The 72,089-nt window shown below is 42.4% G+C and overlaps 2 protein-coding genes and 1 long non-coding RNA gene across 6 annotated transcripts in view; 1 reads left to right on the forward strand and 2 right to left on the reverse strand.

Moving 5' to 3' along the window:
• Window positions 1-370: 370 nt before the first annotated feature.
• CLINT1 (clathrin interactor 1) lies at window positions 371-25,821 on the reverse strand. The gene is made up of 12 exons (XM_053465650.1): window positions 25,658-25,821; window positions 11,593-11,697; window positions 9,365-9,461; window positions 7,584-7,692; window positions 6,280-6,444; window positions 4,964-5,141; window positions 4,396-4,624; window positions 4,119-4,194; window positions 3,006-3,074; window positions 2,347-2,621; window positions 1,914-2,112; window positions 371-1,754 (listed from the first exon to the last, which is right to left on the reverse strand). Exons 1-12 carry the CDS (start codon window positions 25,696-25,698, stop codon window positions 1,441-1,443), a joined length of 1,857 nt encoding a protein of 618 aa, XP_053321625.1. The 5' UTR covers window positions 25,699-25,821; the 3' UTR covers window positions 371-1,440.
• A 2-nt stretch (window positions 25,822-25,823) lies between these two features.
• On the forward strand, window positions 25,824-27,729 carry LOC128492926 (uncharacterized). Its single transcript, XR_008354146.1, has 2 exons — window positions 25,824-26,023; window positions 27,397-27,729. It is a non-coding gene; the product is annotated as an uncharacterized LOC128492926 (long non-coding RNA).
• A 35,679-nt stretch (window positions 27,730-63,408) lies between these two features.
• EBF1 (EBF transcription factor 1) overlaps window positions 63,409-72,089 on the reverse strand; it is a 166,225-nt gene continuing 157,544 nt past the window's right edge. For 2 of the 4 annotated variants that reach the window (XM_053465653.1, XM_053465652.1), the window contains exons 12-17: window positions 70,024-70,089; window positions 69,324-69,501; window positions 68,912-69,091; window positions 68,497-68,691; window positions 67,599-67,667; window positions 63,409-65,072 (exon numbers count right to left, since the gene is read on the reverse strand). In XM_053465653.1, coding sequence (XP_053321628.1) covers window positions 67,600-67,667; window positions 68,497-68,691; window positions 68,912-69,091; window positions 69,324-69,501; window positions 70,024-70,089 — 687 coding nt within the window. In that variant the 3' untranslated portion in view covers window positions 63,409-65,072; window position 67,599. The remainder of the gene's footprint in view (window positions 65,073-67,598; window positions 67,668-68,496; window positions 68,692-68,911; window positions 69,092-69,323; window positions 69,502-70,023; window positions 70,090-72,089) is intronic. The other 2 variants (XM_053465655.1, XM_053465654.1) reach the window with 1 other exon arrangement.

The following is a 72,089-nucleotide window of genomic DNA, read 5'->3' on the forward strand; positions in this document are numbered from 1 at the left end:
TGTCATTAAACAATCCTAAATTATTTATGGAAATTACTTTGCCCAAATTGTAATTATTTCCTCTCTCTGTGTGTGAATGCTGGAGTCTAAACGGCGGAAAGGAATGAGAGAGGCAGGAGCCAGGCTGGGTCAGAAGGTTTAATGGCGGAGAACATCTGGACTGCAATGGAGACAGGTAAGTGATCAACGAAAATATATATATATACACACACAAGGGCAAAGAAATAAAACAAAAAAAAATTATAAAATGAGTGTTAATTCGACCCTCTACCGTGCCTTTGGAAAGCACTTGCGTGGCCCGTTAAATAAAAGACCTTGGTTTGTGTCGTCGTCCTCAAAGATGGAAGAAAAGATTAGAGGAAAGTTGTCATTAGTTGCCAAAAAAAAAAATCTTTATTCTTTTACATTTTATTTTTGTAAAGCCAAGAATTTGACGGACACCTAATGCTCATCTCCAATAATAATAATGATAATCTGTATTTATAATGATTTCTCACGCCGGACGCTGCCTTACATACATGGGGAAAGTAAGAATGGGAGTGGGAGGGAAAAAAAAAACGAATAGGAAATTTGTATAAAATCTAAAATCAGTCGTTCTTTGCAGACAGGGGTAAACGCTGCAGGGGGAGCCTAGAGGATAATGTGACACAGACCTCTCTGCCAGCAGGGAAGGCAGCCATTTTTTTTGGTAACTGGTACGGCCAGCAGTTGATTGGACTGGCAGCCCTGTTGATACGAGCAACTTGGCCCACCCATTGACATCCTGTAAGCCCACCAGCTGTAGTCACACGATGCCAGTAGGAGACATCAATGACAAGTGAAGGTACAGGATGGCCAACTGGGGTCGCTGATGACCTCACCAGAATTCACCAACGATGCACAAGGAACCTGCCATGACAGTATGTGAGGTAATAAAACTACAGGGCGCACTAGAAGCAGCAGAAACAGGAACGCTTAAGCCACTTTGGGGAATTATGTAAATATATGTTACCAAAACTGGAAGCTCCCCAGTAGGGAGGTGCGCATGGACACCAAGAAGGTGGGAATGCTTCAAAGTTGAATGTTTTGCAGGGAATTTCTGTCTTCGCTCTTTAATCACAAGCAGTAATCCCAGAAAGCGGGCGTAAAAAAGCCCCGTCACATACCCTGATGGCAGACGGAGGATGTCTGCTTTAAACCTGCTGGATACGGAAAGGCAATGGTGCTCAGGGGCCGAGCAGGCTAGATGTGTACCTGAGCCCAGACTCCCCCTCCCCCAATTCTACAAACTGCTCGTCTGGAAGTCCGTGTCATTAGTTTATAAAAGACTGTCGTTTTAAATGGAGGATCAGAGACGCTGCTTTCCAGGCTTCCAATCAATCCTCTCGTCTGTGTGCCACTAAAAATCCTTCGGTTACCTCCGGCTAAGCGGGGTGGGGTGGATAAAGCTTTTTTTTTTTTTTATTTGCTGAAGTTTGCAAAGTTTGCAAAGGCATCTTGTTGTTTGGGTTGCATGGATCCTGGTGCTAAACCCATGGGCATTCCCATGGTGGCCGGCATACCCATTCCCATCATGCCTTGGTTCATCATTGGAGGAACGCCTACGGGGGACATGCCCAAGGTGCCAGTCATCATGTTGGGAATCCCCATGCCTCCGGGCACGGAACTAGGGATCATCGGGCTTGTTTGAGGTCGGACAGGCATCATTCCAGGGGTGGCGCTGATGTTCAGACTGGCAAAGCTCTGTGACACCATGCCAATAGGCTGCTGCACGTCTGTAGGGTAAGATCAAAAGGCATTCTATTAGGATCACAGTTGCCTATACTTAGTTTTACATTTTTGTATCTACATGTTTCTTTAGAGGTTCACATACAACCCGGTACCAATGATACCCATGCACATACGTCGACACACAAAGGGAAGGCGGCACTCACTCTGCTGCTGAATCATGGCGTTGAGCGAAGGCTGGATGGGTTTGCAGGGCTGCATGCCGGGAATCAGACTGTCCAACGAGATGTTGACGCTGGGGTCAGACCAGGTGGAGGGAAGGGTTTTGCCCGTTACTTTGAGGTCTGCTCCTTGCGAGGCGAGGGTGTTCGGCTTCTGAAGACCCATGTTCATCGTCTGTAGAGGCTATTCAGACAAGTATATAAATTTATAAAATGTAAAAAACAAACAAGAGATCTTAATTTATAACAGAGGGGGCTCGACAATCTATTGTACGATGACTTTAAATTCCCACCATCTGAGAGCTGATGAAGTCCATTCCTCCATAGACCATCATTAGTGAGTGTCTGGAGTCCGGCTGCTTATAAGTCCGGCTGCTTAATATTTAAAATCCCCCCCCAGATGGCAGACGTCACCTACCTGAGATCGTGACATGGGCAGGGTCACGCCCACGTTGCTGGAGCTCATCATGGATAGGTTCATGCTTTGGGAGGTGCTCATGGTTGCGTGGGAGGAGCCCATGAGGTCAAACAGGTCCGTGGCGGGGGCAGCGGAAGGGGCTGGCGGCTGAGAAGCAGCAAACAGGTCTGTGCTGGGCTGGGAGGGGACGCCAAACAGATCTGCTGACGGAGCGGCGTCGATCGATTGTGGCTTACTGAACGCCCCCCAGTCGCCAAACTCTCCATTACTGCTTGCTGCAAAAACAAAGACAAACAGTGACCAAAAAGACATTAAATGAGCCAAAGGCTCTGTAACCATAGCAACACAGAATCTGATGACAGAACCGTTTGGCCCGTCTAGTCTGCCCGTTATTCTTGCTGTAAAGACTCAAACCTTAATCAGTCGTTGGCTTCGTCTTAGATTCAGGAGCCGTATGCCTATCCCATGTATGTTTAAACCCCCTCGCTGTATTACCCTCTTACCAATCCCGCTGGAAGGCTGTTCCACTTATCTACTAGTCTTTTAGAGTGATGCAATTAAATTAATCACTTAATGTAGAAGAATCTATGGGTTTTCTGGGCCGTAATACAAAACCCCTATGGAGCCAAGGATCGTGTTGTCAATCCCAGAGTTTATACCTTGTGTGGACGATACAGCAGCAGGGGAGCTAAAGTCTGCAAACTCCCCAAACGGATCAGATGTGGAACCTATAGACAAAAAAATAAAGAAATATTATAGCAAAACGATCGAAGGCTACATCGAGACAAATACCCTAGTTATCAACCCCACAAGAATAATAAACCTAAAAATATATATATATATATATATATATATATATTACTATACTGTTTTTTTGAAGTTGACTTTGAAGGTAAAAGAAAAAGACTAATAAAAAAACCACGAAACAGGCCACGGATATACACGGCAGGCGCCAAAACATATCAACATGACGTGTAACGCACACAGGTTTGTTAATAAGCTTTATTATCCCCTTTAAGGCAAGATACTAAAAGAAAAATGGAAAAAAACATAATTCCCCACCCCTGATGAAGCCGGAGAAGATAATGCAGAAGGAGGAAGAAGGGGAGGGTGATTTGGGGTCTCCGTCTGGCGGTGATGTCTGCCCTGCGACTGTCCTCTTATTGCATCTGGCAGGACAGGTGGCATCGTAACATCTGCCTGGCACTCAGACATCCCCAAAAGAGCCCTTCCGTCACCTGGCACAATGCCCAGGCTGCAGCCACTCAACGAGAAGCACAGGTCATCTGCTCCCGCCAACCGGACGCGGCAGAGCGGTCCCTGCTTCGGCGGGGATGCGGAGGCAGCTACTATCAGCCTCTGATATAAAATACTCATACGGTACGGCGAACGTATCGAGAGGATCAGTAAAGCCTCAGACACCTCGTTACCAGACAGGCTCAAAATTAAACTACGTATCCAATTTGGTTGATGAGATGCCACAAACGTACACCAGGGCAACATTCTTTAAACAATAAACCCAGGCTTTTGGGCCACATCGTTACACAGGGTAATACTTTTTAACGGCAAATCTCAAAACCTGTTTGGTCTACAGTTTAAGTTCTACAACTCAAACTTGGATTAGCCAACAAGATGTGCTTTTCTTTCAAAAACAAGGACATTTCTAAGTGACCCCATACTTTTGAACAGTAGTGTAAATAAGCGCCAGCCAACTAGCCTCAAATACTTTTTAAAGATCTCAAATATTACATTTCCCAGTCTTTCAGTGATACCTGTTTTCTGTTCAGAGCCGAATAACAGGTCCACCAGGTCATTAGAAGATCTCTTACTGGGTTCACCCGTGGGCGCCTAGAAGGGACAGAAAAGGAAAGGCAAATGACCAACGTTAGCTAACATTGGCAGACCGTTATTAGTGGAACGTTGCTGCTCGGGATTCGTTGTTTCTCAACATTTTCCCCCAAACCAAGCAGCACTTCGATTCTTAGATGGAGTAGGCTAATAAAGGGCCCTGCCGGTGTCTGCACATCATGGAGTAGACAGAATTCCCACCTTGGATGTCTGACTGGAAGCGGTGAGCTGAGGACTGGCCTGGTCTCCGGTGTAGTGGGCCGCTGCTCCCAGATCGATGGTTTTGGGCTGGTTTCCCGTTCGCTTGAGGCGCGTGGTCGTGGTCTCTGTGGCCTGAGTGATGTGGATGTGTTTGGTGGTCACCATCTCCTCGTCTTTGAACTCCCCCGATTGTTTTGCTCGGTTTGCCTTCTTGTCTTCTTCGCTGTCACTACGGGGAAAGGGAGTTAGGAGGTCGACCAACAAGACGATGGAGGTGGAGAAGGTGGACATCTCTACCAAGTTCTCGGTGCAATAGATTCTAATTCCGCAAGAATTATGCTTTCTAGATCTTGTTTTAAGGAATAAACCCTAATCTGCACGTGTATCCACAGATGTAACCATAGTAAATTTGTAATAATGCTGGTTCTGCCACAGACTGCCACCGATCACAACTTCCACAAACTAAATATCTGTCAATCGCACAGATCGAAAAACAAAAAAGCACAAACAATTAAGTGATGCTAAAAGCTATTCCCGTTTAAGGATCCCCGGTTCGCCGGTCACTCACCTGCCTCTCTCAGGAGAGTCCTCTCTGTCTTTCCTCCTGAACTTGTTGATCGTATCATCTATGGTGCTCCCAATTTTGTCGCTCAGCTCCCCTAATTTGTCGCTGAATGGAAATCCCTGCTTATTTTTGTCCCACTCGTCATCCCATTTCGATCGGGGCTCCGTGTCGTACCGTTCACCTGCAGCGTGTTGACAGCCGAGAGGTTAGAGCCCCAGCATCCCCTCCCGCAAGTTTACATTAAAGTCTAGCTCTTCGGTGCTGGCGGAGCAGACAATATATACGGCAGAAGATACAAACACAATGCGGACAACGGCATTCGGTACCCACCTCACAGCGTAGAGGTAAAAGCACAAGGAAGGAATACAAAGGAGAACAGAAGAACGTGAATTTCTTGAATGAACCAATTAGTGTGGCAAGGAACTCTGACATCTACAAGGTACTAGCAGATCTCCAGCTGCCGATGAACTAAAACCACCATCATGCTCTCCAAGCCAAAGATCATGGGGGTTGTAGTTCAACAGCTGGGGAGCTGTGAGAGAAGAGAGAGAAGTAGGAAGCAGCACGATGAAGTACAGATGCAATGACCTGTGTCCATGCTGCACATGCAGCGAGGACTGGTCAGAAGCAGCAGGGCGAGGATAGCAGAAGCTATGGGTCATACTGCAAGGAGACACCTGCGATCAGGAATGGTCAAAAGAGCTTCTGAGACTCAAAGGGACAGCCTGCGGTCCATGCCAGTTGGCCTCCATGGGCCTGTGACAGACACTGAAGGTAGAGAACCCTTCAGCTCCTCGGGTCACCCAATTTTTCCACCTGCCGTAGAAGACGTTATTGGGTCTCTAACTTTGTCTTACTGTCAGACTAGCCCTGCGCATATCAAGTCCCAAAATCCAGCAACTCTCTAGGGTTCAGCCACTTATGGTCCAGTGTCGAGCTTATGCCTTCATGGAAATATAGCGCATTGCAGACTCACTAATCTCAACAAACAACGCAATCAGGCTGCAAGATAAATTAAGCCTCAACATTGCAAGAAAAAGCCCACCAACTCATCTGTTCGCAAGCGCTTCACAAGTGGAACAAGGTCTTCAAAACCCAACTAAACTCCTAAAGAGACAAACTGTGACAGCTTTAGCACGACAGAAGAGCCAACTTTAAACTGGACTCAAGTTACACGAGGTTGTGTTTGCGCTAAAACTCAGCTGAACTCAGACTTTAGCGTATAGCGCGTTTCGTTGCAGTATGTCCACAAGGCTAGGCTATAACCACAGCGAGTCCTGATGCCCCCCTGCCATGTGCAGCACAAACACAGAACTCACTGTATCTGAACCCCCCAGCGCTGTCCGATGAAACCCCAACGTATTTGTCTTTGTTCTTCTTCGCTTTTTTTCTTTCCTCCCGCAAACGGTCATCATCTTGGATGAACTCCACCATCTCTTTCACCTTCTGCCGAATGTTGATCCCCTGGTCTTTTCCGTTCTCATCTGTAGAGAAGAAGAAATTTTATTTGCTCCTCAGGGGCGGTATTAACAAGCTCGAGGAACACGCCCCTTTTCTGAATTATTTATATTAACTTTTCAGTTGCCTAGCAACAACTTTTCATCTCCTCAAACATATATTTGTAGCTTAGAGAGTCTTTTAGCTTAGTTCTTTAGCTATAGCTCAGCCTTGACAGATGCCACAGAGAATCCTGAATGCAATCTGGAGTATACGACATCCTACACTAAATCTTTATGTCACTGCTTTCGTTCTCGCAGCCTTTGCAACGATGGGGATCGGGAAAAGAAGGACAATAAGAAAGCAAACATCCAATGATCGATTACACTGAATCCCCAGAGAAATAAAATTTATAGGCAGAAAAGAAAAATAACACAATTATTGCCCAAACTCCTGGCACTCATCGCATTAAATGTTCTGCATGGGGGGGGGGGGAACGTTACCAACTCCTAAATACAATTATTTTTCTGTCCCTATTAGAGGATGCGGTAAACTGCCCTGAAAGAGGCGATTTCAAGCAAATTAACACATTTTACTAGGCAGACAACACAAGCGCGGCTTTGGCATCCGCTAATTGCCGATAACCTGCTACTTTTTATAAAGAGCGAGATAATACGAGAGGCGGCTGCGGACTCCCTATTTTTTTTTTCTAGTCTTAATGCATTCACAACACGCCCCGGCTTTCCTTTGCACCGTAAATATCACTTGGCGCATGCTAGAGGGAGAGCGAGGCAGAATAAACCCGGCTTCAAACGGCAGCGCGCGCATGGTGGAGGGCCGACCTTTTTTTTTTTTTTTCTGGCGTATAATTAAGGCGCTCCCTTTCCTTTCTGCCGCCACAGGGGAGCAGCCTCCGGCGCATATTTTAATATAAAACCCCGAGCCGCTCGTGTTGTTCTGCTTGTGTTGTTATAAAGGTATCTCCTCTCGGCAAAAAAAAGATCTGCTGCTCGCTAATTAATACTCTAGGGCCCCGTGTCTTGGAATCCGTTCTGCACACAGCCTGCAGCGGCGAGGGCCCAATTAGGCCTCTGCAGCCTGTGAAGACGTTCGGGTGAGTGACAAGTCCGTCAACGGCTTTAATTTGCCCCCCCCCCTTTTAATTCTCTCTCTCTCTAACACTCACCTACAAAGTGGTAATTTTCCAGGGATCGTAAGTCGTAAATGTGCTCCCTGGCGCTGGTGACGATTCGTTCCGATCCATTCCGTATGAGATACGCCAGCAGCAGCAGAGACTGTCGGAACGGAAAGAAAGACGGGTTTAGAAAGGAGCAAAACCGGCACGACGACTCTTACGCTGCCGGTGGCGGGGTACAAGACGAACCGGCCACGCAGGACACCAGCCTGGGTTCATCCAGACGCACACCAGGACTTCCACGTGGAAGGGGAAGAAGTAAGGTGTTTGTACCCAGTGACCGCTCACCAGTCGGGGCTTTGGGGCTGTGCCAACAAGCTGTCGGCAGGACAGGACCGCTTGCCTCGGCAGCAGAGCCTTTTGACTCTGACAATCAGCCGAACTGCGACACCGAACCATAATACAAACTGCGGAGCGACCAGCGTGACAGGCGGCGTCACATAAGATCGTTACACTTACCTTTTAAATAACGTCCACATAGACCATAAACAAAGTCCTGTCTAGAGAATCAAACCCAGGCATTCTATTGCTATCCCGGAGCGATAGGATGTTTAGTTTGTTTTATCTAGCAGGCAATTCATAACTTCATGAAGAAAGTGAAACATCTCCTGATGGCGATGAGTCCACTTTTTCAAACTTGTATCCATTACTCGGGGGGGGGGCAGATACACGCAACATATCGCGCAGCGTAACTAAAAGGCGTGAGTATGAGCTCATGAGTTGATGGAAAGTAATGAAAACACTTCCACTATTCAAAATCAGTTACTGTCAGCGTTCCTCGGCCAGATTAAGTTTACTGAAAGTGAGAATTACTTACAGGAAAGGGGAGAGAGGAAAAAAAAAAGGAGATTTTAGTAATAAAAGCCGTCTGCCGGGAAGAGCCCGGCAGCTACTTCTCAGAAGAGAGGCTGGATGCATAAGTAGCGCATGTAAAAGCATTAAATATTTAGGGGCCCAGAGTCTCCGGGGACAGAAAAGAGAGAACTCTGATCACCCTGCAGGTCCCGGAGCGGCAGCTCACCCTCCGGGGCGCACCATCCGCTGCATGAAAACACCCCGAACCCAGGCAAATGAGTGCGCGGTACAGAGCCCCCCCCCGTGTTTATTCTATACACAGACACACGTGTGTACGTGGGGGAGAAAATGTATGGTAATCGAGAAGCCGGAAGGCAAATACAAGCTGGTAATAAGGAATATATGCAGCAAATATTTACACACAAGGTGACACTCGATCCTATGCCTTAACATGATATTTTCCCGAAACTAATTATTCTAATTCTTTGCTCTCTCCAAACAATCTGCCAAACATTGTTTAGTTTTTAGGAAAATCCCCAAAAGTTTTAACCACGAGCCAGGATGCTGATGATATACCCCGGCGCAGAGGGTTTTAACATGGGATTGCTTTGGAACTTTGGACTTTGTAATGAAAAGGCTTTCACGGGCATTGCCGGTGCCGTATCGGCTGATGTACATTCAATGAAATAGATAGAGATGCCCCATAACCCACTCACCATTGGTGCAGGAGGAGATGTAAAATGACATCATCGGAACGTTCCCATTTTACACGCCACACAATGCGGTACTCAGCGTTGGGCAGGCATGAACATGGCGAGGGGGGTTATTCACTTTGTAGGAGTTTAACCTCGACAGCCTTGCTTTTATTCATGAAGAGCCAACCCAGGGAAGCCTCTTCTCCAATAGATTTGGAGACGCACACTGCCCGCTGGTCACATGGTCGCGCACCGATACTTTATACACTTCTTCATTCTTACCTTGTAAACCCGGCGCCAGTTCTTTTTGTTGTCTTTCAGCATCCTCTGCCACAGCATGTTCATGAGCTCCGGGAACTGCTCGTACATGAATGTCGCCCTGGAAGACACAGTGGTTACTCTGACAAGCTTCCGACGTTCACAATTCAACCACTAGATGGCAGAAGAGGGCTGCGTTCGGAGCGTTGGGAATGAACCAATGAAATTTGAGATTGGCTCCGACCCAGTATGTTCGATACCAGATCACCCAACTTTACCAGGACCGGGACTATGTCATAAAGCAACGGTCCTGTAGCGTAAGAAGCTCACAGTGTCGCCCCCCAAATCAGAGTGAATTGCCACAAAAATAAAATATTGCCATTATGCCATTATAAAGAAATAAGAAATAAAAAGTAAAATTTGGATGCTAAAATATTCAGTTCAAGGTAACGGGGAAGTTGTAAAGCAGATTATAATTTCATTTTATTGTTTCCATTCGAGATTGAATACGACAAAAACCAACACAACCATCAAAAAGTTATTTTTTAGCTTGCAGGGCAACAACCAATCAGGGCTTGCTTTTGTGTCATATGACAATTCAATGTTCCCGTTAAAAAAAACCCCAAAAAACGCAAGTGTCAAATTTTACTAGATTAGGGTTTGGACATTCAAAAGTACTAATAATGATGCTTCACGTGCGGCATTGAATTATAAAAGGAGTTGAGATCAGCAGAAGTGGAACGGCAGCTTTAATGGTCATCTGAGCGCCTGCTGAAGGGTCCGCATTAACAGAACGAAGCAAATATTACAAAATTAATCAATTACTATGAAAGCGCTACTTCTCGGAGAGGAGGGTCAGGTAAAGTGTTTGTCTTTCAGCAACATAAAAATGAAGACGCTATAACACTTTGCTCCGGTGTCAGGCTTTCGACTGTCATTAGACAGAACAACCGTGAACCGCCGCTTCTTTCATGTTTAATTCATTCAATTAGTTCCTTCCCTGCCGCGGTGCGTTCTGCGCTGAACGTTATACATACACCGGCAATTCCGTGCCTGGAGGAGTCTATTAACCGTTAGCGCTCATTAACGGGGAGACGGTGACGCGACGATGAAATATCAGATAGGTACCAGCGTGTAAACCCGGCTCCCCTCGTCTACACGGACCCCGCGAGAAACATGAGCCTCCTTAAAGGAACATCCATATATACTGTAGTAAGTTTGGGGGGAGGGGGGTTGTCTTATAAGCAAGCTAATCCGATTGAGCAGGGCCACACCGAGAAGACCACCCAATGGAGACAATGCCAGAATTCCAAGAAGTCAACGCAGGAATAGTGTCTGCTACATAAACGAGACCCAAAGTCACGCAACCCATTAGAAGGCATCAAGGTGTAAACCCTTTCCATGGAGAACAGCGACATTAGTAAAAGAACGACAATCGGGTCTGGACCTTAAAGTCAGAAGACTTCTCCAAGTCATCACCGAATCACATTGTGTGTGAGGCATTCAGATAAAGCCGTATCGCAAGGACCCCATTAGGGACCATCATTTGGGAAATGATAGTTCAGCTTTGCTTGGTCACTTATTCTTGGTCAAGATGTTTCTTTTAAATGCCAAAAGTATGTGAAAAATGCAGAATAAAATTCAAATATGGAAATTGAGAGTCACCGATTTGCTGATATACAGGAAGAGGAGGAGCAAGCAAGAGTTACCACTTAACATGGCAAGAGGACAACTCCAGTCCTTGAATCCAGTCTTGGGCACAGTCCTCTTAATTACAAACACTAATTAAATTGATTTAATTGGACATGGATATATGGAATTCCTGGCCTGTTTGTAGCCCTCGAGGGTGAGTGTGAGTGTGTGCATGCGTTTATAAATCCTCCCCCATTTGGAACTGCTGAGCTCCAGGCCAAAATCATCCCGAGATACTTTTACTCCTAAAACTAGAAGTAGAGAAGGTTTACTGATGAAACCTCAAACCTCTAGGAATGTTTCCTAAAAGCGCCACGGGGAAAAAAAATCAAATAAAGCGTATAAATTTAATCAAACAGAAATAGAGGAGCCTATAAGGATGTTCTTACATAGAGTTATTAAAAGAAACCCACTTTAATCAAATCAAAATCCTGGATACGCTCCGCTGCGTGATGGAAGGGGAGGAAGAACAGAACTTTCTCCGGCTAGCCTCTCAGCACAGAAAGTTCCAGCTGGAAAAGCATCGTCTCCCTCCTCCCGGGAAATCAGCGATTACTTACTTGGCTATCTCTCCCATGAGCTGCCCGGAAGGTCCCCAGGGGTCATCGTTGGTCGCCTCCCGAACCTTAGACTCTATCTCTGAATAATTCATCACCACGTTGGTGCTGCAAAAGAGAGGGAAGAAAACACAGGTGATTAGCATTGGCCCCCGAGACGCACGTAGGGACTTCGTAATGACACCACCGGGCTCCTTAATGAGGTGTCTTCTACAGAGTGGGGACGGGCCATGCTTACTACACGGCGATACCCTAAGGACACCTTACAATGCATTAAAGTTATCTCGGAGGAGGTATCTCTACTGCCTTAGGATCCGGAATACAAATGAGGTCAGGAGGAACATCACCCTTGGAATAAAACCAGCAACGTGGTCCAAATGAAGCGACGGCGGTCACCCGACGGACTTAACGCGCTTGCTGCATGAAACGCTGGCACAAAGTGGACGAGATCCCAGCAGGTACCGGCGTTACTCTCCTACGACACACTCCGGGGATAGAAGTTTAAAGGGGAACTGCGCTCTTCACAACTTTTAGCATAACTCAGTTTTAGAATCCACCTATAAGCTTGCATTTTCTGAACAAGAGCAGCCAATGAATGACAAGAATCGTCGGACCACAGAGGAAGAGGGCAGCTGCAGTTTATTGGGCAAGTTTTTTTTCCTTTTCCTTTCTGAAGAACTGAATTGTTCTTCTTTAGTACGGCTGTCGGAGACACTGAACTCTCCTTTTAGTGCATAGGTTAGATAGTTTCCTCCTCCTTTTGTCTGCCCACACACATTAAACTGCCCGCCAGTACTGGTACCAGGGGGCCTACTGTGAACCCCATACGCAATGGAAGCGCATTCGCAGCACTGATTGGCTGCTTCAGTGTAAAAACTAGATCATAGAGGGAGGTGGTGAGCTGCAGCTCTGCAGTTGCTCCTAGAGGTACTTTTTTCTTTATTTATTATTATTATTATGGTGGTGATACATGGGTGAATATATAGTCCCTTTAACAATAATCACGCAGATCCTCTGAAAAGGGAGTTAACATGGCGTTTCCCGTGGTATATATTTTTTAGGGATGCACCAATGTATCGGTGGCCGAAATACATCGACCGAAAAAGGGCATCATCGCCAAAATGCCGATCACAGCAATCACACTCCTATCATGCCCAGGCAACCAGTACATGATAGATTCTGGGCATGATAGGAGTGTGATTGCTGTTAAACAATCACACACACACACACATATATAATATTAATGTTATTGAATTTCTTTGTCCAATTTTGATGTGTTACTTTTTTAATAAAAGTCTGTGTTTTGGGGTTTATTTATTTATTCTTTTAAAGGTGTGTGTGGGGGGGTTATTTTCAGTTTCGGCTAAGTGAATCTTAAATTTTTCAGTTTCGGCCCAGAATTTTCATTTCGGTGCATCCCTATTTTTAGTATATGTATGAAGCCAATTATAAACTGTAAACATTATTACACCGTTATAGTTATGCAGTATACACATAAATAGTGTTTCTAACACACAGCTTATCTTATGTAGAAACCATTACATGTGTAAATATACTTTTACATGTCTATCGCCTTGAAGCCAAGCAATAAATAAAGAAGATACACACAGGTCCTGTGTCTTCCTTTCCCATGTTGGGTTTAGGGCCCTTTCTGTGCCATACACAGGGCTCCTATGACCTCAACTCACGGAAGGAATTTCTGTCCAGATGTGTGGAGCTAGCAGAGGAGGCAGCTGAAGCCGGTTAGCATAAAAACCTCCTGTGATCGATATGGACTCCATATTGGAGGATACAGTTGTAAGCTTTGGGGGTAGATGGGGTTAGTTGGGTCGCCCTGCAGGGAAGCTACATTAGGCTTTTGGTGGTGGTGGTGGTGGTGGGGGGGGTTGTGATGACAGATCTCTGGCAGGTCTTCAATTCTTATGGAATTCAGTCTGTAGGACAGGAAATAAATCATAGTGCTTTAGCAGAACGCTGGGACCCCGAACATATGGATTCTGACCCCATTTTAGGAGCACGTTCTACCCCCTCGCTGCTAGACTCGTATAACAGCAGAGGGTCTGCAGTGTCTACGCACTGATCCGGGGCAGAGAGATGCCTTGTGGGAATCCTCCGACTGTTAAGATGATAAATTATTTCCAGTACAATGGGCGTCATTACAACGGTCCTCATCCGTACAGCGCATTAAGTCTCCTACTAATCAGGACATAAACCACCGGCATCATCCCCAGCTTCCTGCCCTGCAATCTAAAACGATGCCTAATAAGAAACAAGTGTAAAGGAGTTACACGACGGCCATAAAATATACATTATATCCACGTACATAATACTGAAATAGCCCAACAAAGGGAATAACCGTTTCTGTATCCAACGCATGCCTTCCATAGGCAGGTTAACGCAACACTAGATTAAAAAGCGATGGACTGGGGATGTCAGGGCGGCCCTGGCACCATGAAAGAAGTTCCCTGTCCCAAAGAGCTTACAGTCTGTGTGTATATGTGATTTTGTAAGTACCCTATAAGCCATATCTAGCGCTTATATGCTCAGTAATTACTTATATTTATATTTTATATATTATAATTTTCTAGATTAAGTGACAACATGTCAATTTTTTAAAGCACAAGCGTTTTTTTGCGGAGCTAGCACCTTTCACGAAGGAAAGCATTTGATATCCATGTCATGGGGCAGATAACCGGCATACTGGTTTATCTATGAAAGCATTACAGAGAAAAAAAAAGGGGGGGTTTTAACTAGAAGGGTCAGACGTTGAATCGAGTCCATTGCCTTTTAAAATGCATCGCTGACTTATTTTGATGAGGTGCCGTACAGCTGAATGACACTAGGGGGCTCTACTGAGCTTAACATGTCTGCACAATGTAATGATATAGTTTATATAGCGCCATCAGATTCCACAGCGCTGTACAAAGGGTAGACAGGACATAATTAGTATATCATAAAAAGACACCATCTCTACTCAAGGAGTTTACAATATAGAACGTTTATAAAGTATATAACAAGCGCAAATGTCGCAAAACCTGCCGTCAACTTACTAAAATACCAACAACTCCTAACGCGGTGCGGTAATTCTTCAAATAATAAATGTATTATTATCCGCAGGCTGTTTGTATATTGCTGGGTGCCAAACAATCACAAAAGCACAATTCAGACCCATTGTATCCTTAACTCCTCCTGATTTAAGGCCTGCAAGTGCCGGGGTGAGGGTGGGGGTGTAGAAAAGGGTTAATTATGTCAGAATGTTTGAATGTACGGACTGTACGAAGTGCTGCATAAATTGCTGCGCTATATAAATAAAATTATATATATATAACCCTTTCTGTGCCTTTGGGGTGAGCAATACACTGCACAACATAGGAAGGGTTAATGCACAAATTACTATTGGCAGTATTTTCCCAGATCTCTTTGTCTCCCCCTGCTGGTAGAATAGAATATAGCGTATTCTTCGTGGCACCATATTATTACTTATTTTATATAGCGCCATCACATTCTATAGCGCTGTACAATGGGAGTGGGAGGGGCAAATGCAACAGTGGGAGGTGCATAAACACAAATGGGTGGGGTTTCAACAACCCCCTCCCCAGTGAACATTTAAAGTCTGCCTTATGAAGCTGGCCCTGTATGCACCCCAAGTTTCTATGACGTATCCCCCTCCTAAACCATTAAAGCAATCGCTTACTTTCCTTACTAAAAAATAATGCATATTAAAGAACTCATTAAGCCGATTAGACCCCCACCCACAGTGCTGGAGCCCCCTGCGCGGAAAAGAGCTAGGGCATGGGGGGGAGGGGCAAATGCATATTTGCATGGGATGCCATGAGAAATGTAACCCCTTAAGGACAATGGGCGGTCCCTAAACCCATTGAAAACAATGCATTTTGAGTCCGTGCACGTATGGGCTTTGTCATTAAGGGGTTAAAGGCACCAGGTAGCTATTGTATACATTTAAGTGCATACGACACCTGGAGCGGCCCTTTAATTTAGGTCTGCGGAGCTTACACACCGAACGGGACATTTGACGCCATTTATAACAGCGGCAAACGGTTTTACGAAGAGCGTCCGAATTCCAGCACATTCCCAAAAATCAGATTAAACGTTTTATTGCTTTAAACGGAACAGTAAAAGGCGGCAGCCGCGTTTACATTCGCCGCACATAAAAACGGCGCTCTGGCCTGCCAAATGTGCCAGTGAAATAATAATTGGGCATCGTTACTGTACACCCCGCCGTGTCGAGCGCCGGCCCATTATAAGCAACGCTAAGCACCGATAACGCCGGTAATACACAAATCCTTCCTGTGAACCAAAACCCAAGCGCTTGGCTTTATTAAAAAAACAAATAAGCGCTCCATTAGCGAGCGACCTGCTATAATAAGCAGAGCAAACATCGGCCTCGAATGCCAGATCTGCTTTGAATGGCAATTCGACATAAAGAAAAATAATAATAGAAGAAAGAGAAAAAGAGCGGCCCGGCTTTCTTCCTTTTACGCGGTGACCTGCATTGTTCTCAGATTAAACAGGACCGCAATTATATATTATTATATAGAGCCCCAATCTACTAGACAAGCACCCCGACTCCTTATCATGTTGCCTGTGGGGGGAAATAGAATACCTCAGTCTTAATCACTCCAGCTAATGAAAGTCTATGGAGGAACGGACTTCATTAGGCATTGCCATAAAGCATCAGCTCAGTGTGGTGTCTGAATCGGTTAATTTATTGATCTGTGGTATGATGTGATGTCACCGGAGGTTTGCCAGGGCTCACGTGAAGGCTGGCCGTGCATCATGGGAGTTGTAGTTGGACAGCTTGGTAGCCTGCAGGCTGTGATTTGTTTTTAGGTCAGATCTGGGGGGTTAGAGGAAGACTAACAGGAGAAACCAGCACGATCGAGAAGCGTTTTTTCTATACGTCGGCAGGCGTGACGTGGAAAACCGGTTTGTCGGCTGCGCCGTGACCCATATCAAGTTTCGGATGTTCCTGCCCGCTTTTCTTTTCAGCAACTTTCACGTGAGTCGGCAAAAAAATGGCAGATCATTATCAACTAAACCGGATAAGAAAAATATACTGAGCAAGAAAAAAAAACACGCCTTTTAAGCATTTTTTGTGTGTTTATTGTATCTAAGTGGGATATTATTATTATTATTATTATTATTATTTTTCTATAAGCAGTACACATTGAAGTTAATGCTGCACAGAAAAAACACATTTCTAGCTTGGCTCAGAACAGGTTAATATCGCGATACCGATTCTTCTAAGGTCCTAGTGATGCATCATATCGCCCCAAATAGAATTGGCCCGTTATTTTCTCTTAACCCCTTCATGTACAAAGATGTACGGGCTCACAACGCGTTGTTTTTAATGGGTTTAAGGACAACCCATTGTCCTTAAGGGGTTAAATCTGGATACACTTGGAAATAAAAATGTGGCTGACGGAAAACTTGGATCTGATTGGCTGCTGAAGAGCTTTAAGATGAATTAACATTCTCAGAAAGGAAGAGTCACTGATCTTCCATTACAGAAAATAACCAGTTCATGTAACACAAACACAGACTCTGTCGGCAGATCAGACCCGTTCGGCCCGTCGAGTCGCCCGTTCTTCCTTATTGTAAAGACTCGGACCTTATGCCATATGCCGATCCCTTCCTGAATTAGCCTCTACCACTTCTGCTGGAAGTACCAGCCAAAAGCCTGAGGGTTTGTTGGTCACACTCAACAATCCTCTGTCGGTTCTAATAATATTCTGCACGCTTGCAGACGTCCTCGATACTTCTCCGGCTAGATTCTTCATCGTCAAGGCTGGACAAACCCTTAGGGGCCGGGACGTTGTGTTTTGTATCATTTTCTTGGATATCTAAAGCTGGACTGTCAGCTTTTTGGCCCTTGCGAGACCTGTTGATCGAAGACACAAACTGTGGCTCTGGGACAAGATCCGTCAACATCAGGTCATGGCGACCCAACCATCTGATGTGCTTTCTGCTGGCTCCTGCAACCTACGATGACGCGTTCCTCGACACAATGCCCCCCCCAGGAATTCTTCACATATTGTAAACCTGTCGGTCCTTAAAAACGTTTGCCACAATTTAGCGTCACTTAGAAAGACTAATAACCCCCTAACAATAAACTACGGGTGCTTTTGTGGCCGATCCCCTTTGGGGTAAATAAAATTGCGTTCATCGCGCTTGATGATGACAGTTCATGGTAATATCACTCATTCGCCGTTACATAAATCAGTACGGCCCTTCATCCGTGGCATTTATGGCTCGCGCTCGTCGTGGTATCGGGAGATCTGGCTAAACATTCACACGGAGGAGAACCTGGCCGTGAACTCGTTTAACTCCGACGACTCCGATAAGAAGAAACGCACGTGACGTGGGAGCCCACAGAGGGTGCGCCCGACCTGCGGAGGATAAAGTTCACGCCAACGAGGATAACGCAAGACGCTTACAGGAAATCTGAAGCTGTTTCATCACTGATCTGGTTTCTGCCTCAGACAATGGAGGAGAAAACAAAGAGAGAAAATGTTTTTTTGAATGACGCCCGCATTAAAGGCGTCGCTTACACTATGGCATGGATAACCAACATGTAGCTCAGAGGTGGTTACTACAACTCTCATGATCCTGGATAGGAATGCAGTCCCACAATCCATTCACTAAGTGGAGAGTTGTCAGGAGAGCTTGCAAGAAAGCTGGCCCCGTATAATGCATAATCCAATAGGCTCTGGAGAAGGCTCACAGATTTAACTATACAGCTTACAGGGCCAGCCAAGCTCTTCCTGCCGCAGGAGCTCACTTGGGTTGGACCTTCAGAACGCAAAGTGAAGCGAGAGAGTTGGAACCACAACTCTCCTGCAAGCTCTCCCTTTAACGAATAGACCCATTTGCCCTTCAAAGGGCAGTTTGTGACCGTCACGGGGGAAGAACGTTAATTTTATTATTAAACAAAATTAATCGTAAATTAAAACATACCCCGTGTACCGTTACCTTGTTATGTACTCTGCCTAAACTTTTTTACTAAAAAAAATAAATAAAAAATATTTAATAGGTTAAAATAAGATCAAGAAAACGGATGAACCATGCAAATCACCATAAATGATGGTAAAAGATACCACTTCATCTTTGCTCGTTCCTCTAGAAGGGACGGAGGGCGTGAAAACCTTTCCTGTTAAAAGTATTAACCTCCGTGAGACAGCTCGAGAAAGCAAAGAAGGCACTCGGAACAGACCGCGCTCTTTATAGATTTGGGGTAAGATTTCGGTATACACCCCAGACCCCTTTGTTCTATTCACTACCCATTCTCTTCTGGGGAAGAAAGCCTATTCTAACAGAATGGGCCGGAAGCCCAAATATAAGCCGAATGGAGACTAATGAGCCCCGTCCAATGCTTACTTCCCACCCCACCAAACAGGAACGCACAAAAGACCCAGTCACGGCGGATACATAGATTTCATGTTCTGAATACCAGTTTGGGTAAAAAGCTTGTATTTGGTCAACGTGGATTCACACGTCGGTACTGAAAAGTATACAGAACAGGCGATTCCGTGTTTACTTCATTCTCCGCGTACCGGGGGACGTCGTCTCTTTTACGAATGTAGCAGTAAGCACCGGAATATCCAGCGGAGGGGGGCGGCATCTCGGACTAAGCGTAAAACGTTGACACACTTCTTTGTACGCTCTTACACAAGCACTCGTTATGTGGCCTCTGCCAACACCAAGGAGTAACGGTGCTGGATGATGTCTATGGTCAGGCTGCATTTAAAGGGAATCTGTCCCGTACCTTCATTCTCCAAGGTATTCAGATTTCTATTCTCCATCTCTGACATCGCGTCTGACCCCAACATAGACAGAGTGAGGCAGACTCTCTGGACTTACCCTGCATTGCTTAAAGGGTCACTCCAGCCATCAATGAACTTTAATAAATGTTTTTCTGAATCCATAAATCCAGCATAGATGTGAAGAACAAAAAAAAAGGGAACAAGGTGCCCTCCGAGTGGTTTAGGGCCACAGGGAAATCAGGTCACCAATCTTCTTCCTTGACCAAAGTCAAAGGATCACAGGATCTTCTAGGGTCTCATCTAAAGAGGAGAACCACTGAAGCCTTGAAGGTGGGATGGTGGCCAAAAGACGTAACCCCAGTGAACCAAAAGCCGAGTCCTCAGGGAACCAACTTTGCTTAACTTTAATGCATATGATAGCTGAGAGGTCCCTTATGGGGCTGGGGGGGGGGGCAGAGACTCCGCAGAACCACCAACGGCATTCGTCCCTTTTGCCCGACTTCGTATTACTTAAAAGGGCCACTTCTGCTCTACGATGTACTTTAATGCATGTAATGACCTCAGGATCACCTCCTTATGCATTTGCTCTCTTCCCCTGCCCCCCGCACCTTGGCTCGATGGAGCGTTTGGGTTCCCCTTTGAAAGCTCTTCCTAAGTACATAACATCTTGTCGAGATATTTTTGTAAGGCACACATTTATTGACACTTCCTCTGCAGTCATTTGAGATAAACGCCAGCGCTTTGGCCGTTAATCTGCTTTGACTCTGAAAGCCTGGATGTCTGGAAGCCGTTGCCTCTCACCAATAGACCTTCGCCTGATTTTCCTACTGCTACGAGGCATTGTATATCACCTTGTGAACAATAGGCATGAATACATTGGGAAAGAAGAGCCCCTTGTCCCATGGAGCTTACAATCTAAGTAGTAGCAGAGAACCGGCAGACATACAGATACAGGGTAGAAGATTCAACTGCTTTCTAATTCGCATCTAGAAGAAAATGAATGACGTATCAATCGTTTTTGTGGAAGTCCTTCCCTTATTTGTGAATCCAGCTTCTTCAGGTGAAACTGATCCTTCTGTGGCTAGTGGGCTCACATTCCGGGCTATTGTGGACTTGGCAGCCAATAGGAACTCTTGCTTTTGGAAAACGGGGAAGAATAATTATGCAGAGCCTAAGATGATGACTGCCCACGTTGTATACACGTAAGGTGGGCTTAATGCCAATCCATAGATGCAGTGAGACGTTCCCTACGGCCGTTAATTGCAGAGGTAAGATCGTCACCGTTCTGTTGACGAACTCTTAAGAAAACGACCCTATTAACATTCTTGCACCCGCAGCATAAAGCCGATTACAGAAAACTTTTCCTAATTCTCTTATTATCCCCGAACCCAACAAAGTTAATGCTCCGCTGTGTTTATTGCAAACCTTACATGCATTTGGCAACCCGAAATCCTCGGCAAATATCACGCCTGCCGGTACATTCTATCACAATGGCTTTTAATTCAGTTTCGTAGCCTGTATACTATTTGTTTTGCTGTTGCTCGGCAACCAGTCGCTCTTGCAGCGTATGAATGTAAAAACTTTTTTAAAAAAAAAAAAAGCTTAAAGTTTGGCTCGCTCGTTACCTTTAACCTTTACACCTCCGTCATGTGAATTAAAGATTAAGGAATAGGCAACTACTTCCAAGAACAAAAAAAAAGCGAACACCTGACCTCTTCTTCCCGATTGGCTACATGTTAGAATCCCATCTTATAAAATTGATTAGTTCTGGGCACAGATGACAGTTCCTTGAAGGAAAACAGTCTCTTGCAAATTTTGTCCATTAAGAAAACGTGAAATGGATCAGAAATCCAGCGCAGACGGGGTTAATGTTGTAAATGACTATTGTAGCTGGAAACGCCTGATTTTTTATGGGATCTCTTCATAGGCGTACAGAGGCCCTTTATCACTCTTGAGCGTGAGAAGGATGGTGTTATAAGACAGCAGGAAGTGAAGAGAGCAACAGACAAATATTTCCCCCTATCCTGCTGGAAAACAGAGGTGTACATTTTAAGTTCCTCCCCATCTTTTTGCAAGAAGACAATAGAGACATTCTGAGCTCCTACAAAAGAGCGACCTCAGGGGAGGAAAGAGGGACAGAGGGGGCTTCTTCCTGAACAGGGCCAGTTGCCAAAAGAACAATTCTTCATTTGACATCAGATGATAACAGCGAAACAGCCCATGGTGTAAAGATCTCACCCATCAGCGAAATATTCCAAACGCTGATATAATAAAGGGACTAAGTGCTGACAGAACGGACCACGTGGATACAACAGAAAGCGAATTCTACAAAATAAAACCGATTAAAGTGCTCTTGGCCGAGGGCAAATAAGCCCTTCCAGTAATTCCAGCCAGGTTTTATTGGGGAAGGCGCATTAGCCGTTATCATGCCGGCACGTCAGATGTCTCCGCGTGGTTGGCTCGTAAACAAGGAGGGAATTAGATAAAGTAAAATATGTGTCCACGTATGTTGAACATGAACATTTTCCCGAGGTGGGAACATTCATTCTAATCTCTGCATGTAAACAAAGCCATGGACTCCCTGTCCTGTAAAGTAAATCTGATGCAACGGCGTATAAAACAACGTATAGAAACCTCAAGATAGATATGTATCGTTTCATTGCTGCATCGTGAACTTAATCCTATGGAATATTCCACCTGTCAATGGAACCGAGAACGGTGGCTTTAAGGTTAGAAAACATAGGTTTGATCTGAACGTTAGACTTATTCTGTCTCGGTAATCCCATCCCACGCAGCGCGACTTAACGCCACCCAACAGCAAAAGCCTCTGTGGATCCTCCAAATCCTCTTGTAAGGTTAACCTCAAGTCAATGTTGCCATGCGGCCAAGATACCATATGGACTTTAATGCATACGGTAGCCCGATAAGTTGTAAGCTCACAAAAGCCTTCCGTGTCTGTATGTTTTAACACGTGTAAACATTGTGTCGCCTTCAAATTTACTCACTCCAACTACTTGGCATGGAGGAGGTCCATTCAACCCAACACATCTCCTGCTTGCCTGTGTGCCCATGCTCTTTACTTGTCTCCAGCCGTGGCTCGCACAAGAGTTCCGGTGGTCTGAGACCCCCGCACACGTGAGCAAGAGGGGATCCCGTTGGTTTCAACTAGAGCTGAAACAACGAATCGATAAAATCGATAATAATCGATAACGGAAATCATCGATAACGATTTCCGTTATCGATTAATCGAGTGATCAATTCGTTGTTGGAGCACTCGGCTCCTTTTACTTACCTCCGCGAGCGTTCCCCGCTTCTGCTACACGCTCTGCAGTCTCCGCCTTCTTTTAGCTACGTGACGGATGTGACGCGTTCCGGAGGTAAGTATTCTTCATGTCTATGTGCACGGATCGCACAGAGCCACTCGCACAGAGCGAATCGCTCTGTGCGAATGGAGCCACTCGCACAGAGCGGTTCGCTCTGTGCGAGTGGCTCCATTCGCACAGAGCGGTTCGCTCTGTGCGAGTGGCTCCATTCGCACAGAGCGGTTCGCTCTGTGCGAGTGGCTCCATTCGCACAGAGCGGTTCGCTCTGTGCGAGTGGCTCCATTCGCACAGAGCGGTTCGTGAGTGTGGGTGCAGGGCAGAGTGGGGGTGGGGGTGCAGGGCAGAGTGGGGGTGGGGGTGCAGGGCAGAGTGGGGGTGGGGGGTGCAGGGCAGGAGACTGGGTGCAGGGCAGAGTGGGGGTGGGGATGCAGGGTGTGAGTGTGGGTGCAGAGCAGAGTGGGAGACTGGGTGCAGGGCAGAGTGGGGGTGGGGATGCAGGGCAGGGTGTGAGTGTGGGTGCAGGGCAGAGTGGGTGCAGGGCAGAGTGTGAGTGTGGGGGCAGGGCAGAATGTGGGGGCAGGGCTGGGTGCAGGGCAGAGTTAGAGACTGGGTGCAGGGGCACAGTGCAAAGTGCTGGGTGCAAAGTGCCAGTGCTGGGTGCAAAGTGCCAGGGCTGGGTGCAAAGTGCTGGGTGCAAAGTGCCAGGGCTGGGTGCAAAGTGCAAAGTGCTGGTGCAAAGTGCTGAATGCTGGGTGCAAAGTGCTGGATGCAAAGTGCCAGGGCTGGGGCAAAGTGCTGGGTGCAAAGTGCTGGGTGCAAAGTGCCAGGGCTGGGTGCAAAGTGCTGGGTGCAAAGTGCTGGGTGCAAAGTGCTGGGTGCAAAGTGCTGGGTGCAAAGTGCTGGGTGCAAAGTGCAAAGTGCTGGGGCAAAGTTTCTTGAACAGTAATAGTCCACCTCTTTTCAGAATGTTTGGGGTTATTTTGTTTCATAAATATTGTGTTTGGGTTCTTGTACTTTGAAAATATTGTTTTTTATTACATCATAACAAAATAAGAATGTTAATGTAAATTTTAAGTTGTTTTTTAACATCCAGTTCATTAAATTCTTTTAAATAAACGAAAAATTTGCATATTGTTTTTTTTTATCCGATTAATCGATTAATCGAAAAAATAATCGGCCGATTAATCGATTATTAAAATAATCGTTAGTTGCAGCCCTAGTTTCAACGGACGAGCAAAAAAACACACAGCACATGGTGTGCCTACAAAGTACTTTAGTATACATTCTTTGGTGGTGGGGCTGCATAGGGTCACTGGAGGCCCTCATCAACTCAACCTGAAGAAGGGACACCAACGTCACCAAGTGAGCTCTAAATACCATCCTCTCACCCATTACATGTATTATGTTTCACTTCGCTTTCAAGCAGTCCTGTTGCCTTTATATCCTCCTTAGACAGTAAGCTTTGAGACATAATACCCGGGATTTTAGGAAAATTACAGTGAATCAGAATATTTTCAGGCCAAAGGCAATTCACACACCTGAGAAAGCCGTACGAGAATACAACACATAAAAGCAAGGATTACGCCAAGCAACCCTACCCAGTAAACACACAGTATTTTACAGCAAGGTATTCAATAAAACCATAAAAGCGCCAATATACAACTAAAAAAATAAAATAAAAGCGTAACCCAACAATTAAGACACAAAAGCAACAGACGCACATTCTGAAGAAAAAAATAAACATACATATTTACAGTAATAAAGAAGAGTTTTTCAGTCTAGATGCCTTACAACAATAGTCTGTTTACACGCGTAAACAGACACGGATTATTCTAAGCGCCGAGTAAATTGTTAACACTATATAAAAGATAATAATATTGATTATTAATAATCAATATTATTAATAATAACAATAAATAATTTGGCACCTAGATTGCTTGGAAGGCGAGAGCTAAAAAGTTCCTTTGGCCAACAACTAAAAGTCAGAAGACAGCGCTGTAAACAAACGCAACGTTAACTTTTTGTCAGGCTTGACACCTTTTCAGCTGAGAATACTTCATTTCTACACATCAGTTACAAATATGGTTTTTTTCCCCATATTTTCGTAAGCAGTTCATAACACGAGGAAGCCGGCAATCACCGGCCCGTCAATGCAAGCAGATTCTGCTGCCTTTATATAGTTTACGCAAGCAACTCAAATATTACATTAAAATGGAAAAAAAAATAAAAAGTACATTTTTACTTTAAGGTTCACAAGCAGAGGAAAGAGAAGGCAAATCTATTTTGTTACGAAACATGGGATTTAAAAATTAAAGAACCTGTCACGTTGCTATTTTATTTATCATATATATATATATATATATATATATATATACACACATTTTTTTTTTTTTTTTACACAATATCGAGAAATTACACAAATAAAAGAATTACAACTTAATTTAGCACGGAAAGTCTGGATTTAAATAGGCACTAATACATTTTATAATTTAATGTTTTTTTTTTAATTATTTATAATTTCAGGGCCTAATGGGTTAAAGTAACCAGATATAGTGAGCTGGGCACATGGCAGGTAATGTATACTAAATGGTTTAACCCATTAATGGAAGCACCCATCAGCTTGGTTGGAAGTTAATGCCATGTTTATTGTGGCCTCGCAACAAGACAAAGGACCCAAAAAAACGACAAAATAGAAAGGAATGGGAGCTTTAAATAAATAATAATAAAACCGCTGGGAGTTGAAGGCAAGTAACACACCAAGCTGAGGATGATGGGAGTTGTGTTCAAAGAGTTGGTTGGTCACAGTAACCCTGCCATGAAGCAGGAAGTAAATCACTGTTGGTCCTGAGGTGTAAGGTAGGTCTCTTAGCTAAGAGTGTCACCTGACAGGCCCAGCTGAGTGCCGGCACCCGTCATCACGGGCCCCTCGGAGCCCCTTCCCCCCCCCTCCATTAGACTCACGCTTTATCCACCAGCTCCCGGACTTTCCACATGTTGAGCATTTTCGCTCCCGATCCGTCACTGCAGCCCCGGGGACTCGCACACTCTCTCTTCTCTCTCACCGGAGACCTGCCGATGTCACACTGCGCAACCTCTGTACCCCGATCCAACGTCACTGCCGACTATGTCATTCCTACGCATGCGCTGTGCGCCGCATCCTCCCGCTGAGCAGCCGCACTGCGCGTGCGCCGACTGAATGCCAACCAAGCGACGCATGCGCCACCACACAGACCACGGCTTCCAGCCACTTGGCGCATGCATTGAGAGCTGCGATCGACACTCCACGCAGGCACTAGCGCTCCGCCTTTTGAATGACGTAACACGCAGGTAACTAGAGAGTCGCGTCATGGTAACTGGGTGCGTCACTGATTATAGTCCCACTCCCACTTCCGGTATTAGCACATAGGTGCTGAGGAATGTTCCTCCTGTCTATTTTTGCCCTTGACTGGAGGGTAATTAACTGCTTTACAGACACGGAAGCAAATAAATATATAAGTAATGTAATGCTACACCTTAAGATTTGTATGAACATTTTTTGTTTAATGCTTAATGTTGTCACGTGGTTTGGGATTAGTATGTTAAACCCATGATAAATGCCATTAAATGGACCCAGGGAGGCCACAAGGAGCAGCGTTGCAATCTTCTAATGATTCTTCCTATAAAATAACAATAAAAGTAATTATCAGGAAAACATATAAGGGACAATAATATTATTGATTTATATAGCACCATCATATTCCGCAGCGATGTACAGCGGGCAAGCAGCATGTAACAATTTGGATTTACAGAAACAAAAGGTGACGATGGAAAAGAATTACTCAATAAACTATGGCCGTCATTTTATAAAGAAAAACAGGAAAATAACACCAGAACAATTGTGATTGTAGCAGAAAAATAGCAAAAATATACATCTGAAAAATTTACCCCCCCCATCCAAGCATTCTTGCCACTGATTGGCTGCTTGAAGTAGCTTAGTGGCAGGAAAGCGCTTCCATTGAAATCAATAGAAGCACTTTCCATGCATGTACATAGGGGGCTGAGCCGGTGCTGGAGGTGAGTATGTCACGTGTATGGAGATATGTTCGGCCCCGAAAGCATCTCGTGCATGAAAGATAACTGGGGTAGGGACCTCTTGGCTGTTACATGCATTAAAGTACATGTGATGGCCGGAGTGACCCTTTCAAAAAAGCTCAGATTGTATTATCTGCACATCAGACGTGATCGTAGCGAACCATGGCATACGTTTATGCATATTAGGGCACAAGCAAGTGCTCTTATTACCCAATCACATGCTTGCGGCATCTTTATAAACTGCCTAATCCAGCCCTTTTATATTCAAAAGATGCTCCATATGCAAATTCAGTAATCACCAGTTTTTCTTCCCCGACAGGTAATTTGCAAACATTGGTGAATTACCACACTTCCAAAAACGAATACGCAATGTAGACAACATCTTCCATTTTAATTCAGTTTTAACCCCGATACCAGATTAACATAAATGGCGGATCACAGCCAGTCAAGAACAATGGCCCATTAATTGGGAGCCGGTCTCTACCCAAGGAAACATGAAACCTATATACTGTCCCTCGCCAGGGTGCCGGGTGGAGTACAGCGGTAAGGAAAATGTACAATGTGCGTCAGAAACGTGTTATTATTATGTTGAAAACACACTCTGCTCTTCACTTTGTCTTCATCCAGAGGGAACGTCATAACAGGACACCTTTAAGGAGCAGGAGGGGCTTCAGAGGCACGGTGGGTCCAAAACCATCCATCTACCTTCCCTGTGCAGCCATCTCGTGATGTATTAAAGCAGAATGTTAACATATGATGTCATATCACAGAGCTCTGCTTCCAGGAGGTCATGCCGGAGCTGCGATTGGGTTTTCAGGCAGTAAATATTTTATGGAGACATTTCCGCGCTCATCAATCTGTACAGAAAACATTGTGGTTTTGCCACTCCTGTTTTCTCACCTTCTACTTATTAGAATGTAAATTGAATAACATTAAAACTTTCTTTTTTTCGTATCGTACAAGTGCCGCCTCGTTTATTTCGTAACCTTTCTAGTGAGGTTATTATCTGCCTCTCTTAATATTCCATTGTTCAAACATTTGTTCTGGGTATGATGGAATATATAGGATCAGCACGAGGTGGTTGTGTATTGCCACATGCAAAATTAAAGGGGCACTTAACCCTTGTGACATTTAAAGGACTCACAGGGCACCCGTTTCCATGGGAGACGAAAGAGGACAAAGAATTTCTACAGAGTCATCCATCATCGGAGAGAGAGCCCCCCAAACGCTGCAGCCAAAGGGTCATTAATCTTCACAAGTTAAGAGATCACCATAGAAAAAAATCCTTTAAAACCTAATTTTACCAGTTTCCACATTAACTTACTACATTAAGAAGTTACCGGCCCCCTCTTACAGCTGCTTCCTTGACTTGGAAGAGGACAAAATAAATGATTGCCCACCGATATCCATATTGTTAAAGGCATTCTTTGATTGCTGATTATGCTTTTCTCTCATTTAACTCCTCCCCAGCTGCCTCTGCTGAAAGCAGGGAGCATACCTCAGTATGCTTCTGGCACATGCTCAGTAGAACGCACATTCTAGCCAATTAAAATCAACGTGAGAAGCATCATTGAATCAAAACTGATGTTTTGTTGACATGGACGTGATTGGCTGCTGCTTCAATGACTTAAATAGGATTACCTCTGATCATACGCAAGATGCATACGTACTAATGTTGTTTCAGTCGACGCAGCCAGGGGAGGACAAAAGTCTCAAAGACTCCAACAACTAAACAGCATGTTCCAATTTGTATATCGCAAAAATAACTTTTTTGGAGACTAGACTTTTTCTTTACAGTTGTCATTTAACTATTTAACTATATATATATACATAAAATCTATTTTATATCATCCAATCTGGGATCATCATGGGTTGCTGTGCACTATGCGCCATCTACTGGTAGAATGATGAAAGCGCATTCAAGTCTAAGCATTAGAAACATACAGGAGCAATTACATCCACCCAAAGTCATCTCATTTACACAAATCATGTAAGACACATCATATAATTAAAGTGAATTTATAGGGGTTAATTATCATGTGCAAAATTTCTTTTGAAGTCTGTAGTAAATGTGTATTCCTTGCTGTGATCACTTGCATTGTTGTATCATTAGATATCATTACTAGGCATAGTAAGATGGGTTTTTGCCCTGTGCCGACCCATAGATAGTGCCGAATCATCAGAAGGTGGTAGGTTTCGTGAATGATACATATATATCCAGATATACATGATACAATTATACATACACATTGCCTACAATAAACACATGAACACCAATGTGGAGGGTTAGCAAGTGCAACGGTACCCTGCTTCACCCTGATTTTAACCATTTGGCCCCTTGGGAGGTTTTTTTTTCTCATTTCTTTTTTTTTCATGCCACACTAGAGTATGCATCAATATTTAACTAGCATTCCCACTATGACTGGATCCTTTCTGTGCTTCCGTGGAAGCGTAAACTGAGCCTGCTGGGGTTATCTGTGTGGTTCTTGCATTTAGTATTTTTTCACATTGGGGGGTTGTTTGCCTTACCCTGCCCCCCCCCAGCTGAAAGCTGCATGCTGGAGCTTGCCAAAGTGGTGGCAAAGATGGCGGAGCTGGCTATATATATAATTGTGTAATAAATTGGGATTTTTTTATTTTTTTAAAATACCCAACTAGCCTCGGTGTTTCCAGAATTCAGACCCGAAAACTATGGAAACGCCTAGAAAGTTAAACGGCAAGTAGGTCAGAGTCCCTATTTTCTCTTCCATTCCTTTTCTCGGGGTCAGCCGCTGAAGCAGGGGAACGTGACCCAGATTTTGACAATGCTTCCCACACCCGGTACTTATAATGGGAGTCAGAACACCTGAATTCATCTGACAGCAGGAGATCCACTCTTGTCTAAAAGCTTCTATATTGTGGGTTTGTCATGTAAAGGAAGGTATTGTCATAGACCTCTTCCGATCAGATGGGCCGGGGAAAATCTAATAGACGGCTTTTTCATCTAAACATGTCTAGTGCTGACACGAGGCTACCCTTAGCGAGGACGACGATCAGACAGCAGAGTTGAAAGAACGGCACATTTCTGATCAAATTCATTGTGACAAGGCGCAGCACTTAAGTTGTCAAATATGCTTCCTACTCCCTTGGGACAAAAAGGTCAATTTAAAGGACAGCAAGGGGTACCAAGGTGCTGAGCTGGATGCATGCGATAAAAGCCATCTCCCAGAATCCTTCGGTTTTCAGTTTCTTACAGACATGATTACAGAGGAACGCATTTGTCAGAGCGGGAAAAGTTATCCGTCAAAGCCAAAGTTGGATGTGAAGATGTTCCTCCTAGTCCTACTTAACTTTTGGGACATAATGGAGAGGATTTCATATAAGCAGCTGAAGTAACTGGAAAAAAAAAGTACAATTAAGTAATTTTATAGGGAGAAGGCTAACCTGAAGCCAAGACAATGCCAAGAACCAAGTTAGGGGTTGAGGTTTTTACAGCAGGTAGAAGAAGATGTAGAAGAAGAATTAAATGGGTCATGCGCCATCACCATACCTGGTGGAGAACCTGGGGAAGAGTTGAGCTGGGTATGGTAATGGTGGATGGGTTAAAAAGGGTGGATGGAGAGTAGACGGGTAGTGGCCGTAATCTGCCCAGGAGTGGGCATGACCAAATGCCGGCCCCCTGTCTAAACATTGAAGACCCCATCATGCCGGTCCAGGGTGCTTCTGGAGATTCAAGGTCAAACCTGGAAGCTTCCCAGTTGGGTTTCATACACAATCCCTAAACTTAATGCTACCCCTTTCCTGCGATGTGCTCTGTACCCTCAATGCCCCCATACATAGCCTTGGATGTCTTCTTCCTTAATCTGAGCCTTCCGAGGCCTCCTCCCTCCTACTGAGGTTCATGGTGCTTCGTTTCTATCTCAAAGGGCTTCCTGTGACGCTTCCCACCTTCACAATAATAAAATATATCATTTAAAGGCTGAGTTGCATTAATCCTTCCTGTGATTTGAGGTTCATGTGATGCAATATTCATATTTATGACTTCATTCATATGCAAATTACATAATATGTTGGTAACTTTGTCCTACAGATTCTAGCCAAATCTGTTAATGTTCTTTAAAAAAAAATACCATATTTCTGACATATCTGCATTTTCATTTTTGTTTTTGCATCAGTTATGTTTCATCATTTTAATATTATCTGTTTTATATGCCTGTATGTTATATATATGTTATATATTATAACATACAGGCATAGATATTAATCTTGCCGTTGTTGGTCCATCATTTTCATACTAGGCACATATTATTAAAAATATAATTATGTTTGGATTAAATTTGAGTATTATATTTGTATAATATATAACACAAAATATAGATTTATAATTATAGTTACAGATGGTTTTGATTGGCAGGTTGTAAAAAGCCAATGGCAGTGGAATGTTGGCTATGCTCGTCTACCATTGGTTACACAAAGTTCTCATTTAGAAAGGTGACGCGCTGATGTAGACTCCGCTGTGGATCATAGGATCAGAATTGTAACTTCTTTCATTATTATTTTCATGCCGTTCTGTGCTGGAGACGAACAAGGAGTGGAAGAATTTCCAGAAACGCAAGCCATCGAGACATATGAATATAATTTGGATTTTAGTGCCACGGGCAGGTCCTGTGACCTAATCGTAAGCGGTCGTTAAAAAATGAGGAACAGAACGAGGGAGAAGGAGAGGGAATATGAAACGAGATACGGCTACTTATATTACCACATTTCTGAATGTTAAAATAATAATATCCAGATGTTAAAAGCGGTCACTGTATGTCTTGGGTTGTTTCCTGAGATCATCAGACTTTGTTGGATTTCTTGGGACAAATTTTATTATGAAGAGTATATGAGCCATCAAACTTTATCTTTGTAAATTGTTAGTATTTTTTGTATATCATTTTTTTGTTACAATTTCTACACAATTACCAAAGGACTGTCGGGAAAGTGTCCCCTGGCCACCATCTTTAGACCTACTGACCTGAAGAGGACTACTTTCCTAGGTCTTCACCTAGAGTCCAGTATATGACACCATAGCCTGACGCCCTACATTACGTCCCATAGAAGCAAAACCGCGGGGGTCTGCACTGACCACCATGATAAAACAGGGCCGGTCTTAATGGAGATCTTTGATCTTCACAACTGGTCCATTGAGCCCTGTGGCACACTAGTGAGGACAATCCTCCAACAGGGCTATCTGCCTCTACTGAAGGGACCCAAGGGCTTCTGTCTCTCTGCCTAGTCAGCCCAGGTCAGAATACGCTACTGATTAGAAGACCCAGTTCGGTAGGCCCAATACCATATGTTTTCAGGACCCGCTCGCAAACTTCCAGTACAATTTATGTAATATTGATACTGAGCAGAACATGAGGATTAAAGAGACAATCATGGTCACTCTCCCTTAAAATTTTCATAGCGAGGAACAAACAATACGATATTTTGTATATATATTTTTTATACATTTTTTATACATGCCAATATCTCATTGGCCTTCGCAGCCGCTGACTGGCATTGGGCACTGTTGCTAAGTCTGTTGTCACTTTGCCTAAATCCGCCTGCAGAAGAACATCAAGGAACATCAAGGTTAAACTGTATTACCCTAGCTAATTTTGTGTCATCACCAAACGCTCAACGCAACGTGGGAGATCATTATTAAACAAATTAGAATTGTACAATAACACATTTACAGTCGCTCGGGTTATCCTGAGCAGTTTTATAGTTACCGGAGATCGTGCTTACATTCCTTCACAGACAGGGGTCGCTATAATACATTGTATAGAGTCTGGCCTATTCCTCCTGCAAAGGTCCTTCACACAGATCCTTCTGCCTGATATGGGACCATTGCACTACATTTTAATGAATATCTTCAATATTTTTTCTTTTTTTTTTTTTAGAAGAAATTTTTATATTGCATAGTTTACCCCTCCAGCACCCAAAGCGTTGAGGAACCAACATTTTGGAGAACATAAACTATAGCAGGATAGGATGTATATGTTTACAGGGCGGTGTATATGTTTACAGGGGCGATCATTAAAACTGTCTGGGGTCCCTACCACTGCTGCTGGAATAATCACCCTAAACATGCCACGGAGGAGCTATCTCAGGTGGTCTCAAACAAAACGTCCGCTTGTGTCTTCTTGGTCACCAGTGACCTAGAGCCTTAGTCAAAGAATAAGCTGAAGAAGAATGAGTGGGGTGTAACCATCAGATGAGTTTGTTAACCCACCCATAGGGACCCTCTAGCTGGCCAGAGCGTTACCGGCTATGTTTAGATCAGGGTACATGGTGGCCGTCAAGATTGATGGTCAACCTACAAGGTCATCCTTATGGAACCAACCACCAAAAATACGGCTGGAAGACATGCGGCGGTTAACATGAGCGTGGTTAATATGTTACTTGTATGTTGCATGTTCCCAAGCCATGATAACTTGAACAGGACGTATCATGTATATATCATATAACCTAAGGCCAGCTCAACGGTTCTAATGAGATTGGGCCAAAGGTACTGTGACCTCTCATTTGCTCGGTGGCCAGCGTTGAGTCCGCGCACATAGCTGGATCAATGTTGTGTCAGAGAATATCGTATCGCTGACACACGTGTATTAACGAGGCAGTTAAGCAAAAGGCCGCACCTCCGTTCTGATGACAGATTTTCCTCTCTGGGAAATAAGGACCTTGAACACATTCTTCATCGAGAGCCAAGAAAAACATCTTTAAAAAAAGAATCCCCCCCCCCCAGCTTTGGGATCACCCCCCACCAAACAGAACAGGAGGAGGGCTATGAAAACAATTTAAAGCTGAATGAGTGGCTGTTTTGCAAAAATCCGCAGCAACATTCTATTATATTAACCATTCGCGCACTCAAATAAATCGTAGGTCTCTCCGTTGAACCTTGAATCCCCCCCCTTGTTCCGCAGCGCTGACAGCAGTCACTTGTATAGTACGAGTTAAGAGTTATAAAACAGAACAGAAATAACTACTTGGCTAATGGCAATGTAATGAGAAACAAATGTTGGAGGAAAAGAAATGAAAAAAAAAGAAAGAACAAAACTGTGACAGAAAGCAGAGAGTACGAGGAGGGAGAATGAGAGAGTGTGCAGAGGGTGCGTGAGAGAATGAACTGAGATACAGCACAGCCTGATCTGGAGTTTGGAGACCGCAAAGGTCTCCCTGACCCCATACAAATTTTTAAAAGCCCAAAACATATTTCAGGGAATCGCTGGCAACTTCAATCTTCTTTTTTTTGGGGGGGGGGGGGTAGAGGGGTAGGTAAGATGCCCTTTCAAAGTGACTCATAATCTCCTGCCCCAGGAACACATTTGGTTCACTGAAATCCCAGGGAGCGTGGATCAGGCTGACCCAGGGTTGTGCCCCATCTGCCCCCTTGGCGACCGCCATCATCACTACAGGGTGCTGGAATATGACATCATACACAGCGCTCTGTATCTTAAAGGTGCAGTCTATGGCGCCGGCACATTGATCTGTGATCTTCCATAAATAATAATACCTTACTAAATGTATTAACTTGTCTTTTTTTAATCCCTCTTATTGCCTAAATATTTGCATCAATTCCCCCCACCCCCGTTTCCTCATTCTCCCTCAACCCCCCCCGATAGATTGTAAGCTCTCAAGAACAGGGTCCTCTTTTCGCATGTCTTAGCGTGTCTGACTTATTGTCAGTTGCATATATTGTCATTTTTTTATGTTATTGTTCATTCTCACTCTCCCGTATTGTAATAGCGCTACTTAATCTGCTGGCGCGTTATAAATAAAATGTAATGAAATCAGCTGTTTTTGTTAAATGGAATCTTGTGTTATTTTCCCCGCATCTTTTTATATGCTCATCAACCTGTAATATTTTTTGTAAAATGATAAAAGAAGATGCCGTAAACCCGGGGAAATGTTTATAGATTGTAAGTTAACAAGTTTAAAACTATCAATAATATTGTTTAAGTTGGATATTCTCCCAGAGTGAACAGATTTTGCTACCCTTGAACCACGCAGGAAAAAGAAGGTCCAGTGAAACCAACTAATTAAAAGGGACACTATCATAAAAAAAGGATGTTTGGACCTGTCAGATAGTCTGGTGGTTAAGATACCTGCTCTGATGTGTGGAGACACTGAATTAACGGCTTTTGAGGACCTAGGTGGGGACCTCTTGTCTAGCCAGGTTAGTCCCGACAACCAACTTTGTTGGCATGTGCGGTGCCTGATCGGGCCACTGGGTATGGGAAAGGGGGCAGAAACCGGGCCTACCAATTACAGGAGCCTGATGGTTCCCAGGTATGGTGACTTTGTTTACTACCATACCTGGGAACCTTCAGGCTCCTGTAATTGGCAGGCCCGGTTTGACTCAGAGTCTCCGGGTGAAGCCCTTCTTCCCCGGGTCAGTTTCTTCTGTCTCCGGGAAGGGGGATTTTTTTTTGCTCATGCCCACTTTCTACTTACCGACCACCCATTAGCCTCCCACTCCCCCTACTAAAGGCTGGAGCTAGCCCTGTCTCTATGTGCCACTAGTCAGACCGCTTCATGGAGCCGCTTCACCAGTTGAAAAGATCTGGGTAGTCGACCCCTGGCAAGGTCCCGTGTATGCAGAGCACAATGCTCTAAAGCAAGGTCAAACTGGGGATGACAAGATGGTCCTGGCACTTTAAGGCCAACGGCTGCCTAATGACGATGGCTGGACTTGATGGTCTTATGGTCACATAGTGTGTGGCCATGCGCACTGGAGTGGCAGATCGGATGTGTATGGAGCAATGCCAGGCAGCAGCCCACCAGCCAGTGCCAGGTAGCCAGTCTGACCTGCTTTAAAGGTCCCATCACCATGGTGGGTCTGGGGGAGCATCAGCGCATGAGGTCGCTTTGATTCAGCAGATGCAAAAAGAGCAAATAAACCACAAAAGTAGCATCTAAAGGACACTTTAGAATGTAGAAAATTAAGTGTTTGACGTAATATTAAAAAAAATATATTGATTTGCAATTATTCTGAAAAATATGGATAGTAATCTTACAAAAATCCCACATATAATAAATCACGTGTATTGGCAACAGTAGTAGAGCTAAGTGCAAACACATTAACATCAATCATAAAAAAACACTAACAACGGTATGACAATAAAAGCGGATGAGTATATAAAAAAGCCGATTTCGCAGAAAAGTAATAAAAGTGATATGCTCGATGCAGCCCATTGTGTTTTAATTGGAGAGCTATTCAGTTTATCATTCATTGAAGGTATAATAACCGTTCAATATATCTGGTGGGTGTTCTAGAATGGAGACATCACTTGATATACGCAACGGAGATCTAACGTGGACGGCGGAGTCCAATCGTCGAGCTAAGTGCACGAGCTTTTGATGTAAGAAATTGAAACTTAGGAGCAATTTGACTTACATTCCAGGGTAATTGTTACTTTTCAGAATGGCGTGGAGACCCTGGTGGGGTCTGCTAATAGAAACGTCCTTCAAATTTACCGGAGAACCTCAAATTTTAGACAATTCCTGGTGAAGCGCAGGGCTTCTACTCATTTCCGTGGGTATACAACTAATTTAGGGGTCTGTCCACCAAAGGAAACGGTGGCTTCGATTCTTTGACTCCGTTATTCAGTATGAAGGGCCAACACTGGCAGGTTCCTCAAGCTAGAAGGCCTGAGCTAGCCCTCTATAATTCATAATTTAATGGATGAGGCGACTTTGGAGAAATCTCACTGATTTGCCTATACATTATACAGGGCCTAAGAAACGTACTGGGGTTGGACCTTCATGATGTATCGTGAAGTTCTCCTGTCAACGCTCCCTTTAGTGAATAGACCCCCTAAACCGGTAATACATTTATTTGATGGTGGTTTCCGTTAGCAGAACTCCACTGGGGTCTCCACACAATTCTGCAAAATAACAATTACCCTGGACTGTAAATCAAGTATAAATTACCTGGATTAAAATGACTAAAATAGTGAATGGACCCCTCTGTCTCCCGATTCCGCGTTTCGACCTCCTGCCGGAAACCAGTGAGACTTTCCACACGAACGTCGGAAAGACAGCAGAAGCCAAACATCAAAATTAGCAAAATAATAACGATTTTAACGAAACGCTTTCCTGAATCACCGCCGCGTTTTCTGCACAGCTTGACCTTTCTCTCTCTCTCTCTCTCTCTTGTTTTATTTTCCTGTCCCAATTAGAGCATTTTTGAGGTTTTTCTGTGTACTTGGCAGGCAGATCCTTCTCATGAGCCACAAATTAATTTCTGGTACTGTAAGAAAATCTCTCAAAGACCCCCCCACCACTAAAAAAAAAACAAAAAACCCCAACATGACTCACAAAAAATTCTTCCTTCTCTTATTGAGCGCTGGAACCCACTGTGGGAAAGCGACGTTACAGAAAAATGCATTTTTTTTTGAAGGACATTTTCCAAAATACTTTTGTATCTTCCAGTGACAAAACTTGGAACTTTTTTAGGTTTTTCTTTTTTTTTTTTCTTCCGTATGGTATGGAAAAGTGTAATGATCCAGATGTTCCACATTTACCACGATGACCACATCCAGTGTTACTCAATGGTATTAATGAATGGTTATACTGGGACCAGCCCAGTGGCTTTGCAAATGAATAAAATCCCATTAAATATTTAATGGAATTTTTTTAAAAAAAAATACGAGCCGGCATTACAAATATTTTATTTTTAATGATTTAGTATTATCGAATACAGTGTGATATTTAGTCCTAAAAATAAGGAAAAAATATATATATTTTATATGTATTTATTTTGGTTAAACCAGTCGCCCCAGTTATCCCAGTAAACACAACCTTTCAACAAAAAAAAAAGTTATATTTTTTTCTGTGTTAGGCGAATAGAAGGCATCGGCTTCAACTAAAGACTCCATAGACTGTGGTGAGACTATGAGGTTATGTCACCCAGCGCCCCACCGGGCATTTGCGGTGGGGTGGTGGCCAGTAGGGCTGATTACAAGCCAACACTGGGTCGTGCCTGAATACATACGGCCATACTCTAGAAAAACATAGCACGTATCCAGCCGACGACCCAAAAATATACGTTTTATGACCAAGGAATTGGGTCTTCGGAACCTCCAGGATCTTTACACATCACCGGTTGTCTGCCCTTCACCTGTATCTATAATAACCTCTCGCGGTGCATCTGAGCCATGTGGCTTCATCCGAGTCCTGCTACTAAATGGCCTCATGGGCCCGACGCGTTTTTTTTCCCTAAACCGGAGAAAATTGGCATTTTCCCAGCGGTATCGGACTTTTTTTTTGTGATCCCTGCAGGCATCTGGCAGGCATTTCAGATCTCCATTGCTTGTTTTTTTGCATCAATCCCTCCTAGTCCTCCCCATGTATATATAGCAGTAAGGAAGGGAAGCGTGCGGGACGTGTTCTCATGAATTAATCAGGCCCCGCTCGGGGGATGCATTATTGAAGATATCTGGTTAGTTCTTCATGGAGTGATATGAGGAATATAGGGCACGATGCTTTATTTATCAGGCAGAATAATGATTTCTGTTTGTTGTTTCAATTCTTGCCCCGCGCCAGGAGGAGAAGAAGAAGACGGGGAAGGGGGTTGTTTGGAGAATGAAATCAGTGCAGAGGGATGTAGGTACAATACAGATCTCCTGCTTTTTACACGTTCTTATCAGAGTTACGGGAAGCTGGTCTCGTTTTTAACCTTTTCATGTCTGTAACCCAAAACCGCACACGGGATAAATATTTGATGATTATCCCGGGGACGTAGTTATTGGGTTATTACCGATCTAATATTCCAAGTTTTGATCTAAGCACTGAACTGAAGTATCGAGCCTTCAGGGAAAAACGTATGTATATACTTATTTATTCATGTGTTTTGAGAGCTTTGGGGCATATATTTGTGTGTGTGTGGGTGTGTGAGAGTCTGTGTGTGTGTATGAGTGTGTATATGTGCGAGTGCGTGTTGATGGAAACATTTCACTACAAGGTATTTAACAAAGTATAGGAGGGAGGTTTGTTTCAAAGTAGAAGGTATGTTAGAACAAGAGGCCATAATCTAAAACTAGAGGGTCAGTGGACTTTTACGGAGTTGATGGTAGCGAATAGACGGCCTCCCAGCAGAAATGGTAGAGGGTAATACAGTGAGGGAATTTAAACATGCATGGGATAGGCATACGGCTCCTGAATCGGACCAACGGCTGATGTGAACTTGTCACCAACTATTCTCAGTTCTACAAATGAACTCAGCAGAACCCCAAGGCAGCTTGGACGGTACTGAGGTCGAACGAGCCTCACATGACTTCCTATCAAGCCGATGAAAAACCCGAATCCCCTTTGAGATGAATAGGAAGGCCGAGTAGCACGGAATTTTAATAAGTTAACTTTGGAGATTGAGATCTAATGATTGTACCCCTAGAAGATGGGTATAGCCTACAATGGAACACAATGCCCCCCAAAGGAAGCGAGAGGCACTGCACCGAGAAACGCTATCCAGGCTGAGAAAAGTTAATTAGAAAACAGATCCCCGTTGTGTTACTTTCTATATAACCAGTTGTAGTTTAATGCAAAAGACTTTATATTATCTTAATGACAGACTTTATAGAAGACCGGTGCAATAGATTAGTGTACAGCACCGACTAGATGATCAATTGCTGCCCCATAAGTACCGATTCCGACATATATTGTAATGACTACCATTATTAATACACATGAAAAGCGCCCAGTTGTGAGTTACATTATCCAGCATTTGAAAAGTATTTAAAGCCCATCAGATATTACAATAGATTCCCATCTAAATTGCAAGTGGAAAACACAGCTGGAAAACATTACATGATTATTATTGCAGCCACATAGCATTTCACACGCTCTCCCGCTAGCAGCCGGGTAACAGATCTCATTCCTTGTTTGCATTCTTTAACATTTCAAATGGATTTCTTGCTATTACCGTAATGGATGCAGAAGGGAAGAGTGCGGTATAACTGACACAATGGTACACGGGGCATTCAAATACGTGTGGTGCATTCCTTAATCTGTATATTCTAATTGGCACCGTCTATCTGTACACGCACTATCTATACGGCACTATCCATACATCCTATGTGGCACTGTCTGTCTGTACATTCTATACGACACTACCCATACATTATATGTGGCACTGTCTGTCTGTACATTCTATACCGCACTATCCATACATTCTATTTGGCACTGTCTGTCTGTACATTCTATATGACACTATCCGTACATTCTATTTGACATTGTCTGTTTGTACATTCTATATGACACTATCCGTACATTCTATTTGACACTGTCTGTCTGTACATTCTATATGACACTATCCGTACATTCTATTTGACATTGTCTGTCTGTACATTCTATACGGCACTATCCATACATTCTATTTGGCACTGTCTGTCTGTACATTCTATATGACACTATCCGTACACTCTATTTGACATTGTCTGTTTGCAGAGCCGGCCTTAAGTGTTCTGGCGCCCTGTGCGGACTACTCCTCTGGCGCCCCCCCATCCCCTTCTCACTGCCCCCTCTCCCTATCCTTACTTACCTTGTTGCCGGAGTCCTGCGGTGGGAGCCCGCTCTGGGACTTAAATTGAAACATCGTTTTTTTGTTTATTTGTTTTAACTTTATTTAACATCCTCCATGTTAAATAAAGTAAAAAATTTTTTTTTAATATGTAGGATGTTAAATAAAGTTAAAAAAAAAAACAAAACAAAAAAACCATGCTTTAATTTAAGTCCCGGGCAGGCGCCCCTGTTGGCATGGCGCCCTGTGAGGCCGCACAGTTCGCGCACCCCTAAGGCCGGCCCTGTCTGTTTGTACATTCTATACCGCATTATCCATACATTCTATTTGGCACTGTCTGTCTGTACATTCTGTTTGGCACACTGTCTGTCCCTACATTATGTTGGAAGCCCTGTCTGTCTGTCTGTACATTCTGCTTGGCACGCTTTCTGTGTGTTCATTCTGTTTGGTGCACGTTCACTCTAAATATTCTGTTTGGCGCACTTTCTATTTGTGCATTCTGTTTGGTACAATCGGTACATTCTGTTTTGAGCACTGTCATTTAGGTGTAATCGATTAAGTTATTAAAACAGCTTGTGTCCTTGAAATATCCTTCAGTACTAGTATGAGTATATAGTATAGTATGAGTACTATACTCATGGGCTTCAACAAGACAATAGCAAAGCTTGCCTGGTGGCTAATTCAGGTTTAGAGGCTCTGTTTGACTTATGTATCAGTTCGTATGGCTACTTGAGGGCCAGATGTTTTCATTTGGGTTTACTTTATTTCAACTATCCTGCAAGGCCATATAAAAACATGGTTTGTCTCAGGGTCTTACAAGGGCAGATTCACATAGCCTGGCGGTGACTTCTTCATATACTTCTCAGATGTAATGGTATCTGAGCATCCTAAATCATGCTTTTCCACTGGTATATCACACCTGAAATCCCTGCTTGGATACAGGTGACTTCAGTCGGATTATCTTTACTTCCTGACAAGTCATAGTTTCCATAAGGATCCTTATTAGAGCCGTTTGGTTGCCATGCTCAATGGACATTTCATCCCTCCCGACTGTCCTATTTTAAGCCGTATAGTCCTAATTGTCAGGCGCTTTCCTTCCAAGATGCCCCGATGTCTCTCTTTTGCGTGCAGTGAATTCAACCGAGGTCGACGCTTGAAGCTGAGTCCCGCTATATGACATCATAAGGTAGCCGGACGGGTAAGATGGACCCACCTCTATCCGCACCCCCATCCTACGTCAACCAGCAAAAGTTTCCATTATTGGGCACCTGAAATGTTGGACGGAATGACATCGTAGTCACTGATCTTCAGTCGACGACTAACGTGAGAGGGCAGAAGAAGGTCGAAAGGAGGCTAGAACAATTGCCAATCTCTGGCAGAGAAACAGTTACACCGAGTGTATCCTCCCGCGTTACAGGCCCGCATCCTCAGAATATTGATTTTCATAAATCCTACACAAAGTACATTTTCATATCCCTCTTTATTTAAGTTTCTCCCTCTGCCCGTCAGTATTTATTTCCTCGCGCGGCGGCTTGGATACCAGCGCTCGAGCTTTAATTAGAGAGACGCAAACTGCAGCGAGCAGGAGGGAGCTTTAAGACAACGCAATCACGCCAACAATTTAATTATTTATCAGAGTAAATAAAATTAAATATTTTTCTAGCGGGATGTGAAGTAATTACACCGCCACGTTCATCAAAACCTTTTTCCCCATCAAAATAAAAGCCGTAATGTTACTTAATAATTTATATGACAAATATGCAGAATCAAGGAGTTACGCGTTGGAAAAGCTGAAGGTAGGAGACATGTATGACTTCGGTTCTCCTTTCTGCAAAACCCTGTCAGTAGCAATATACATTTTTAATATAAGCTGTTTTACATTACGTTTACAGCCTACGGGAGTTTTAACATCTGTGTAAAAGTTTGGAGACATTCCGCTCGGTGAGGACGGATAAAAAAAATTGGAAAAGTAGTTTACAAAACGCAAATATGAGTATCTTGGCTGGGCCTGACTTAGGGTGCCCCCCCACCACTTACGGGCACTATCGTGGTCCTCTCTGCTGAGTGCTGGGATATGACGTTACAAGACACGCGGCACCGAGTAAGATCATTATGGAGGCTGTGTTGGCATGGCAATAGACTTGTGCATTCGGATTCGTAGGAATTGCAGTTTTAACAAAATTTTACAAATTTCTTATAAATCTAAGAAAACCTGGAGGGACTGAGACAGAACGAAAGAAGGAAGCAAAGAGCTGAGAATTTTCCTTTGAATTTTATTGGTTGTTTCACTATCACTCCCACTCTCACACTCTCATTCATGTTCTCTCATTCACTCTCTCACACTCTCTCTGAATGTCTCCCTACCTACTCTGCCGCCCACTTCCTTTTCCCTGTCTCTGTGCCGCACAGCGCCACTTCTTCGTTCTTCATCTTTTTCTCCGTGTTAACGGCACAAAATGGCGGAGCTTCTCCTCTGATTGGAGGAACAGGAAAAGGGTGTGCCTGGAGGCTCCGCCCCTTTACAGAAGTTCACCGAAAGGTTACTTCAGCAAAAGTCTACTAGGTACTGTGCTCCATAATGTTATGTGGCATTTCCTCCACCTCAACTTGTATGGATACAAAGGGTGGCCCTGCCTACTGACACATACACCACACCCACTTTTTTACCACACCCACTTTTTGCCAAACCCGCTTTTACCACACCCACTTTCAATAATGTGGGGTTCTTCTGTAAAATCTACTTTCTTACACCACTGGGAGGCATAAGCAGTCTTTGTATCTGGGGAGCATTAAATGGAACTTCCCGACCTTTATTTTTATTTAATTTTTGTTAAATTTTGATTGAAAATTGTATTGATGTTTTTAAAGATTTTTTTTTTAAGTTCAGTTCAATTAGAGGAGCAATTGAAGTGAAGTATGCATATGAAAAATTTGCCCTACCACATCATTAGGGCAACACCGCACCCATGGGGAGAGGTTCTGTGCTAAACTCTTTGCGTGAGAGCCACAATTGCCCCCTGAGCTCCCATTCTTCACCTTCGGTACCTCCAACTCCAGAAGGGAGGTCCAACGCTATTGTTTGTCTCCTCGACCAAGTAGCTGGACAGCTAGGCAACATCTTCCCACATTCTCCACATTCTCCCCACCAAATAAAGCCAAGCCCTAGGCGATATCCTAAGACACACAGGATCATTAAAATTTTGTGGAGAACATATATGGGTTCCCATGCCTCGTTTGCAATCAGTAGACATTCACTTGTCCCCCTATCCTCCTGGATTGGGACCATTGGGGCTAAATGGAGTATTTCCACCATTATTTCTCATGAACATATTAACCGCTATGCATCATGAGTAACGCTATACAAAGTAATAATTTGTTTGCTTCGCAAAAGCCAAGCCATAATCCAAGACATTCATTCCATTGGACTTTCGTCCCCTTCCCCCCCATTACAAACCCTCTTTTTAACAACCCAATTTGTCACGAGCCAGCTGAAGTCATTAATGTTGTACCTGGTTTATAGAAAGAGTGCCTAATGATGAATGGGCCTAGAAAGGGAGAGGGAAAGGTTGAATGATGCCATGTGGGGAAGTACACATAGCCCCAGGAAATGTTAATCCTATTTACTATCCCGAACACCTGTTCAGCAGAAGGGTAAACTGGGATTTCCCTATTAGTATACTTTAACCCCTCGTTTCCAGTGCGTCATGAAACTTGGTTACACGCTAGAACCCCCACCACAAGCCAGGATCCTTTTAAAGGGACGGCATATAATGGTCAGTGACGTATCTACCCCGGGCAGCTCCCTCAGACTGGCCAACTGACACAGTGGGCAAATGTAGACCGCTGGCTAACAGGGCTACAGACTCACCTGTCCGGTGTTGCCATATGCTGCCGCCTCTGGACATACCTGGCTGTACGTTGCATGTGTATAAAAGGGCATAACCAGCTGGTAGGGGCACTTATGTCATTTGGTGGTCACTGGCCTTAGAGTGCCAGGGCCACCAAGCCAGCACCAGTCCATGCCCCAGACCCCATCCTCCATGTCCACCATCTATGACATCATTGCTCTGTGACTTAAAGGAGAGAGATCTCTTTTGTAACCAGCCAGTTGACCAGCGGCACACATATCCCCTCTTTTATGTGGCAGATGGGCAGCCACCCCCTGGACCTGCCACACTAGGCCTACTTGACCTAGTAATGATAATGGTACAAGTACATTGAGCAGTCAGTGGAACTGTGTCTTTAATCTGTCACCACTATAAGTCGTATTATTATAACGAGCCAATTTTCAAAGCAGAAAAAAATAAAAAAATAAAATTCCCCTTCAATGTTTCAATTGGCCCAGAAAGCTAATTTATACAACTAAGACTAAATTGTTAAACACAAGATGGTTTGAGAAGCGATTTAATATTCCTACGGCAGTAGAACACTTTTACAAGATAGTCGAACAGGACGGCTCGGTCCTTTAAATGTAGAAATAATGGTTTTACACAACTCACTGCCTTATTAAGCTAATGTTACCTAACAAGGAGCAAGTGATCGTCCTTCTCCTGACTACTTAATCTTAATGATTTGTTTCACTGTTGCGAAAGAGCGATGGATTTTTTTTTTTAATACAGAACGCACCAATTTATACGAGTCTCCAAAGATGAGTGGATTCCGTGGCAAGGCTTGTTAAATTGGTAAGATGGTAGGCAGAAATATGAAGGAGAAACCCTTTACGCTAATTAGTTTTTTTTTATCTCTTCAGACGCCCACCCTAGGTGGGTTCTGCGTCAAGAAACCAAAGCTGACACCCCTTACAATTTCATTTGATTTCTTTGTGTCAATTATAAATGTGGGAATTATGGAATATTTATGCTTCAGGGAAAATGTCTGTACAACTTGTGGAGATGTACGCACTTCTTAAAACCCAGGAGTGGTGGACCCTTCTTGGCTTCACCTTCTTCCACGTCATCATTTGACCCACCGGTATATGCCACTATTATTCTTAATAACATGTATGATGTCAATATTTAATGGTAGAATTACCAAGTAAGCTAAAAATGTATCAATTTACTAAAAACCCAAAGTCATTAGGGTATTATTTCGCTTTGGCACTGGTCTAGGACCGACCAGCTTCCACCTCCGTGGCTGCCATCTTTGTTGTGGAGTGCCAGGATATGATGTCACATATTTGGCACAGACTCCGTAGTGTAAATGAGCCGGTTGGGGAGGTTGTAGAGTAGCAGCACACTGGGGGGGCCCTGATCATCCAATAGGGCGATCTGCCAGTGCGGCATGGGGACTGCGCCACCCCTGGACCTGCCACCCTAGGCAAGGTAGACTATAATACATCACTTTTTATCGTATTTTGGGGCACCTGGTGTAAATTTGGTCCTGAACCAAAGTTAATTAGCCGACTTGGCCACTATATCGTCGTCTGATGTACATGTTGGTACCTTTTGCCGGTTGACTCCCTTAACCGGTAGTCAATACCGATATTTCTCATAAAAGCCCAATAACAACAGATGTAATGTTGTCTCGTGAGGGATTTTTAAGTTGCCCTGACCCAAGTACTCACAAACCGAGAAGAGGGAACATGAGCGACTTAAGAAGGGAGAGTGGAAAAATCTAATAAGAAGTATTGAGGGAGGGGCTAATTTTATTATCTGGGATTTGCTTGGAAATATAAAAAATAAATAAATCTACGGGATCCGCATTAGTAAAGAAACTACAAGGTTAGCGAAGTCGTACGGATTACTGGGATTAAGGGAAATCCAGGCTGCACGATGAATGTTCTGCATTAACCCTTTGTGTATAAGTCTTTTGAATGACCTAGACCTGGCTGAATGGTTCTTATCTGGCCACTCAACATAATTTATTTCACAAAACACGTGAACGAGACCCAATTAATTCACTTATTTTTTTTTTAGGTCAACCTATTTCCTTTCTTTAATATAAAATATAACCCAAGTTTATTCATTAAGAATTCCTTTTGTTCGGGTGGGGAGAGGGTAATTATTGGGGGGGGGGTTTGCAGTGATCATGTATTTTTAATGTTCGGAGCTGTCCTTCCAACTCCGGATATTTAACCTTGAAATAAATTTCATTGTGAAAACCACGGTTTTCTAATTAACTTGCGAATAGTAATTTAAAAAAAGTTTTAAGGATAGAATTCCATATTTTGTATAATAACCGCTGTACTGTTTTAAAGTAGATATCGAATGCCTCATTTTTCAGTATTCTCTCACTTTCAATTATGGTATCGTATTTTTTAAGGGTGACATCACACTCCTCGAATTTCCTTCATCATCGATACATGATATTATACGTGTACACATCCAGCAAAGTGCACGGGCCAAGAGCGTTTCCCACAGCTTCATTAACCATACGACTAAAGAACCGCCAGAACATTGACGATCAGACAGTTACTTCTCAACTATACAGAGAACGAGGGCTTACTGGGGTGCCATCAGCCACCATCAGGGGGTACAGCCAATATGAGCATATGGGGCCCTTAGGGGCCTGCTTCAGGTAACAGGTCCACTCATCAGCCCATGTGGTTCTCTACCTGAGACTAGGCCCCCACAACCTGTTACACGGGACTGGACCCTAGAAGCTCAAAACCTCTCTCTCTGCGCCCTTGCAGGCTTCGGAGCCCAGATGGCCCATTTCTGGACTATGGAGCCTAATGGAGTTGGATGAGTTGGATGTCTTTAGATCTGTACTGGGTTTTTTGATTTCTTATGGCGCCCATGCTGTCAGGAACAGCCCTCCCTAACCTTGGACTTAATACAGGACATACTTCTCCACATCTACCCCCAGAGAATCGAGACGCAGAGGGCAGAGCTCGGGAGGTAGAGTGTCACTCAAACTGGCAGCTCTACTGTGCACGTGCACAATTCTGGGCATGCTCAGTATGCATTCTCCAATGGAATCAAGACCACCAAATCCCGCTGTCCCACCAAGCTCTACCGCTGTCCCGAAAAGCAGGACATAGGTAGAGCTTTGGTGGACAGCTGGCGAAATCAGGACAGTTGGGAGGCATGCTCAAGATGGGCTGACCATAGGGAACTAATTTACCAAAGCTGAGACACAAAAACAGGGAGGAAATAAGATAAGAGGAGAAAATGGAGGAACACAAATATACATATATATATATATACATACACCCCTTTGTAACAATGTATCAGTCGTCAGTCATGCCCCCATTTCCCATAGGCCATCGGGCAGGTGGATACCTTTATTGTTACGGTTTTTATATTCAGATTTTTTTCCATGGAAGATTATTTCTTCACTTTAAATAAAAAGCTGCTAGTCCGCCCCCCCCTGAACTCAAATCACTCCATGTTAATCAAGGGTGATAGGAGTCTCTCTCACGCTCTCACACTGAAAGAACCCGCGAGAGGCAGGTCACCATTTTCCATTGTAATAACCCAATTAGCGGCAGCGCGTGTTTGTTTTACGAATCTCTAAGCTCCAATAAAGCCTTAGGTACCCGAGCTGACGGAGTAATGAGGGCGAGGTGTAGGAATTAAAGGCCCGTCTCACCGGCTCTTTAAACTTCAGTCCTTTAACATCTGAAACGCTCTGTTCTTGAGCTTCTGGGACGTAGCCCAATTAACATCTCAGCATTTTCGTAGAAACAACTTAATTGCATAGCGCCGGCTTCATTTTCAGAGACTCGTTTCAAGGCTCTGCTCCTCGCTTCTCCTTGGGGAACTTGCACACACGCTTCAGAGACGCGCGTACAGCAGCGAGCGCGTACGCTGATGCAGGGTGTCTCATGAAACATACAACACCCGCGGCCTAATTAGTCCGGAGAAGAGTAAACATAAACCGAGATCTGTTTATATTGGAAAAAAAGAAATCAAGTTTTCTGCAAGATTTTTAATTTTTTTTTATACTTATTGTACTTTTTTTTATATTTTAAATCCATGCATGGATGCACGCTGACACGCATACATAAACATACCTGTACATTCCCCATCTTTACAAAATATAAAATTCCGCCCCATTCAATTTTATTAAATTCCATAAAAATTCCCTTCTATAAAACTCCATTCCATTCTGTGAAATTCCATTTCATTAAAGTAAATAAAATGTCATTTTGTAAAATTCCATTCCATTAAATTCCATAAAAACTCCATTGCATCCCATAAATTCCATTCCATCAAAAATATGTCGAGGTAGAAAGTTGGGAAAGACGTCCAGCTCTACCCAGATCCATCAGTGTAAGGGTGACTCATTCTGGCACCCATTGCACCACCATGTATGGATCAAAAACAGACAAACTATGTTCTACTGTTTGTTATTTTAGTTTCAAAATTAAAATTTTAGCCTCTTGAGGCTCCATTGAGGGCCATTGAGGGCCAGACTGGAGATGACTAAGCCGCCCAGTACCAGTATCGCTAATTATGCGACCCAACCAGCCTACTGGGGTCCTGCCCAATGTGCCAGAAAGCCAGTCCAGGTCCTGCTCCAATAAATCCAAACCCTACCCTAAAAGTCGCCCATACTGAAGCCCTTCTTCCTTCCAAAACTAAGATGTAAATTTTCCTTGATAAACAAGTACGTGTTAAAAAAAATAACACGGGTTGCCAACGTATCTCTTCGTAGGCGCCTGTGACATCATCGTGGAGAGATAATTAATCACGGCCAGTCATTACTGCCTGATTAATCCGGTGACTGCCCCTTTCCCAAACACAGCACCTGATTTAGTGACTGCATCCGTTTGATTTATGTCTTCCTCGTTTCCAATCAATATTTATGATTAATGGCTGACTTTTCCCTTCCTCTTGTTTTGCCGCTGTATTTTACATATATAGAAAAAAAAAATTCTTTAATTAACTAATGAGGGGAAATGCTTTCTTTCTTTTGGGCAACCTGAGAGGAAGGCAAATCTGAAGCGTCTTAGCGGGTAGGGAAAGGCCTATCAAGGAACCCATAGGTGCAATTCATCAAAGCGTCTCATCTGCAAATCTGGGGCAAAAAGTCATCAACGAAACGCATATGTAATTAAGCTAATGAGACTTTTTTCTTTGATATCTGGGGCAGCTTTTTTTTGCACTAGTTTCTCTGAGCTTGTATATCTAGTTTCCTTTAATAAACAACCTAAAAATGCACATTATGTGACATAGAATATGGAAACATAGACTTAGAACTAATATATAAACTGCTGTCTTCTGCTTGAGCAATTCCTCAGCCTTTAGCTGGAGTTAATTAATTTACTAAAATTACAATCCATACTTTTTATTTTTTTTCCGTCGGCAATATTTTGGAGATATTTCGAAAAGCCTAATCCAGGGAAGCTGGAATAGGAGGCTAAATGTGGCACGACTAGAATAATCTAATCAGTGTCCTCTCCTAAAGTTCTCTCATTTCTCCTCCCCCGAGGAGGCTGCCCGAACCAATCAGCAGCAATCAGCAACTTAACACTCGGAGGGAGATACCCCGAGGAGGAGGGTACGTACATACGACAAGAACACTTTAATGTCATTTTATTGTCTTGATTGGCCAATAGACCTCATATCTCCCAGCATGCTTCGCTGTACCTCCTGTTATATAGGTCTTTTAACCCTATCCAGCTTGCTGAGTTCTTTTTGGGGACTAAAGTGTTATTTCAGAGAATTATCGTCAGGCAGCTGTCAAAGCATCGGGAGCCCTGTCGCTAAATGAAGTTGGTTAATCAATATCAGCTTGTGAATTCACAGCTTGCAAGCTGTCTCTTTAAATCAATGTAATCAGACCAATTAATAGAAAGCGGGTAGAACGCTGTGGTACACGGAATGAAACCACTCTCGGAATTAACACATTATCTGCCGTGAACGACCGAAGAGCGGGAGAGCCTTAGGATTGGTCAAAGACCGATTTAAATAATTGATTCCCGTGTATTTGCATGGAGATGTCTTACAGGTCTCCTCGTCTTAATTGCACTTTGAGTATCCGTGGGTTAACGGATCAATGCGGCGCGGTTCTCACCGTTATCGGCTGTGCCGTTTGTGCAGGAGCCGGGCGGACTATGCTGCAGTGCCGTGTGAAGATATGTGTATATAATGTAATAACCCCCCCAGCGCTGTATACAGTAATAACCCCCAGCGCTGTGTACACTAATATAACCCCCAGCGCTGTATACAATAATAACCCACAGCGCTGTATACAGTAATAACCCCCAGCGCTGTATACACTTATATAACCCCCAGCGCTGTATACACTAATATAACCCCCAGCGCTGTATACAGTAATATAACCCCCAGTGCTGTATACAGTAATATAACCCCCAGTGCTGTATACAGTAATAACCCCCCAGAGCTGTATACAGTAATAACTAGACTTGTGCGTTTTCGTTGTTCAGCCCGAATACTGAACATACAAACATGGCGGCGGCAAAACGTTTATGAAGACGAAGACACACAACACAACGAATCGTCGTCTTCGTTTACTAATCTCCCTGGCCCCTTCCCCATCTAGCCTACCTTATCTACGCAGCATTGCAGGGGTTAACGGGAGCCAAAATACGTAGGTTCCCCGCAAGGAGTTAATGGGCCGTGCGAGTGACTCTATTGGTCGCCTGCAGGGGCCTCCTCTGGCATCAACCAATTGGATTAATGCCAGAGGAGGCCCCTGCAGGCAACCAATAGAGTCGCTCGCACGGCCCTTTAACTCCTGACGGCGGAACTTGGCCTCCCTTGGCTCCCTTTGTGACATACCTGGTTTGCAGAAGTGCGTTTGATGCCATATCCGGCTTAATTATTTACGCAATTATGCGTGAAAAATAGAATATATTTACAATTTATAAAAAAAATTACCAAATATTACGTATATATTCTTTACACCCATAGGACGGCAACGAAAGCATATAAAAGTATAGCGATAGTCTTAAAATTCAGGGTATGTAGCAGAATATGTTATCTATAATAACCCCGCGGCTCCCTGGCTGCTAATTTATTTTCATATTTTTTTCTATAAAGACAGCAATCCTATTTTTCTGGAGCTTTTTTTCCCCTCTGTGGTCATTTCTAGCTCATTAGACATTAATTTGATAATATTACGGATGCTACTGCCTCATTATATATTCGTGATTACGTTTTCTTGGTTGGTTCCAGTGATTACATATTCATGTGAGAAATCTCTACCTCATTACACATGCCATTCTAACATTGCAACATTCGAGCTTGTACTTAAAGGCATACTCCTGCCGGGGCCGGACTGGCGATAACGAGGCGGCACTGTCACTTTAAGGCCAGCGGCCTCCTGATAGCCCCGCAAACTTTGCATCTTAATAGAAGAAAAAAGAAAAGGCCTGAATATAACATGGTTCTATTTGAAAAAAAATTAATTCTCTCACACTCGCAATCCATCTCTCATTCACTCACACTCTCAATATCTCCCTAGCTCCTCTGCCAACCACTTCCGTGTCCCTGTCTCCTTTTCCTCTTTGTCTCTTCTTGTTTTCTTGCTTCTGTCTTCTTTCTTCACCTGCTTCTCGCCATGTCTTCTATCTTTTTCCTCTTCTCCGTGAACCAGGGACACAAGAAGGTAGGGAGACATTGAAAGAGTGAGTGAATGAGAGTGTGCGAGAGCATGAGAGAGTGTGAGAATGACAAGCTCCTATCGGCAGTCGGCTGTGTGTCGGTGCTGCAGATCTGAAGTCTGAAAAAAAGATGATTTTGATTAAAACATCTTTATAATTTTCAATATAGTCACTATAATAATATCTTTTATAATCTTAAAATACATGTTGGATGAAAAACAGTTTTGATCCTTATAACAACTTTACTAAAGGTCGGCAACATGACTCCAAGGCTGCATCTGCAGAAAACAGACCACATCAAAGATTGGCTAAGCTTTTTAGGAGTTGTTGAGTAACATCTCTCCTCCGGGATGGAATAAATTGAATCTATTATCTGTTCTAATACTCTGTGTTTTTTCCCTTGTTGAGTCGCCTGATGTATGCCTAAAGGTGCCCACGAAGCCATCTTTCCATGTACTGGGAGTTTAAATATATATTAAATAATATATTAAGAACCTTTTTTTATATCACCCTACACGTCACATATTTGTTATATATATATATATATAATTTTGCCTGAAAAATTATAATCTTAAACACTGTCAGATAACTGTGAGGTCAAGCTTGGCTCGGTAACTTTTTTTTAAAATTATTTCTTTCAAACAAATGTGTTCCTCTACTTGAACTTGCTATGTCCTTCTAAAACAGATCGTCCTCATTAAATGTCCTATTTAAAACTGATTAAATACGTAATTATAAGACTTTGATTCTGCAATTATCATTTTTTCCCGTGCAGCTGTAGGAGGGCTCAGTTGTATCGCGATCATTTTTAATAACTCTGCCCTACCCTACGCAGATGATCGTAAAAAAAAGGGACACTATACAAACATAGAATTTTATGGCAGATAAACATAGGATTTGATCCATTCCACCCATCTGGTCTGGCCTAAAGACCTTAATCGGTCGTTGGTCTCGTCTGAGCTTCAGAAGTCATACGCCTACCCCATGCATGCTTAAAATCCCTTACTGTTAAACATCTACCATTTCTGCTGGGAGGCTGTTCCATTTATCTACCACCCTCTCAGAAGACCATTGCCAACCACTTCCCATCAGTGATCAGTCTATAACAACGAAAACATCTTTGTGGGGAGGAAATTGACACCGTCCAAAAAACAAGGGGCCACAAATAAAAGTAGGTAGGGCTTGTTAGAAAGTGGGTGGGGTCACCATGAAGCCCCTCCCCCTGTTTTTCCGCCACATCCCTTAAAAAATAATTTTGCCCACTAATATTTCTTCAGATACACTGCCCTTATTAATTGGGCATAAAAGCCTGCAGAAATGAATGCACGTTTTTGATAAGGGGGTCACTATGGGGGTGGGGGGAACAATGTCTGCCCTGAAGAGCTAGCAATTAGTTTTCGGCACAGTGTGACATCATTCGCCTGCCTTCCCTGCATCTCTTAACCCCTTAATGACAAAGCCCGTACATGTACGGGCTCAAAATGCATTGTTTTCAATGGGTTTAGGGACCGCCCATTGTCTTTAAGGGGTTAATCTCACACGAAGCTAAAATAACAATTTTTCAGAATTCAGTACTGTGACCCCTGAGTTCTGCCCCTAGGGCGGCTATTTAGAAAGCTTGCCCCAGCTTTAATCTCAGTTAGGGTGATCAGGAACCGTCCAACGGCAGGTCCAGTTCAATCAAGGCTGTAGTACAATAACTCCTGGAGAAATACAATATTCGGTTACGATCGTCTGGTCCACTGAGAGTTGTAATCCACCATAGCCTATTAGGGACCAGAATATTTTTTCTTGGACCCCCCCCATAGAAATTCCCGACCTGCTAGCATTATAATTATACGCTTTAAGACAATAATTGTCATTTAACAGTTCAGACAGAAAATAATATTATTTTTTTCTGCTAGTAATTTATTTCTCCATAATATTAACTTTATTACCAGAGCTCGGAAATATATAGCAAGATAGAGAATGGGTATATAACCCGCTTATTAATGGCACACCCATAATATAATATTGCTGCACGGTTTCAATCAGTCTCCATTATCGGAGTAATTATGTTACTATAATTTCTGCATAAACCCAAGGAGTGTATTATGCGAACGTTACAATAACGTTACATTGGTGTAAAAACCGTATATAAGGGGGGGGGAAACATTAATTTCCCTTGTGTAGCAATTTACCGCAATAACAATTAAATACTATCATATTTATATATATATATATCATTCAACAGCAATAAACTGCAAAAATATACTTTATGTGCAAAAATGTTGCTCGTTGCAGCTTTCGGCTTTAATGTTAAACATTCGGCAATAAATACATATGCATTAATTTCGAATAAAAACAGATTTTTTGTGAATATTTGCACTACACTTTTTTTTATTATAGATTAGCCATTCATTTTTCTTTTTTTTTTTTTACTTGAGAATAAAAAAACTATATTTTTCTGTAAATGTGTTTTTATTATGAATCCATATAAATACTAAGGATTAGCAAAAAGCTGAAAAATTTTAAGATATTTCTGGGGTGATATAAGTGCAACCGACTTAAAACTTGCAAATTAAGAATAAATAGTAGATATTTTTTTTTCTTGTTTTTTTCTGGATGTATATGTTTTAAGAGCACTATTAAAAAAAAAAAATTTAAGTATAGAAAATATTAAAAATTACTAAAATTGTATCGGTGCACCAAGAGCCCAGTGTTGTGCTCAAGGTTGGCTCCAGCTGACCATAGGTCACCCAGCTGTACCAAGGAAAGACCAAGAGGGTCTTCAACTACAACCCTTGGCAGGTATCCTTCAAATGAACAGGGCTGCCAGCCTGGCTTGACTGGTTATCAGTCAAGCCAGGCTGACAGCCCTGCTTTGGAACAGGTGGAGACCTGCAGACCAAGGAAGGCGTTATCCCAAGAAAGGTGTTAGCCTACACAGTCCCCCACCTCCACTCAGGTACAGTTGGGTTAGAGAGGTTAGCCCAGTAGGCCCTGGCCATACCTAGGGTCTCTCAGGATTTGATCTTAAGTCACAAGGGTTTTTACCCCAATCTCAGGGTCTTGGGGTAAATAGGTACATTTTCAGGGTCACACAGTCTTCGGCTGACTCCATATTCTGCTCTGGTTTCATGAAAACTGACCGTCCCAATTGGTACTTTTCTCATCTGAAATGCCTGCTTGATATCAGGTGGCTTCATTCAGACCACTTTTACTTCCTGACAGGTTATGGTTTTTCATAACAATCATTCAAACTATCTGTTTGCCACCATTAGAGAGTCACAACAATACATATGATTATTATAGGGTTAATATTTGAAGAGTTGCATTGTGGGTTTAGCCCATATGGTGGGGTTGGCTTTCTGCCATCTCTTGTTCCTTGTGGGAAAAATCCGTCCAGATCCAGTAGGGTTACGTGGTATGACTGCACCTCTTCCCAGTGCCGCTTCATAACGTTAATGGCTCCCGACATCTACTGAAGTAATGAGTAACTTGATAGGTCAGCGTGTATGGAACCCTTCCTGGTCCCTGTTGTGGGGCTTTAGCTGCTCTCCGCGTTGCTCCATACATCTGCTTGCGTTGTCTGCCTCTGTCACCTGCTCATTAGTTTCGTATTTCCCGCTGTCTGTTTTCATATTTGGTCAGTTACAGAAATCAGCCAATTCCAGAAAAAATTCCAACCTCTCACATGAAAAATATAAAATACATATTTCCATGAAATGTTACACTATAAAGTCAAAACAACATTTATGAAGCTGCATTAAAGCAAACATTCACATTAAAATTACCTTTCCTTGCGCTTGGCATAACCGGTGTCCTTTTCCATTAGATGGCATTGCCTGCCTACTTGTTATTTATTCTTCAAAAGTTATTTAATTAAAAAGGAGGGGGAAAAAGTTTATGGAATGACTCTCCAAGGGTTAATATCCTGTAACAAAGATTCTATTTTTTAAAGCAAAGGTATTCTGTATCAAGTCACCTGTGCTCAAGCAAGGATTAGCCGTGAGAAAATCAAAACCCAATCAGAACGTTCAGATATCATTACATCAGAGTAGAATATGATGTCAGCTCCATACTATGTGACCTTGAGAATCTGCTTATGGCATCACAATGACATCACATGTTTCATCTCCCTATAACGCACCTCAGAGTAATTTAAGATCTGATTGGACTTGCTCTTGCTTCGTCTGCTTATGCCCACACCCTACGTGGGTTTATAAATCATCGCCCCCGATATCGAGTAATACTTACAGCGTCAGAATATATTCTACTAATCAAAGATATCAGCCGGCACAATTATTTTGTGCCCTCCAGGGTTAAGTTAATTTTTAATTGTAAAGCCTCAGGCATTAATTGTCTAATTATTTCTGGCTGGGCCTGATCTCCATAGAAAGCTGCGTGAATGGGTTTTAAACACTAGAGCAAAATAATGCAGGGATACGGTTTTTATCTGTGTTTTGAGCCCAATTCTGCTCAAAAAAATAAAAAAGTGATCAGTAGCCGATGTCATTATTGCCAGCTTCAAAGGGCCCACTTATACCTTGAGAGCTCCTAAGACCACCGAGGCTACCGAAGCGTTCTTTATGATTATCCCCAATTTTTATTTTCATTGCAAGTTTTATTCTCTAATGTTGAACTTTTTTGGTACAGAAACTTCAAGGGATGGGGTATGGAAGAATTATGGTGAAAAAAATAATGGCTACAGTTGGGTCAAGAAAGGTCGCAGATCTCAGCAATAAGGCTTGATTGCGGAGGCCAATAAAAGAATTTCGACTAAAGTACTTGGTTCCCCAATTTCAAATATACTCTGGTATTGTCAATTGTGGGATCCAGCGCAGACACATTTTTTCACATAGAAATGATTGAACAAGACCCATATGTTTGACTCTGCAGTTTAATGATGTGCATATGTGTCCTTATCTAAAGGAACGCAGGAAATGCCTTCTGCAGACCCCAATAGGCATTTCCCACCATCCATCAGCGTGCAGGTTCAATGGATCTCATAGAACAGCCACAGCTGGATTTAATACCCACAACAAGGTTGCTTTAAGGCCTAGGCTGGTCTTTTTATCGCGGGTCCCTACTGTCTTCTCCTATCTACGCGTTAGAGAATATTAAGTAAAAGTATAAACCAACTATAAAAAAAACAGTGGCAGTGGAGGGTGTCATGGACCATGGCTAACCATGAGAAGATGACCAGTTATGGCCATACCAGGGAACCTCTTGGTTCCGGCTCCCGGGAGCCCTCCCTCTTCGGGCAACCTGATGACTTCGGTAGGGAGGGCCGGCATCATCAATAGGCAAGGCTGACGACATGGCTTGGGAAGGAGTCTCCAGGTGGAAGGAGTCTCCAGGTGGAACTCGGAGAGTTCCCAGGTATGGTTATGGCTTATGAAATAAAGCTGTCCTGAACTTCAATATTCCATTATAAACTGGGGTAGCAGTTACTATAACACTGGGTAGGGGAAGGACATCAAAATAATACCCTTGTACTGTTCTCCCCAATGCATACCTCTCAACAGTCCTTCTTCAGCACCCAAATCCCTATGACCCTTTTTCCTCTCCATATGCCCCTCTTTTCTAGGAGCTCAGAATGTTTGCTGGGTATGAGGGTATCGCAGGGTTCTACAGCCCTAAAAGCCCCGATAATGTGTATAGAAACAGCAGGAAATGGGTTTATAAATTAAAACTGTGAAGTTTTCCGTTGAGAATTTGCGAACATAAAGCTTTTTGCTATCTTCTGGCTATAGGGTCACCACTCACTCAAGATATTCCTTGGGTGTTTATACAGACTCATAAACATGTCTATAAGTTTCTAGAGGAGGATTGGAAGATAGACATTTTTATAACAAGCCTCTTATTTTCCCATCCGATCAAAATAGCTGGGAAAATAGTGAGAGATAATTCCTTGTGTCTTTCCGTTTAGAAATACCGTATAATGGTCATTCTCAGAAAGTCTGGTTTTAATTTAATGTCTGTGTATTGGAGACTTTTGTGCAGTAGTTTTTTTTCATCTTTATACATTTTTATGATTTTCCGTATTCACTAAAAAATGCTTCTTTATATCAATGGCTAAAGTCATAGTAAAGACTTAAGGTAATAAAGACTTTAGGTAACTTCGCTCACTCTAAACCGCTGTAAAATAGGAAAAAAAGTAGAGATACCGTATTTCGTACAGGTAGCTGTTATGCTCAATAGCATCATTTGGAATCTATTCACTAATTATAGTTGTGCTATAAATATACGTTATGAAATCACATCCAGGGCAGCATACTGGGATGCCTTAATGAAGGGGACACCCACCGGAGATGCAGGTCCGGTTGGGAAGAGATGATAGTGAGAACGGGGAGAGATGATTGTAAGCTTGCGAGCAGGGCTTTCTTCACCCAATGTATCGGTTTGTCTTAGTCTGTCAATTCTCGTCTTGTCAGACCCCATGAATATATGTATTGCATGAAGATCTGCGTAAATTGTTGGCGTAATATAAATAAAAGATAATAATAATAATGAGAAAGAAGAGAGATGGGAGAAAGGGGAGAGATGGTGAAAAAAGGGAAAGATAATGATAAAACTGCATGTGTGTATATGGACAGGCATTTGTAAGGGCAGTACATGTAAATGTGTGCCTAGTGCCTATATGAGTTCCCTGGGGCCACTTTGCTTTACCTGGCCATCGGACCATAAGAAGCCTGCTTCAATCTCACCTAATAAAAAATGTACGTTGTTACTGAATGTAATTAAATAATGAAATCTACAAGTTTTGTTGTTTTGGTTGGCTTCTCTAGTCTTGGCCTAAACAAGTTGTAATGAGTGGTCCACATATCCACCTCATGCACTGGTTCTTTGGGGGTCCTAACAACTCTACCCATGATTAGATTTTCTGAAAGAGTGAAATAACTTAAGAACTATCTTCAAAGGGAGCCAAAGAGTTGTTTCCATCTTTTCTGCTCATTAACGCTCGAGTCTTTGCATCAGAAAAAAAAACAGCCAACTAGATGGGCCAAATTGTTCTCATCTGCCATAAAATGATATGTTTCGATGTGTAAAATTGTGCAATAATAGGAAAAAAAAAACCCATATATATATATATTTTTGATGTGAAAATCAGCTCTGGTTTCCCACAGCTCCACGGCCCACCAGATGAAGACACCGGCAGATAAAAGGCCAACTCCTTTGACAACTTCACACTCTCCATATCTCTAAATGATAAATTAATTATTCACAGGGTCAGGCTTGGTGAAGCTGAAAGCTGCTGTAGGGAAAAAGATTCAGTGAACTTCAGATATTAGTTCTCAAAGCCCTTTAAATCCACTTGTTTTCACAAAAATGACGCCTTTCTGGTTGTTTTTTTTTTTGCATCTCAGAGGCCCCGGGAGATAAAAAAGAAAATCCTGAGTTTTGATATAATGGTATCAGGATTTAATAAATGACGGGGGATTTTTTCTTAGTAACTGCTGCAGGTTCTGGCGATCTGTGTTATAAAGGAAATGGATTTCTGTTATTCTGGAATATAAAAATATACCTTTAAAACAATGCAACATTAATCATTTGGGTTTATATATATTTATATATCTATCTATCTATCTATCTATCTATCTATATATATATATATATATATATAGATATATATATATATTAATATATATAAATATATCTATCTATATATCAGCAGAAAAAAAAACACTAAAACTGTGTGAATATATATATATATATATATATATATACCGGTATATATAAAATAGTAAACAACTAAAATATTTTTTGCCATAAAATCCATCCTAACCGCTATGGAACGCCGTGGACACGTAACTATCCCACCCCATATTCCCACATTTACTGCCATTTTAACAATAGCAATTTGATTATAAGCAGGGTATAGGAGGTCAGGGTCATGTTAATACCAAATAAGTGTCCCCATTTTGGAAGGACAGTCCCTCTTTTTGATGTCACTTTTTCTAGGAGCTCGGGTTGTTTTCTGGGTATGAGGGTACCGCAGGGATCTACAGCCCTAAAAAGTCACCATAATGTGTATGGAGACAGAAGAAAATTATTTTTTTCTAAATACCTCAATCAATTGCATAAATTGCTTCCAATAAGTCAAATAAAAAGTTGTGGTAAAGCCTCACCCCAGCCACGCCCCCATCCCACCCCCTAAAACAGATGTTTCTCTTCTGTAAATACTATTGGAGTTCTATACTGAGCAATTCAGTTGCAACTTGGTGAAGGTGCTCAAAGTTTCACTAAATTGTGTACAATATATAACCGTACCTGGGAACTCGGGGTGAAGATCGGCTTCCTTTGGTCTCCGGGTCAGTTTCCACTTTCACCAGGCAGAGGAACGTTGTTTGGCCACACCCACTTCCTGCCCACTTCCCCTCCTGCACCCCGCCCATTTAAGGCTGTCGGGCGAGTCCTGCCGCTCTCTGTGACTAGAGACCGGCAGAGCTCCGGGTAACATACCCTGGGAAGTTCCCATGTCTGTATATAGAGCTTCATGAAGATGATAAGTGTGGTTCGGCTTTGACATGAAAAAAAATTACTATTTCAGAAATTTATATAGGAAAATAAAGGAACGATACGAAAGGACACAGACAGGAAGTAACTTTAATTAAATATCGTGAAAGTCAAAAAGTTTTTTTACAGCTTGAAATCTTAGCAAAAAAATTAGAAGAAATCTCTATTAGTTCATCAGAACTGTACAATGCTCCCATTTCGAAGGGCGACATCCATACCTGGAATCAACTGCAAACATTGCGGTTTGTTGCTTTTATTTTCGACATACATGAAGAACAAGGACCCTGAACTCCTAACAATTCAAGTTCAGAGTCTTAGTCATTTTTTTTTAGTTTTTTTTTTTTAGACGCTCCAATAAAAAAAAAAAATGCAGCAAGACTGGCCTCAAAAAACCCGCAATCTGGAAACAGTTGTACGATACGAATATTTGGAAGGATCAGCAATCAAATGTGTGAAAGCCGGCCAGGGTGTGAAACGCGTTGCTCACCAACCAACGCGTTTCTCTTGCTCCTGAGTTTTCGTATGCCATACAGTAGCCGATCTAACGGATTATTTCCAGTAAAGGAAACGGAAAGGATTCTGTGTGTTCTTTGTGCCAGGCGGCTGTTCTGTCTATAGGTCTGCCCGCTGCTAGAACATGGCTCTGCCAAACTATTTCAAACATCTGCCGACAGACGAAGCGGGATTTAGGTTACACAGACCCATAGCTAAAAGTACACTGTGACTTCTGGTAACTCGGAAGCTGAAGCTTCCACTTAAGCCCACATTGGGGGTAATGGTCCCTCCTAGGTGAACAACCCTGGAAGGAGACAGCAAAGAGGCTTGTGGAAAATATATCATGTATGTTAATGTTTCGACAAAACCTAGAAAAGGGGGAAAAAAAACATGGATGGCTGGAAGTCCTAATTACGGAAACGCTTTCCACTTGGACCAACAAGGTGAGCAAATTAAATTAAACTATGGACGACACTTAATTGCCTATTCTCACTTTTTTTTAGTTTAATAACCTTGGATACAGGTATTAAGCTCTGGGTACATTAATGATTCTCTGTTATCTATAGTAGTCACTGGCAACAAAGTAACTCAACCATGAGCTGGTACAGAGAGGTGTTTCGTGTAGAATATATTTCTTTTTTTTAAAAGAATAAAACCGGTGAAACTTGACGGTTCAATTGGCTTCTGGGAATTTGCCATCCAAAATATGGCTTTTAATGTGCCCACCATGCTGTCGACCAGTTGGCAGGAGGAAAGCTGTTTCAAAAAAAGGTAAATTATCAGTAAAATACAATATTTTCCATGTGATTTAATGTTTTTTTTTTGTAGAGAGCCTTTAGATACGTTGTCTAGGTCAAATTAACGAGGCACGGGTGAAAATGATTCATGGCGATCGGTGGAGACAGCTATGTCTCCTCAAACATCTAGACTTAGATATCTTCGATTTGTCTCTCTAACACCAAATGATGTCATGGCTTTAGATCTTGTGTGGAATGCAAGATTGTATTCTGCATCCAGGAAACAAAGCTGGGCAGTGACGCCATTTTCTGGGAGTGACATCACGGGAGAGTAGAAGTGAGGTCACTGCTTCTGGACAAAATGATTAGAGCTTTCAACATGGATCACTTCCACTCAACCATTGTGCACCCTACACGAGTGAGGCAATATTTAAAGGCTATATACATCCTAACATATTTAAAAGCTACACAACTGGAGCATATTTCAACTTTTAGGTTTGCGTTCTATATCCCCTCCTTCCATACTGCCTGATGCATCGGTTCCCCCGTCATGTATCCAGAATCTACAAAAAATGTGTTTTTAAAATGCAAAAAAACCTGTTCTCTTGTGCTTTTTCAATTTTTTTAGTTTTGTGTGATGTTGGTGAGGGTCAGAGGGTACGCTATACAAGTCGAATGGACATGGTTTGCATTGTTAAGGCATTCAATCTGCTGGTTTCTAGTCATGTATACGACACGGGTAATGTTCGAGCAGACTGCAGAACCAAAGTATGTTCACTGTTCTATAAAATCCCCCCCTATATTCCATGAACATGCAAATGAAGAGAAAAACCCCATTCAGCCCATTGGTTCAAATGACCCCATTAAGATACATTCTGTTTTACATAGACGATCATTAAAATCCTCATTATTTCCAATCACGTTGGCGCTGCCATGACATTCACAGTTGTAATTTTTTGGTAATTAGTCTAGACTACCGCAGAGAAGACATCTTTTTTTGGCCAAGGTGAGCTCATAAAAACTTATATTTATTGGTTATTGTGAAAAATGGCAGCTGTATCATAGTCTGACAAAGAATATTAGAATATCCAGATCATGTCAAGTTGCCCAATGTTGGAATGTCCAGAAATTAGGCTGTTTATGACCTTACATGTCCACAGTCTTTTTTGGGGTCATTAGGTGTGATATCGATTCATCGTGAACCTCACATTTTAATCATATGATAGAAATATGCTTTCTTCTTGGACACCATGACATCAGGAGCTTTCATATTTTGCCTGGACACCTCAAACTTCAACAGGGGTTATTATCTTCCAAGGTAACTTTTTGGAGGTCTGTACAGATAACAATCTGCCGGCCACTCCACTAACGAGACGGACTGCTTAAAAGGTCTACTTGGCATTGTCCTGATGATGGGACATTAGTAAATCCTCATATAACTTAAACAATGGACTGTCTGAAGGTCACTTCTTCGACCTTGAAATATAAGACCTCTTGACACTTGCCCTACAATGTCCTAGGCCTGATGTGACTGAAATGCTCAGGTCCTGTACAAGTTAGGCAGAAGATTATCATAAAAATCATCTAAGCAACCCATTGCTTGTAGAATTGGGCAAAAAACCTTTTTTGTGGCAAAAGAAGGATTGGAATGCACTCGGTAAAACATTATTTTAAATGAGACATTTGGTTACCGAGATGTTGTAAGGATTTTCTGATCTGTAAAACAGAATGCACCCGAAACTGCAAGATTATCAGTACAAATAAATGCATTCACACATTCTTCCATCAATAGAAAGTCATAGGGAAACGAGAAATGATTTAAATAATAAGATGGGGGAAAAAAAAAAAGACAATTAATTCCGGATGGAGATAAAGAAATGGAAATTTTGTTTCAACGTAAAGCAAAGTCAAATAAAAAAAAAAAAACATAACTTTTTTTGTTTGTCAACATAAACCAAAGAAAATACAAAAAAACAAAAGAAAATAAACAAAAATCGGCACTTTTCACATTGTTAAACATACACAATAAAATTAATTGGGCAGAAGGCTGTACAAATTCCAGAGATAAATACATTATTTATATGGTTATTTTACAAAATTCCCATTTTTTTCTTTCTTTTCTTTTTTTTTTCTTAAAACAAGACATTAGCATTTACTTCCCTTTCTATCATGTTGAGTGAGGCAGCATCTTATTTTTTTTTTTTACATTTGTTGTATATTGGCAGGAACAAAAAGACATGTTTTTTTTTTTGTCTGTATAAATACAAATACAAAAACTTTGGCAAAAAAAAAGAAAACTCACAAAATAATCTACATTATTTATAACGAGGTCCAAACCACAATAACAAAAAAAAAAAGGCAAGGATATCTGGAAAAATAAATTCCCCCCCTTAACTCCTTTCTTTACCCAAGGGACACATCATGTTTAATATATCTCTAGAAGAGAAAAAGAAATGAAACCATGGAAATAAAAAAAAAAACCTACGATCCCTTCCATTGTCCAAATTTTAGAATTTGTGCTTAATTTACCAAAGCTCAGTAGCTGTGACTGCAATGGTCATTATTCCGGGGGGAAAAAAAAATGTCAGCTAATGTTCTTTAGCGAAATGCACGGGTGTTAAAAAGGAATAGGTAGCCGTGGAGATGATAAAACTGGTAACGATAGAAATGACGAGATGGTGAAGACAACGTAAGGGGCCGAAGCTATAAAACATAGGGATATTGTGATGTTTTTAGTAAGGAAGTGTTGTGATAATATCCACTCTGCATTGTCAACCTTCAATGAACCCGCTGAAGAGCGATTGTGTTAAAGGGCATGACAACAGAAGATGAAAGTGGAAGGAGCGAAGGACAGTAGGAATCAGGAGGACATGTAGGCTATGAGCAAAGATCGAATGGCCTTATGGTGCCCAGCCTTTCCTCACGCATCTACGAGATGTCCTGATAAATCTGTCACGACCGACCTCCTTCCATTCCATACTCAGTCATCTCAATCCTAAAACATTCTAAAGGAATAGTACAAAACACATTGCAAAAAAAGTGGACATGTCTTCATTTGTTGCCCGTCAAGGCTATAACGGACGTGCTGAGATCTCGTAATCCAAACGACGATGAAGAATCCAGTCAACAGACCATCCGGATGAAGGGTCCAGGGAATTGCCTACAAAATCCCACTGCCTCGAGGCAAGCATTGGGTGATATTAATGTACATGTCCAAATACCTTCCTCCTCTAGTCACACAACCAAGGGTTCCATCACACGATGTTCTGGAGATCTTTTCCAATGGTCCATATGACAAACATTCTCTAAAAATCACAAAGTTTACTTTTTTTTCTTCTGATTAGCTTCTGCTATTGTTCAGTTCTGTGGTTTCTCTATACAGAGGCCTGAGTTAAAATGGCTCCCGGGAAAGAGAAGGTCTTCCCTGACTCGAGAGGTGAACTTCTCCAGCGACGGACCTCCCAGATAAGATGCAAGGTCATTTTGTTTTTTTTGTTCACATGGGAGGTACAATCATTCCGGAGATAGCTGGAAAAGAAGACAGAAGCTTGAGAATTAAACTCTGTCACTTGCAATTTGCCCCTGCCGCTCTGATATTCACAGACACATATACTGTTTGATGCAACACAGAACAGAAATGGACTAAAAAAACAAAAACACATACACGGTCTTCGAATTATAGGATGCGGAGCTGTTGGGGAAATCAAACGTAACCATGACCTGTCCATAAGGCATTGGAACGGCTACACTTGGCAGAGAGAGTGAATGTCTGATGGGGTGGTAGTTGATGGCACCATTTATGATGTCATCCAAATTAGAGGGACTTGACCTTGATAGCTAAACCCCTTTTTTATACTCAACCCCTTATGGATTGCTTTTCTTCTTAAAGGGACACTCTTTTGCACCATTTGCACTTTAAAGGATATGATAGCTGAGCCCTATGGGGTTTCTCTGCCCTCCCTCGCCCTAGTTCCTTGGCTAGCAGAAGATGCATTCCTTCGGTGCAGTGTGCATGTGTGACCACCAACTGGCTCACGTGCTAGCTTCCGTGAGATTTACAGGTGACCCCCCATGTGCATGTCCATAAAGTACGTGCTTCCGTTGAGTGCTTAAAGCAGCCAAGACCAGCACAGACGGTTGAGCACCATGATGGTAGCATCTTTTAATGGTCTTTTTTAAGGCTGTATGAGGGCCGATTGCTCAGAAGAAACAGCAAGTAGCTTATAAGTAGGCAGAAATCACAGGGTCAATGTATAAAAAATTTACTTGTAAATTTTTATCTGTAAAATCCACGGTATGCCAAACGAGCACACAGTCAATCAAAAAGCACCTGACGCGTTTCATCTGTGGACTTAATCGTAGGTCTGAAGTGTGAGACGGATAGCACTTTATGTCTCCCATTTCTCTTTATCTCTATTCTTTTGCTATATCGCCTCTTTCTCTCTTCTTTCTCTCTCATGTGTCCCATCTCTCTTCCTTCTCATAATATCTCCCCCTCTCTCCCCTTCTTCATTATCCCTTTCCTTTCTCATTATATCTCCCCTTTTCTCCACCTCTCTTCTTTCTCATGCTCTCCCCTAGTCAATATCTCTTCCTGTTTTCTTCTTCATCTATCCCCTTTATCTTTCTCTTTATCCCTCCATTTTTTTACTATCCCTCCTCTCCAGTTTTAGCTGCATGGGGCACTTTAACATTTAAAAAAGCCCCTGACATGAAGAGAAAACTATTTTCTTCCATTTTCTCTGATCAATCGGCAGAAGAGTGTTATCTCTAGTATGTAGAAAGCTCAATAAAACAATAATATTAATATGCAGAAAAACGTAAAAATATATCTCAAACATGAGTTGATTCCCCTCAAATGCTGCTAAAATATGATTTATGTTAAAAAAAAAAATCATCAGAATAAAATTAGTGAAACTTCCGGCTCATTTGTTTAGTAAATGTGTTCCAAGGAAGGTATGGGTTAGGTGATATACACACAGGTGGACACAGAAATCACTTGGGTCTCTGTTTATACAAACTCTCTAAATCTGTCATAGCAAAAATAATGATCGGCTTGTTTTTAGCTTCCATTGCCATAATATTTTAGGAAAAACCGACTATGGGCTCCCAGGATCCCTGTTTTACTCATAAATATCAGATATTAGAACAGAATGTGCCAGGGACATGCAGAAGTATTTCAAGAGGTTATTGTGGCTTCTTTTGGTGTCATTTTCCTTCAAGAAGTGAAGTTCTGCTCGTCTCCTCTAGGGGCGCTATTGTATTAATTCTGTAACACTTCATTTTCAAGTGATTTTTATTACGTTTAGTTGAAAACTTTTAAGGAAGGTTGTTTAGTAAACAGATGTGTTCTAATTCTATACTGTGGTGAATTTTTAGTCCTCTTATCACTGCTTATATGGAGCCAAGTAAGACGGCAACACCAAAAACAGACAAGCTCTGGGACTCCAGCTGCCATAGAAGAAGGAGGTCCACGTCTGGTCTCATGGTTCCACTTATGGAGAACCATAAGACATCCCTCAAAGAGAGTAAACACATCCAAAAAGATATGAGACTCACGTCTGAAACCCAAGTGTGATAAAATGTGAGACTCTCTTGAACAGGGGGACACTGTAGACTGTGCTCAGTTCGGGCCCCCAGTTCTCTACACCCCTGTGGTCGGCACCAAAGCTGCTCAAAACAGTGACTGTTAGTTTCAAAAAGGGCCACATGGGAGATATAGGTGGGATCTCCAGGCTTTATGTGTTCCGATTGGCCAGGACAGCCAAATATTTCTTTTATTGATGTCCCAAATTCAAAGACTTAGACCTGGTTGTGTGACAGAGGAACTGTTCTAGACACATATCTCAGACCACAAGCTACATAATGCACTTCTGCTCATCTTAACCCAAAATGACTCAAATTATCAGTGGCACTGAGTTGCTGGCTTGCCGGGCAATGAGGGAGGTCTATATCTACAGGTGCAAATATCTTATTTCAAAAAGAAAATAAAAGACAAGGACGGAACACAGAAACACGACAGGATCAGTAAAGTGGGTAGAACTGGTCACATACTTCAGGAGAAGGCCAAGCCCTGCAGAGAGCCTGCACTGAGGAACTTGCCAGTATCCACAAAAGATTGGTCTGATGAGGGAAGACAAAAGGGCAGATTAGTCACCTGGAAAATGGCATTTTTTATTTATTTTTGTTACAAACCCTTCAGCGCCAGAGGAAACGCAAAGTGCTGCACGGCCCCTCCAAGCTCTGAAAAAGGTTAACATAGCATTATCGTGTTTGGGCTTCTAGAGTGTGGCGCAGAAAGCTAAAAATGGCTGCACCAATCACGTGTCCCTTATGTCAACTTGGCTGAGAGGTCAGTGCCTTGCCGGGACAAGCTGGTAAAGCCGTCGGCTCTGGATCAGTCCTACCTGATGGTAGCAGGTATTTACTATTGTATCTTGTACCTGAAACCTTTGCACAAAGGAATTCCCCATACAATGGACCTTTGACCGCCATTTTGTTAATGTGTGGCATGTGACATTAAAGATTCCCTTTCCCCTTTGAGATCCTTGAGTGTAGGGACTGAAGGGAAAAAGATCCAAGGCAAGGTGGTACTCATGGATGGTTTAGTACAAAGTAATAATCGGGAGTCGGTGATGCTTATGAATGGGTTAGTATCGAGTAAGAATGAGTGTTTTTCGTTATGGTGGGGGGAAGGGTTTGTGTTAAAAGCGCCGGCAGGCAAATAGTTTAAACCAAAGCAAGACAATATCCCTAGATCAACCAGGACGCCCTCATTCTTAATCTGGATTTATTTATCTTAATAATTAAACAATTTATCACCCTGATTTGATGAGATGTGAATCTCATTTTTAAGGAGTAACTCAATAAAAGTATAATAACAAATATTGTAGTTTTACTGTAGTATGATATGATTCCAGTTAAAAAGCGTCCTCGCAGGATGTCTTCTCACCTTGAAGGCTGGTACCATTGGCGCTTGTACAGGTAGGAGGTGGAGACGCCTGGGGTCTGACCACCGGGGCAAAGGCGCTCTTCTGTTTCACCGCCGACACCATGTTGGCCGGGGAGAAGGAGAAGATGCCAGAGGAACTGCTGCAGTTGGACTGAAGGCTGGTGGATGAAGCCATCGTGGGACTTGATGGGACAACTGTAAGATATAATAAAATGGATAGACCTTAACAGGGAGACTTTTCCTGACATCATGTATAACTATATAACAATCCGCTTTTATAGGAAAACATTAAAATGTATTGACATTCTAAGGTTAAAACACATCTACATTTAACAATGTACTTTTCGATATGTTTAGAACTTTTTCCTAAAGTAGACTTTTTGGCTTTCCCCAGTTTTTCTACACATAAACTTACTGGCATAAGGAGAGTTGGCGGCTGAGCCGTTGAGGAAGCTGGGTGAACCGGTGAGGTTGGTCATTGCGCTGTTGCCATAGCCATTCATGGTGGTGGTGACTGAGCTGTAGTTGGTCTGCTGGGGAGTGGTGCTTGGGGCATAGCTATGGGGGGACACGCTACTTGTGTTGCGAGAGAAACCTGAATAGAAGAAACCAAAGAAAACCATAAGATTATTAACATATTAGTATTTTTTATAAAAACAGTAGAATAGCCCAGGTTCTATCTGATGAGATAGATCTTGTCTGTGACCTCATCTGAGACTGGGTTCAATGTCTTTGAGCTCATCTATTAAACATATCATATTAATGACTGCTGCTGCATTAGATAAATTAATATATAGAATGAAATATTAAATAAATATATAACTCACCCTGGTTGGTCACTTGTGACGGCTCAGACACATTTACGGCTAGTTGTCCACTGAAGGAGTTCACCCCCATCATTCCTGGATGCACAGAAGAGTTGGTAAGGGCCGGAAGTTGACTGTGATTTCTCGGAACGCTGTAAAGAGCTTCAGCGATATCGGCCGCTCTCTTCAATATGATTTCCTGAAATATTACGAACATTGTCAGGTTAGATAAACGGAACAAACAGCTTGCAATAACTGATTGTTTGCATTTTGTTAAGCAGGATATCGTCGGGGCTGTCTCTGCCCCGAATTCCTATTTATACACAACCTGGACATTTTTAAAGAATTTTTACTAAAACTATATATATAAATTACTAGAAATTAAAAAAAAATGACAATAAAAATTAAATAATAAATAATCTGTTAATTAATTTCATACACAATAAATATTAACGGTATAATTAAAACAAAATAGGAAGAAATACATAAAATAATATTTAAAAAAATATTATATAAAAAGGTAATATTTATAAAATTAAATACCTGAAATGAAATACTAAATGTAAAAAAATATATAAAATTATTTTTATTTAAAAGTATTCATTTATTTAAAATTAGTCATAAAATTATAAAATTTGAAACTATTTCTATATACATTTTCACAAGATGATTTTTTTTTTCTTTCAGAAATATATATTTATTTATTTTTTTTATTTTTTACCTGATTATTATGGGGCATCCCGTACAGGGCTTCAACGAGATCTGCCGCTCTTTTCAAGATGACCTCCTATAGACGAAAAAAAAATTAAAAATATTACTTTTTGGAAGGAATCAGAATATATATATATATATATATATATATATATATATATATATATATATATATATATATGTATAGTCAAGCACTAGGTATTGTCTCAAAAGAAGCCTTCATGTTTAATCTGATCTGGGTAGGTTACTGCTGTGTAAGTCCAATTGTATTTAGAAGCATTTGGCGATGGATTCTTATATGAACAACCCGTGCGGGAAACAAATCTAATTTCCTTCCCGCTGACATATCTGACTATTTTCCTAGTATCTGTGCACTTAGTGACTGCACCATTACCGTGGAACATCACTGATTTGGAAAATAAGTGTATTTTTGGGTTTTTTTTATTTTTTTTTTACTCATTCGAACAAAAAAATCTGATCTAAATAGACAGGTAAGAAAAAAAAGTGTCTTCTAAGTCAGAGAAGGGCGCATGAGGATTTCTTTTTTTACATTTATTTTTTTTTTTAAAACAAAGTAGTTGTTGACATCAAAGTTACGGAGTTTTACAAAAATTGAAGAGAAAGTCGCTGCCCTTCCCAAAAAGCAAATTGTTATTATTCACTCCCAAGTAGTTTCTCATCAGAAAATTGAGATCTAATTGCATTCATTTTGCTGTCACCATAAACCTCTTCCAAACTCTCAGATGACACGCTTTTAGATCCATATTTGCATTTCTTCAATTTAGAATTCTGCGCCGTATAAAGATGAATTGCATAGCAAGCAGGAGTAACCCGTTTGAAAGTACTGGGAGGAGCCCCCCCCCGTGATATTCAGCCCAAATCGTTCTGATACATCCATCTTTTGCCCTGCCATCCACACTTAACCCCTTCTTTGTGTTCCCGGGGTTTTAGGGGGGTCTGGAAAGAGTCACGGAGAAGAGCTACCTATTTTTGTAATGTAACAAACAGGGGCCACGCTCTCGTTCCACGGAAGCGTGTGGCATCGATTTGTACAGTCGGCTTATTTTCCAATTAGCGACACATAATGGGAGCATCACAGAAATCAGAACGCCGCGTGTTTGATCTTAATTTGCGAAGAATTACGCCGGGTGTTGATGCAGTCCCGGGAACATAAAACTTGGATGAGGGGTCACTTGGTAAGAAACAAGATCAGGGACGATAGGCGGGACCATTTGCTCTATGTAACTGATCCAGAGTATAGATCAAGTAAAAGATCTTGATCTATACACTTGCTGGTAGCATATTGGCATTGAGAACCGTAGGGGCAAAGCGACTGAGATGATTATTCCAACAGCTTGATGACCGAGGCTAAGTTAAGAATGGGAGATGATTTAATTCTTGGCGTGCACAAGAGACGTAAAACACCTTATAAAAAAATCATTCAATTTTCTCCATATATTTACAAAACAACACATTTTTTCCCCCAGAATTATGGTCCTTTTTTCGTTTTTTTTTTTAGATCTAAATATTTGTTCTTAAAGAAAAACAAAAGCGCATTTTTCTGGAACTGTTGGAACAACTCAAAGGCGATTAAAAAAAATATGTTTTCCTGATGTCTATAAATAATTGCTTGTAAATCTAAAGCCAAATTAGACAGGGAGGAAAATGCGAATTTAAAAAAAATAAATAAAATCTAGCGAATAGTGAAGCAAACAGATTGAGACGTGAAGCCGCTTTGTTAACGTTAACCGGTACGCCCCGGCTTGGTATCCTGAAGTATAGGGACCGGAAAATTACCGTCCCTCCGTGTCACTGTTATTCCAGCGAGAGAAAGAGGCCCGAGGCGTTTGTGTTCAGAATCTAATATATTGCCTTTCAATCAGAGGAGAAAACCGCGGAACACACAGGCAAACATGCCGAGTGGGTCAGAAAAAGCAATAAAGATTTTACACAGCTGTCCAGGGTGCTAAATTCTCTCAATAATGGATTTGGCACTGCGGAGTTAACCTTTCATTTACTGCCGATGTGACGAGCTCAGCTTTAATGTCACTCCGCGTTTACCTTGGGATGTATATT

This window comes from Spea bombifrons, chromosome 4 (assembly GCF_027358695.1).
Source record: "Spea bombifrons isolate aSpeBom1 chromosome 4, aSpeBom1.2.pri, whole genome shotgun sequence".
NCBI classification, from domain to species: domain Eukaryota; kingdom Metazoa; phylum Chordata; class Amphibia; order Anura; family Pelobatidae; genus Spea; species Spea bombifrons.

Coding starts and splice junctions, on each gene's coding strand:
- CLINT1 (XM_053465650.1), bottom strand. CDS start 25,698: ATGCTCAACATGTGGAAAGTCCGGGAGCTGGTGGATAAAGC. Junction 9,462..11,592: donor CTCATGGGAGAGATAGCCAA/GTAAGTAATCGC, acceptor TGTGTCTTCCAG/GGCGACATTCATGTACGAGC. Junction 4,625..4,963: donor GACTCTCCTGAGAGAGGCAG/GTGAGTGACCGG, acceptor CTTTCCCCGTAG/TGACAGCGAAGAAGACAAGA.